Source organism: Benincasa hispida, chromosome 1 (assembly GCF_027475165.1).
Source record: "Benincasa hispida cultivar pf3 chromosome 1, pf3_genome.v1.1, whole genome shotgun sequence".
In the NCBI taxonomy this organism is placed as follows: domain Eukaryota; kingdom Viridiplantae; phylum Streptophyta; class Magnoliopsida; order Cucurbitales; family Cucurbitaceae; genus Benincasa; species Benincasa hispida.
The window spans coordinates 66,869,424-66,941,512 of NC_143478.1; the positions used below are offsets into that span (position 1 = coordinate 66,869,424).

A 72,089-nucleotide genomic window follows, 5' to 3' on the forward strand; every position below is an offset into this window, starting at 1 on the left:
CTTTATCAACATCTTCCATTGCTTGTTTATAAAACAATGGATCTTCAACACCATCATCAGTTATGATGTTTTGGGCTTCTGTTAAACCCATGTAGCATACAGGTGGGTTCACAACCCTCCCACTATGTCGAGGCAATCTCAACTCTGAGATGGATGACTAGATGAATTGACATCAACAACCCTTGTTGATCAATCAGCCTATTCAAACACTCTTGTTGAAGTCTCAGTAGCCTAATTAGAAATCTCACTTAAAACAAGTTTACTTCATGGTTTATGATCCCTAATGTGGTCTTCTTCCAAGAAGGTAGCATCTATCGATACAAACACTTTATTCTCACTTGGATCATAGAAGTATTCACCTCTCGTTTCCTTGGAGAAACCTACAAATAGGCACACTTTTGAACAAGGTTCCAACTTTTTAGGGTTTACAATTAGCACATGGGCTGGACATCCCCAAATCCTGAAGTGGCGTAAACTATTTTTATGATCTCACCATAACTCAAAAGATGTTACAAAAACACTCTTTGAGGGAACGTTGTTCAAAATATAAACTGCAGTCTCTACTGTATATCCCTAAAATGAGTTAGGAAGATGAGCATAACTCATCATAGACCAAACCATGTCCAACAGGGTTCTGTTTGTCCTTTCTGATACCCTATTATGCTGAGGTGTACCTGGGACTGAGAGTTGGGACGTGATTCCATGTTCTATCATATAGTTTTGGAATCCTAAGTCCATATACTCTCCACCACGATCGGATTGTAGTATTTTTATCTTTTTACCTAACAAGTTTTCAACTCCAGTCTTGTACTCCTTGAACTTTTCAAGAGCTTCAGACTTATGTTGCATTAGATATAGATACCCATATCTAGAATAATCATCTATGAAAGAGATAAAATATTCATACCCATGTCGTGCTCTTACATTCATCGGACCACAGAGGTCAAAATGTATAAGCTCCATGGTTTCTTTGGCTCTATAACCTTTTCTAGTAAAAGGTCGTTTGGTCATTTTACCTTCAAGGCATGACTCACATACTGGTGGAGAGTTTTCTTCTAAACCATTTAGAAGTCCACTTTTTACCAACCTCTCAATTATTGAGATTAATGTGACCTAACCTTAGATGCCAAAGATGGGCATTTTCTTTAGGAGAAATTCTTTGTCTTTTAACAGTTGTTGCTTTTTGAACATTTTAGTATTGTGCACAGCTTTTATGACTAACAGCCTTATTACAAATAAGTTTTTTTCCATTGAATCAAACCTAACTCTATTCCATTATTAAAAATAAACAGTTTATTCTCAAAGAAAGATATGGAATATTTTTGTTTAATCATACAGGGAACAAAAATTAGGTACCTTTTGATATGAAGAACTATATATATATTATCTAATAATATATATTGTTTCTTGTTCAAAAATAACTTAAGCTTGCCCTCAGCAACAACTGAAACGGCCTCACTAGTACCGACACTAAGAGTCATCTCTCTAGCTTCCAACTGTTTCCAGGAATTAAATCCTTGATGGGAAGAACACACATAGTTAGTAGCTTCTAAATCAACTATCCAGGTAGAATTATCATTCTCTACTAAGAATGTCTCCAAGACAAATAAATCATATTTATTTTCTTTGGAGTTCTTCCTTTTCTGGAGAGTAGTGGGATCAGTTCCAGAACCCAAATCATAAACTCCAAGTTTCATTTCGGAGGACAATCCTCATCGATGAACTTCATCAGAGTTGGCAACAATTGCTTTCTTTCTTAGTTTCTTGACATTCAATATGGACTGGAGATTATCTTGGGAACTAACACTACTAGTTTCATTGTCATCAATCCCATTTTGCTTGAACAGTGAGAACTTTCATTTAAATAATTCTCACATTGATTCCATGATCTTTTGTGCAATGATCTTGTTTTCAAACCTTTTGGCCAATACATCAGGTATGCTTGCCAAAATGTTAACTCGGGCCTTTGAATTAGCCTTCATTCACACCTCATATGCATTACGAACATTTCGTGGTGCATCAAGGGTTGGGACTTGAGGACAATTCTCATTCATGACATTTTCGAGGTCCTTTACCACGAAAATGTTTTAATAGGTTCTTTTCGTGTCGTATAATTGAAATCCATCAAACAAGAAAAGGAAACTAACGAAAAAACACTATTTGACATATTTGCTGAAAAATAAACAAATTGATCTACATTAGATTTTAGCATAACTCTTTTAAAAAAAAAATCCAATTAGTTTTAGCAAAATCTAAATGAACCCCATTTAACATCTAATTTTGCAATGACGCTTCAGTGATTTAGGACAAAAGTCACCAAAGGGTAGTCAGTTGTCCCTTCACTAAATTGAGACACTCTCAACCAATCATTACACCAAAAAACTCTTATTTTTATAATAATCAGTCATCATTCATTTGGTCAAGAAATCATTAACTTGCTTAATAATTTCCTATAAGTGTGACCCTCCATTTTAGTTCCTAGATTTTCGCCCCAATGAGCCAACCCAAGGAAAAAAACCGATTAGGGCAAAAACTAAAGTGATCCTATCCATTTCTAGAGTTTGCCTTGATATTGATCAATTGCACAAACCATCCGAAGAGGGACGCTCCTAGGACGCCTCGAGGCCATGCAAGAAAGTCTCATGGTGAAAACCAATGAAAGAGATCGTAGGACATGTTGACACACATCCCTCGCCCACTTACTATACATACTCTCTCCATTCACCTTGATATTGACCCATACAAACACTATCCAATGGGGGACGCTCCCAGGGCGCCTCAAGGCCAAGCATGAGTCTCACAGTGTTAATATTAAGGGAGAAACGTGAGTGAAAAAATGACGTATCATATACATCTTTTCCTCCCACTGAGTATTTTAACAATCTTGGGTTTAATTTACTTAGGAAAAATATGGCTAATTATTTTTTGTGATTGTTTAAGTTTGCCCAAAACTAACACTTACTTTGGAAAGTTAAACAATATTGATTAATTTTTGTTAAACAATTTAACAAATGTTAATCAACAATTGCATGCTTGTAGCAAATCTATCTAATTCACCTTTCCAGGTAGGTTCGCAGGTAGGGGTGTTTTGTTTCTGTCATCTTAAGTACCCCATCCTAGCCAGAACCCGTCTTAGACAAAAGATCCCTTATAAATATATTTGCTACAAATTTAATCTTTTATTGAAATCAATTTAATCATAGTAAACAGATTAAAAAATATTAATCTAATTTCTAATCTCATTAGAAATTTATATGAACTTAGGTCTATCTATATCATATTTTAAAACTATTTTAAAAAATGATTTCACCTAAGTTTGCATGCATCTCTTAGTTATTGATTTTGATTTCTAATTTCATTTATTTATAACTCTTATAAAGTAAATGAAACAAATTAAAACCTACATTGCATCGATTGATATACTTTATATAAAATTATAACGTTTATAAGATTATCTAAAATAATGTGATGCATCATGCAATGTTCATTTCATTACTACATATACATAACACTTATATATAACAAAGTAAAGAAATTAAATAACATACATCACATGCATACATTCAAACTATATATTATAATGATTATAATATAAATGATGCATGGTTATGTTATTTATGCATATAAGCATATAGTATAACACTTATATTATAGGATGCATGAACATGCTTTAAAATTAAATCATGCATATTCATATATTATAACACTTATAATATAAAATGATGTATGAATATAAATACATAACCTATGGTGGGTTTTAAAACTATATGACATACATTATGACATATAATATTAAACAAACATCGCATGTATATTTACACTAACAGTGGATGGGCCGAGATAGGACCCCTAAAAGGAAATTCAAAAAGGCTAACTATTACATAAAAATAAGTCAACCGGTTCAAAACAGATGAACCGGGTCTTGAACCACTCGAATCGAACCGCCCTTCAATGAACCACCTTGCAGCTGATCGTGTAGCAAGTACCTATGCGATCAAGGCAAGCCTCAACTTCCAAGCCAACACTTACAATCACTTGGTCGCATGCCTCCTTCAGACAGTGCATCTCCCAACCTTTGTCAACGCACAGCTCACCTTGAGGTTATCGCGTCCCTCCTTTGGTTGCAAGCCTAAGACCATCGCAAACCTCATCACACGCTACCTATCTTCATCGCGTAGCTTTAGCGTACATCATAGGAGAGTGCACGATTGTGTAGCAGACAACTCTGCGATCAAGTAGGAATGACAGCACGATCACATAACAAGCATCTATGCGATCTTGTATCAAATGCTACACGATCATGTTGCTCTTGTTATGCGATCTTGTAGCTAATGCTACATGATCGTGTAGCTCTTCCTATGCCATCTTGTAGCTTCGAATTCTCTATCAAAACTGTGCTCTGCAACCTTTCTTTGAAGCTTCCTGAGAACAGCACGAGCGACTCAAACTTACAAATTACAGACTCAATTGCAAGATTGATGCCCAAAAACACAGGGGCCTTTATAAATGAAATTTGTAAACAAAGAAAGCCTTAAAACTAAGTATCCTATCCCAAATCATCCATCAACAAATTACATCCACAACCATTCATCGCATGAAACAAGATGCAGATTCTAAAACCCGCAAATATTGTAAAACTATTCAATAAAAGAATGGAATTTGCAATCAGAAATCTACAACCTAGCTCTGATATCAATTGAAGGAAATTTTCGAAAAAGATCCTTTGAGCGGAGGCAAATATCGACCCAAATTCAAGTTTTCATTGAATATAACTTTCACAACAAATAAGAACAAGAGACTTTCATAGAAAATAAGAACAAGATATACATTTTCTTAAATTACAACATGCTTTAAATAAAAAACTTAGGGTTTCAGAAACCCTTACCTTTGAAAAACCATTTCTTCAAGAACTCCCTCGAATGGTCACGAGCTAATCTACTTCTCCACGCAGAACACCACCACTCAAGAACCCTCTGTATTGTCTTGGGATAAAGGATTCAAGCAAGAGTTGAGGCTTTGCTTGAATCCTTGGAAGAGAGCAAGGAGATGAACTTTTCTTCTCTATAAATTTTTCTTGGAGAAAAATCTTCTCTTAGAGCCATGCAGAAAGAAGATGAAAAATCCCCAACCACCTTAATCACAACCCACGTAAAAACATTGAGAGAATAAGGGGAGGGAGTTGTAGCTCCTTCCCTTTAATTAATTTCAATTAAATTAATATTAAGAATATATAGAAATATGATAACTACTTCATTATATATATACACTATATGTTATATCAAATATAACATATAGCCTATAGTTTATATTGCATCAATACAACATAAACTATAGATTTTATTATTTCTCAACAATACATGGCATTTAATATAAATCACATTTATATTAAATTCACTTATATGAATCTCATCCATATAATTGATATTTGGATCATATCCAAATATTTAATTCCTCTCGATATAAATCATATTTATATTTAATTACATGAATCTCATTCATATAATAAGAATTTAAATCATATTCAAATTCCTCTCATATTACCTTAAAATATAATGTATCAAACACATTATATTAATTATCACATATATAATCAATTTAATTAATTAGATCATATATAATTAATTCCCTCAATTAATTTGAACGCTTCAAATTAATCCAAAATTAATTCTCAATTAAATACTTGTTGAGCTATAGAGAGGACCTTATGGATCTATAAATTGAAGCTCCAATGATACTCAGATAATTAATTAAACTCTTTAATTAAATTATCCAACATTCGTCAACTGCCGGTCACTCCACAAAAATCGACGGCTACACTCTTCGCACTACAGATAAATTTCTATGTCCATTGGATATAACCATTCAACAGTGCAATGATCTTTCACAAATTGCTCGTAAGTACAGTTGGGCCAAAATATCATTTTGCACCGATAGTTACATCTAACTCCTTAAGTACCACTGATTCCTCTAATGACAATAAGTTATAGTCCCACTATGATCAAGTCTCTCTCGGGCCAAGAGAGGGTGTGGCTCTATATTCAAGACCCGAAATCAGTCCTTAAGGGAGCAATTTATCTATTTGCCCTTGCATCAGGGAAGGAGTGAATTTCGTCTTGTGTAGCTGTGTTTTCAACTCCCCAGTCAGATGAATCCCCAAAATGGTAGGCTTATTGAGTTGGCAATCTGGTCACTCTCACTCATACAAATCAAAGGACCGCCTTCATGAGTAGGAGTTCACAACTCACTCAGTATTCAGGTCATGTCACCTATGGTCATTGATGCGTTGTGAATATGATGAAATTATAGTGTATATTATGACGGTGGTGTATACGTTGTGCATGCAAGTTTTCCTAGCAAGATCCAAGTATAAATCTTACTAGGTTGCTTGGTAAGCCTAGTCAAACACAGGGACTATGGAAACAATATGCGATGGTGATTTCAGGTTTCTTTGCAGTGAAAAATAAAAAGTGAGTTGGTTGGTATATTTGTTTAAGTTATAGATTCTATGTGGTGGAGTTGAGAAAAAAGTTAATAACAACAAAAGTTACAATGAGTATGCGGGGGAACGAGTTGATAAGGGATTTAGCTAACACTTCCTAAGATTGTGTTCACGTTATGCAATTATGCTACACACATAGAATAGCAAGTCATATCTCAATGCAAATGCTATAGTTCCTAGTTTTAGGACGCATGCGATGTATACGATGATGTCTATAGGACTTATGTCTAAGCCTTTACTCTCATCTATGCAATGATGAATGACACACACATACACAAGGCGACCGCATACTACAATAACCTATTTCTAGGGTGCATGCAATGCATGTTAGCAAACAGAACTTATCTCTAAGTTTCTATCTCTTGCTTATGCGGTTCTATTCTGACTTTCTCAAGCCTAGATTCTAACCTAGCTCTCTCAAGTCTAGATTATTTCTTTAGACTATCTCTCGAGTAGCTCTAAAGGGGTGATGGACGCATACATAAGACAAGATGATCGCATAAAATGAAGATCTTAGGTCATACTAGCTAAGTGCTTCTCAACCCATTCAGAAGTTTAGTTACTCATGCGTAATGTAAAAAGAGTGAACAGATGTAGAGAAGCAATTTATGCGTAATGTAAAGAGAGTGAACAGATGTAGAGAAGCAATTTCCATTCTATAAATGAAATCAGAATACAGAATGATAAAGGGAAGTAAGGATAAGGATCCTGGTAGCAATGTTTTGCTTCCCAAGGCTTTTACATAGAGTTTCTCTACTCTGCCTAAAAGAATATTCTTTCTTTTGCAAGAGTCGGCCCACTCTCCGTTCTCAACGCTTCCTGGCACTCTCTCGAGCTGACCAGGACTCTAGTGTCTTCTCTCTTCACTCGCCTTCACCTTCTAAGTGTAAGAAAACTATGAAAAACAGCTAACTATCTTCTGTATGGTGAACTCTCGATGTGGCTATGCTCTTTTTTCGGTGGTGGCCTTCGGTATATATAAAGATCAAGGTGAAGAAGTTTTTCTCTCAAATGATTGCACTGATGGGATGTTATTAAATCTCTGTCTGATGCGTCGATTAATTGTCACCAAAAAGTTGAGTGTAGTACTTGCTACAGTGTGTCATTAATGGCTTGTCAACTACATTCGGATTCAACCGTCATCAGCTTTCTGTCCCATCATGATTTATTAAGCTTTCACCTTGATGTGCCTTCTCTATGTGACCACCCTCTTGAGTAGATCTTCGCGAATGCATACGATCGCATAGCCTTGCGTTCGCAATCTCTTAATGCGCTCGGACGCTGTTCCTTGGATCGCAATTCTGCCTTGCGCCAACGCATTTTCCTGCACAAAATACGTAAATTAGCTGCTTTAATGCGATGGACGCATGCGATCGCAATGTTCTCAACTTAATGCTTTTGGACACGATTTTACATATTTTTATTATCGCAATCCTACATTGTTTTATATCTTTGCATTGTAATAACGTGCATTCCTGCCCGTTATCAGTCATCCTAGTGAAATGTAAGTCTCTATTATTAACGGTGTTATATAAAAAGACTAATCATTTCGTTGTCCGGTCTTATACAAACTTTTTGTATAGGATACCCCCACTCACATGTCTCCACATGAATGATTAGGATCAAATCATTTGTAGCACTTTACAACACTTGTAACACCTACAAAGTGAGTTTTATCTGTAGTGTCACCAGGATAAGGTACCCAACCTTATCTATCTACTACAGACTGTTTAGGTTATTATTTAAACAAGATCCACTTGTATGTCTCTGCATACTTGTAAAATTACATGAAATAACCTCGGATCTTAGTGTATTGGATTGAGTATATGCTTATAAAATAACACTTATTTTATGAACAACTATATGTTTATACAAAGTTTACAAACTATGAGATTACAAAGAGATTTAGGACATCAATCCCAGCAAATTCGACCTGTCTGGTTCTCTTCAGAAGATGAGAAATTGTATAGCCTCACCAGACTATATTGACTCATCCAAGAAGGGACCAGAGAAATACGAGGATTTCTTTGTGCCTTGATAGGAGAAAGGTCACGTCGATAGGTATGTCTTCTTATGCCTTAGTATTTGGTAAAGCCTATCATTTACCTTTGGAATTGGAGCACAAGGCATTTTGGGCAATGAAAAGGCTAAACTTAAATATGGAAGTCGCGGGGGAAAATCAAAAGTTGCAGCTCAATGAATTAGATGAGCGACAGCTTAACGCATATGAAAAGGCAAAAATCTACAAAGAAAAGGCCAAGCGTTGTCATGACCAACGCATCGGTAAGAAAGAATCCTTCATTGGTCAAAAGGTCTTACTATTTAACTCGCATTTGCGACTATTTCTAGGAAAGCTTAAATCTAGGTGGTCAGGTCCATTTGTTATCAAACCAATATTTCCTCGCGGAGCATTGGAGCTCACTAGAGAGGATGGCACTAACGCCTTTAAAGTAAATGGGCAGAGGGTGAAGTCGTACTTTGAAGGAAATGTTAAATGTAACAAGATATCCATCGTGTTACATGAGCCCATCTGAAGCTTGAGTCGAAGTAGTTCTGGAGTAGACAAGCATATATTCTAGGGACGCTTCCTCTCTTATGCTTTTTTTTTTTTTTTTTTTTTTTTATGCTTTACCATGCGTTGCGTTTTTTATGTTTCTTGTTTGGCATTGAAATTTTAAGTTTGTTTCATGTTTACATCTATCTTGCATGCTTTTGAATGATTGTTTAAAAACCAACTTTGTGGGTTCCTAAAATTTAGGGTACTGAAATTGTGGGGTTAGAATTATGCCAATGCATACCCATGCGTTGGAAGAAGTAAAGATGTTATATGGGGAGCTAAACCACTCGAGTGGTTGGGTGGCCCAAGGCGCGTCTCTTCATATTAGAATTTAATGTGCAACCCAAATGTCACCCACAAACGACACCTATCAAGTCTTCCCCCTCTCCCCTCCCATTTTCTCTTTTTCTACATTTTCCTATAAAATGGGGTTCAAAACCCACTTCTTCTTTTGTCTTCTTCCATCTCTCGAGCCCTAGCCTTCTCAATTTTCAAATTTTTCACCGTCTGACCATCTTCACCGATCATCCTTCAAAGCTTTCGAGCTTCTTCACTAGAGTGCAATGTCGAACACTTCAGACAATCAAAATGCATCCCTAATCTTCGCTGGAGAGTCACCGATAAGCTACTTTTCTTCCCTTCTCAGTTTCCCCTTTGTCTCCGTCTTCACCCTCTCCACCAAAGAACTTTATAAGAAACTTGCCCTATCTAAGCCTTCAACCATTTCGTCTTCTTCCCAGAATACCACCACCCAACCTAAACCATCTATCCAACCAACTCTGGTGAAGTAATCCCAACGTATATCCACCTCTACCAGAACGCTTACAAAACCCAAACCTTCCGTCTCTTTCACAACCAAAATCCTTAAGTCCTCAACTCATTCAAAACCAACGCGGTAGCCTGCGTCCAAAGGCCCTACCAAATCAACTGTCACCAAGCCCTATAAAAAACCTGCCCCTCTACCAACCATCCCGAACATCTCCGAACAGCCCGATCGTCTACCATGCGTTTGATAATTCCCTTAACCATTGAACTCTTGGCTACTACCTTCCCTATCGAAACGGCCCAACCTTCTCCCATCTCTTTACCAGGTTTGCCGTATACACCCTCCAACACCTCACCTATTACACCTCTCTTACCATCTGGTGAGCCTCTAAGTTCCTCCAACAAGCTGACTCACAGAGATGAACAAGAGGTCTTCAGACTAATTCTAGCTGGCCTTAACCAAAGGCAAGTTAGTGAGACGGATCAGATGATTCATCGAAAAGATACCAATGCATCGGTTGAAGAAGGGTCTGACAATCAAAAGGTGACAATCAAAGGGTCCCAAGTGCGTCAAATCCAGTGGAAGAAGATATGGACGAGACTTATCGATATGCTATGATACTGGAAGAAGAAATGGAAGAAGAAGAAAATAAAGAGAGAATGCGAGTTAGCCCCAATGTATCACTACCACACATATTCGATGCGAATGAGAGCCATCAGATTAAACATCATGAAGGAAGCGTTTTATAGTTGAAGAGGATAAAAAAGAAAATAAAATCAAGTTGCAATCGAACTTGTGGTTGCAAGGCAGAAAAGCAGCTCTTCAGATTCGAGTGAGCTGGAACATAGACTGAAAGAATACAAACTTGTGTGTCGAGGAGAAAAGAAAATTACTCTTCAAAGAGAGCTTAAGGAAGAAGCAAGGGCATTGGCCCGTGAGGTAAGGAGATTTAAAGAAGGTAACCAGGGAAAGAAAGTGGCAGTTGTGTCACTAAGACCAACTAGAGGAAGAAAACAACAACTCAACGTCATAATCATAGAGAAGGGCTTCTTTCTTGAGTGCAGCCTTTTGCTAGAGTACATCACTGACACGATCTAGCAATGGACTAACGGCAACTCTGCGTTGGCCTAACAAAGATTTTGCCCTACTTCGTCTGCAAGTTTTATGAAAGTGATTTTGTTGAAGAAAAGGATGCAGTGTTGGTGGAGGACAAAGTCGTTCGGTTCTCCTCTAAGGTCATCAATGAAGTACTCGATGCATAAGATAACCCTGACACAGGGGGTAATCGCATCCTTGAACAACCAACTCTAGACCAAGTAGAGGATGCGGTTATAGTGGTGGTTAAGCCTGGGAGTTGTTGGCACATCTCCAGAACAGGCATCATGACGATGGCTTCCATGAATCAACTCCCCGATGCCAACCTATGGCTTTATCTTATCAAGAATCATATCATGCCTTCAATGCATGATGAAACTGCATCAAGGGAGCAAATTTTAGCCATCTACTGCATCATGCAACGCATTCCACTGGACATTGGAAAGATCATCGTTGAGCAAATCAAAGCAGTCAAGGGGAATCCACTCGAGCAACTATATTTCCCATGGCTCATATGTGCGTTGTGTGAATGCACGGTCATCCCCCTAGGAGATGACTTTAAAGAAGTTAAAGGTTTAATGGACATCAAGCTGATCAGGCATCTACTTTGAGGTTTGCCTAACCAACCAAATCTGCCTTACAAACCCAAGGCATCAAAACCTCAACCTTCAAAACACACGGCAAAAAGAAGATGAGTCGAGGCTTCCAAAAATATAGCCAAGCAATTAAGCTTCACAAGAAGAGCAAGAATCTGAAGTTGAGTTGCCATTAGAGTACGAGGACACTAATATCGTAGAACTCAACTTACCTCTCTCTTCCTTAACCTTACCACCTTCTGTTGATGACCCAATTGATCCAATGCCTCAAGATGAAATGCACATGGATCAAATTTGCGAGACATAAAGCCTCTAGTTTTCCCTTCTTACCTCGCCCATACTTCCAACCTTTGATCCTTCCACAATTATCTATGAGCCAACTGGGTTAAGAACAATACCCAAACCCAGTGGAGGAGATGCGTGAGACCCAGCCACCCCAACTCAACGCACCCACAGCTCCTACTTCCCAAGCTAAATTAGATGAATTCAAACAATTCATCCAAGCTCAAATAAGATCCTTTTCTGCATCCATGGAAGAGTTTCATTTGCAGATGGCGATCATGCAATGCCAGAATGTAGTTCTAAGGAATTATCTACATCAGCAAACACAGAGGAGTCAATACTAGTTCAATTTCACAATGCAGTACATCAACCAAGTCTTGATGGGAATGTTTGCCATGCCTCATCTATCAGATCACTTAAGAAATCCCCTTAGATTCATGGACGAAGACCTTACACCTAAAAGCAAGGACGATGGCCAACCTCATAGCGAAATTTGGAGGTGTTGGTCTACTTTTTTATTTCATTTGTATTTTCAAACATTTTTATGCGTTGCACATTTTGAATTCCATATACATTTCTTCATTAATGAATGAAAATATCATTTTGATCCTTGTGTTTGTATTTAAGCATTCCTCTTATACTTTGTTCTATTTTCTTTTCTGTCTTATCTATTTTCTTTTCTGTCTTACGTTGAGCTTTGATACCTTAATATTTAAAAAAATAGTTGCTAACTTACATGTTTAGTTAGGCGTTAGAAAACTAAGTCTAGAACCTCATTGAATGAAACATATTTTAGATTTCTCATGTGTACAAGCCTAACTTAAACCTCTTTTTAAATTTTTCTAAGGCATTTTCATAGTACTTTTCTAGCAATGAGAACCTTACTGATCTCCAAAATATGGGGGTGAGTTGATGCATTTTCTAGTTATAAAAATCTTTTTAATTTTATTCATTAAAAAATACAAAAAATACAAAAAAAAAAAAAGAAAGATAAAAGTAATAATTTTGGACGTAATAAGCAAATATCCACTATCAACGCAAAAGGCAATAACCCAACTTGATATGAGTTAAGATTGGAAATGGCACTTACCTGTAGTTGGATGTCCGCATGACACTCATAAGGGCAAGCCAAAATGAAGGTAAGTCACTTGAATCGATGCATTGGTAGTCCTAAAACAATAATAACATGCGCTTAAGATAATTTTTATAACAAGAAAACCCTCCAATGCATTATTGGATTTGAAAGACGAAAATGCTTTAGAAAGCAAAAAAAAAAAATTGAAAAGGGCTTACTGCATAAGATATCAAATATATATTTCTTTAGGAAAGAGAACAAACTTGCATTTTCAAACGCGAATCTCCAAAAATTGTGGTTAAAGAACATGATGAGAGGTAGAGACAGTGCGTTAACATCATGAAAGTATGTTAAGGAATTATTTGGGAATGGTCAAGGACGAGCATTGTTCAAAATTTGGGGGTATGATAACTTGTAGAAATGCAAGTTATTGTTCTCCCAAAGTTGGAATAATTAGGATCTTTAGTAATGTAAACACACTCATTGTAGAGAAAAACGCATGAAATTCTATATGTGTACTAAACTCATACAAAATTATTCTTCAAAGTAAAAAGCTTCTTCACTAACGCATTGTAATGCAGGAATAAGAAATTTACTGTGTTGCAGACAAGACCAACGAAGGGGTATGCATCCAAGACTGTTCAATGCATGAAGGATGCAATTGTCTCATGCGCTTTATATCAAATCACCACTTGCAAGTATGGGCTTCTGACTAATGGTGTCTGAACATATCAAAAGTGGCAGGCGGCTGTTCTAGAGTACGAAAATTAATGCAGTCAAATCAGCAAGTTGTTGAGTTTTTCCGATAAAGGAGCAGCCACCTGCAGAATCCGGAGTTGGCCAATTTTGCATATAAAACAGTTAGAATTTCCTATAGTTAGAAGCTCTTTGTCGTTGCAAGCAAAAAGTAGGAAGGAAAATCACCATTTCACCATTGATCAAGAGGTATTGGCCAAAGAGAAGTTTAAGAGAGATATCTTCCTCAACTCCTCCACCAAATTGGTCATAGCAAGCATTAAAACAAGCCAAAGAGGACAAGTGATTGAACTCTCTGTCTTGACTTCTTATTTTTCACCTTTCATTCTCACTCTCTATTTACTTTTATTAAGTTGAGATTGTTTGTATAAACACTTAATATCTTTGATTCAATCTTATCTTCAACAATTCATCACTTCTCTATCTATTTACTTTCAAAATTGTGTGTGTTTCTAAATTTTCTGACTTAATAAGAACATGAGATTTGTTACTTAAATCTTCCTAATCAGTTGACTAAAGTGGTAAAGTAGTTAAGTCACTCCAGAGAGTAGTTTAACTATTGAACACATTAAGTTAGGGCGTGAAGTGATTTTAGAGAAAGAATTGCTCATGTCTTTTATCTATTTTTTGTAACCAATGCATACATCCTAGAGATAGGATTACATATGGTAGTCGCATCAAGAGATGTTGAATCTAACATGAGCTAGAGAACATAATTTCCAACACATAGCACATACAATTAGATTGTAAACAAGCATTTACACCATCTTCATTTCATCTCCATTATGCTCATCTAGGCTTCCTATTCCTACTAAGAAATCAACGCGTACCACTTACACTTTAAACCATTCATCCATAAACCCCTTTCTCCATCTGAACTTCTATTTCTTCTTGCATGTGTGTTGTACATTAGTGTAAATAACCAACGCAACTCAATTAATTAGGAAACATTTGCATTAGATCCGAAAACAAACCCTATGTTAGTATATTCTAGAGTCCTTGCGTTCGACTCTGGACTTACAATGAAACTTGGGTTAGATTTATACTTGGGTCTGACTCAGGAGAACTTGTACTCATAACAAGGTGTGCATGCATCTATCCCCAATGCATCACCTTATTGTCATACCAAGAGAGAGAGCATTCCTTCATCCATTTTCATTAATCATACTCATTCATTTCCACTTACATTCATCACCATAGACACATTTAGAATCAAAATCACAGGGCAATAGGAGTTCACAACACACTCAGTATTGAGGTCAAATTACCTATGGTCATCTTAGTGAATAGTTAGTTTGTTTAAGCAACAATGTTATACTAAGAAACTATTCATTTCGTGGTTCAGTCTTACATAAACTCTTTATATAGGATGCTCCCATTCACATATCACCATATGAACAATATGGATCATATTGTCTGTAACAATTATAACTCATGTAATAATTACAAAGTGGGTTATATTCCTAGTGTCACCAGGATAAAGCACCTAACCTATAGACCTTTTAGGTCATTATTACTTGAACACGATCTACTAGTATGTCTACTACATACTGCTCAAGTTTCATTAAACAACCTTGGATCTTAGTTTATTGGACTGAGTTAATGCTATCTAAATTTCAAATAAAATATTTCTTATTTTATTAAATTAATAATTTGTATTAACAAATTACAAATTACACGATAAATAAGATTTAGGACAATACATTCAACAACTTTAACATCCTACATTGTTGTTTGATCCTTTATCCTATAAATTTCACATCTAATATGTCTATTAGAAGATAAATATAAGTTCGCTCAGTTTACGATTTATGAACTATTTATGAATTGGCCACAGTAGTTTGAGAATGCTTTCCAATTCAAAGAAAAACCTTAAAACTTACACTGACATTTAGTGTCAATGACATTTTCCAAGCAACATTTTTATCTATTTATTTGACTTATATCGGTAATCAAAAATTAAAACACGTGAGAGAAATAGACATAACTTTGAAATATATAAAATATGTTATTTGACAATATGCAATCATTTATCCATTCAAGTTCAGCATTGAAATTAGAAATGAACCCTATAGTTATAATATGAATCTCATTCATATTAATTTAAATTCTATTACTATGATACTTCAGTGATTTACAACTAGCGCCATCGAATGGTGGTCCGTTTTTCCTTCGTTGGATTGAGACATTTGCAACCAATCAATACATCAGAATAATTATTATTCCGATAATTATTAGTTACCATTTATTTGATCAAAAAATCGTTAACTTACTTAATGATTTTCTGTAAGTGTGATCCTTCATTTTAGATCCTATAGTTCCGTCCTAATAAGCCTGCCAAAGGGAAGGACAATAATGGTGCAAAAACTATAGCAACCCTATCCATTTATGGAGTTTACCATAATATTTACTCTATACAAATACCTTCCCTAGGGAGGTCATGCCTAGGGTGATCTGACGTCGTGCATGAAGTCTCACGTTGTCCACCAATGAAGAAGATCGTAGGATATGTTGACACATGTCCTTCTCCCACCTACTATCAATACTTTCTCCATTCACCTTGATATTAACTCATGCAAACATCTTCCGAGAGGAGGTCACTCCCAGGTAACACGAGGCCGAGCATGAATCTCACAATGTGAACATATTCAGAGAGCATAGGAGACAATGACATATCATACATATCTTTTTCTTCGACTAAATATTTTAATGTTTGAAGGCTCAAAACTAAGACAAATGAGGATAATATATTTATTTAAGTGAGTTTTGTTTTCTCAATATAACTTAAATGGGTAGTTATACTATAATATTTTAATTTATTTAACACTATAATAAATTAAGACATTATTGCATGCTTAATAAAATACTGATTAATTCAACCCCCAGGTCGTTTCCCAGGTAAGGGTGTTCCCTTACGATCAACTTAAATACCCTAATCCTAGACAGAACCTTCCTAGTCAAGATTTCCTTATTGGTAATGTTTTATTATTAATCCTTTATTTTATCATTTTAATCCTACTAAAACAAATAAAATATTTATTTTAACTCTAATCTTATTAGAAATAAAAATGAAGATTAATTAATTATCAAATTTTAAACAATTTAAACCAAATTAATTAATCTTATCCTAATCTCCTTAGGCTAGCATGCAATCCTAAGTCTTTCATTCATTAAACATACAATATAAGTATTATATTTTTTTTTTTAATGAATTAAAACTTATTATATCCATTTCATGAAATTATTAACAAAAAATAACCATTATATTTTAATTAATAAAAAACATATTTCATGCATATCTATTTCATTAACCATACATAATATGACTTTGATATTGAGATTAATGAAAAACTAAATAATGAGCATGTTTTCAATCATACATTAAAATCATATAATATAACTTTTATATTACAAACATGCAAACTATACAGTATAATCATGTATATACATACTTTAGAAATTAATCTAAATTATAAATATAATAATTATATTTAAATATGATGTATCATCATGTCTTTTCATTAATTAATATAACTCTTATATTAATATTAATGAGAAAAAAAATAAAACATGCTATCATATATAATAACCCTTATATTATAAAGAACAACTATATATTAATATAATGCATATATTTTTTTACTTGAATTCATATTATCTCTTATATTATAAAGAGTTAATGAAAACTATATATTATTTTCCATGCATATTAATTTTTCATTAAATACAGAATATAACTCTTATATTACAAATAATGAAAACTATATGGTATTTTCATGCATTCATATATTTTAAGGAAATTTCTAGACATTAAATATAATGATTATATTTAAATATGATGTATTACATAATTAACTTATGGTGGGATTTTAATCTATATGACATACTATATACAATATACAAATTAAAATAATTTAAAATATATATCAAATGCATTATTAAATAAAATAGCAATAATAGATTAGAATTTTGGAATTCCTAAAAAAATAGAAAATAAATAAAATTACATTAATTTTAATATTTTCTAAAGAATAGGTCTTTACGGTAAATTTTTAGCCATGATCTTCTCAAATTAAGCTCAAAAACCTAATTGTCAGCCAACTTACGCATCAATCACGCCCCAAAAAAAATATTGCACTGTCCAGGAGAATCCATGATGCACAATGAATAACAGTCAGACAGTCAGAAGCTGTTATGACGCATAGCAGCACTATGCTAAGAAACCTCTTGAATGTGCACTTCGAATTCCATTTTCCACCTCTGTTTTGTGTTTCTTTTCACACACAAAATTCTACGAACAATAAGGACTTGCAAGACTCGATTTACAAACAACTTGCCCAAAATAACAGGACTTTACAAAATTAATTTCAATAACATACATCATACACGTACAGAAAATTGAACTCGCCAATCCTATTATGATTTTCAATCTAAATCAAAATTCAAAACAACAATTGGCTCTGATACGAATTGAAGGGATCGGATTGTGCAGCAGAAGCGTATGAACAAATTTGTTTTGATTTTAAGAAGATGAAATTATAGAAAATTAAAAATTACAACACACATCAACATGCTATGATTGATTTAAGGTTAAGCATACAATTGAGTTGAAGAACATATTGCCTTTGAAGAACCATTTTGCAATCTTCTTCAAAAATCCTTCTTCTTTCCCAACGTTTATATCTCATGAACAGTGTTGTCTCCATAGGGTCTTCCCCACTATGTCTTTGGCAAGGAGCCAGTTTGTGACAACCCCTTTTGAAAGACATGGAATTATTGGGTTTTATGCCCTAAAACTCATAGATAGTAAATGTTATTAATTGACTCTTATCATTAAAGAGTTATATATGTTAATTCAATAAATGTTATTGTGTTATTTTCTATTTTCTCTTAACCATAAATCCAATAAACTAACATCCAAGGCTACCTTATGAGTCTTGAACTATATGTGGAGACATACAGGGATCAATGTTCAAGATATAGCCTAAAGGATCTATAGTATAGGGATAAGGTTGAATACCTTATCCTGGTGACACTATAGATATGACCCACTATGTATTTGATACAAATGCAATGATCCAATGCGTTCATGTAGGTGACACGCAAGTGGGGATATCCTATGCAATGAGTTTGCATAAAACCGGACCGCGAAATAGTAACCACTAGATGTAACAACGTTAACTAGTTAGGTTCCTATTTCAAAAAGATGACTTAGGCAACTTAGTCTTAATCCAGAATATACTATGAACTCCTATTCACGAGGGATTGTCCTTTGATTTGTATGGGTGAGGGGGGCCAGTTCACGACTCAATAAGCCTATTATTTTAGAGACATGACCGAATGGGGAGCTAGCAACATAATATTACAAGATGGAATTCACTCCTTCCCAACTTTAAGGTAGTGTTCCCTTAAGTGGTGTCTTTGAGACTTGAACAAAGAGCCTTATCCTCTCATTGGCCCTAGAGGAGTTTCTGTTTATTGATTGGATCATAAACAAGTTGTTCATTAAAGTAGCACTGGTACTTACAGAGTCAAAGGTAACCCAAGGGTAAAATGATAATTTAACCCAGTTGGAGTTATGAACACTTGTGAAGGACTAACTTGTTATTATTGGTCTATATCTGTGGACACAGATATATAATTGTATTGAAAAGAGTGCAGCTGTGGATCTTTAATGGAGTGTAACTAACGTTAACGAATATTGATTATCTTGGTTAATGAGTTTAGCCAATTAATCTCATATTGTTGGAGCTTCTGATCTACAAGTCCACCAGGTCCCCTTGTTAGCTCACTAAAGGATATTAAAGAGGGATGATTTGAATTGTTCAAATCAATTTGAGAAAATTGTATATTAATATGATTAATATGTAATTGATTATGGATGTGAACTATAATTCAAATTAAGTTGGAAAAAAACATTTGAATGAGATTCAAATAATTAATTCAAGTGAATTAGATTCACACATAATTAATTATTTAATAGAGAGGTGTTGCACATATACATGTGATATTTATGATAATTATATATATATATACACACACACATTAAATTAGATTTTATGTATAAATAGTTATTTAATTAATGTGTTAATTAATTAAATTAATTATGCACAAGGAAAAATTGGAAAAAGACTAGGAGAAAGGGTTAACTATTCTCTATATAAAGTCTTCTTTCTGGCCCTTTTGGGGATAGAACACACACAGAACACAACAGAATTGTAAACATTCATTGTGCAATTTTTCTAAGACAAAAGAAATTCTCTCTACTCTCCCAAAAAGGTTTCCTCTCCACACTCTTCTAATAGTTGGATACTACCTATCCTTCTATTGGAATCTTTGAGAATAACAAGGTTACTCTCGTGGTCGTATTCATGATCGTTGGAGGAGTCGTTCGTTGGAACATCGAGAGGATTGTTCTAGGAGCTTGGGAATCTACAAAGGTAAGGATGGTTCTATTCTTTCCCTATGACATGTTATTTATATGTTTGTTTTACGTATATTTCTATTATAGTTTACTGTTTTTGTTTATATAAAAATCGATTTGTGGGATGCAAGGCGTTCACAACGCTTCCGCTGTCGGATTCGATCCCATTGGGATTTTTTTTGGTTTTGGAGAAAATTTTCACAAAGAACACCTGTTCTGTGAAGATCTTGAGAAAGAGATGAATTGAGAGTTGGGTGGGAGAATCAAAACACATCTCTACAAGTAGGGGCGGATTTAGCATGAGTCTAGGGGGGCTTGAGCCTTCCTCTAAACTTTATGCTCTTTCTAGTATATATATATATATATATATATAAGAAACTAGAATAGTATCAAAACCACTAGCTTTCCCAATGGCAAATATGCCTTTTAGCTCCTCCTCCATCAACAAAATTTGTAGATATGTCACTATCTGCAATAATCAACCTTTAAAAAAACCTCTCACTCCCTTAATACATAAAGTGGAAGAATAATTTGCACTTTCTTTATTTAATTAAATTAGATTAATTATTAATTAAAATAAAATAAAATTCATTTAATTAAATTAAACAAATAATTAATCAAATTAGAAAATTTTCACAGATAGAAATAATGTCAAACTATTTACAGAAATAGCAAAAAAAAAAACATTGATATACATTAATATACTTCTATCAGCCTCTATCAAAGAAGATTAAAACTTTGTTATTTTGTGTAAATAATTTTCTTTGTTTTTCAATCTTTGAAAATCCCCCTTAATTAATTTATCTTTTTTTAAATTAAATATCCCATATTTAATCACATGTACATTTAAATCAAATTCAAATGTACATCTCTCTCATAACCTATAGTTTTAATATGAATCTAATTCATATTAATTTAATATTTGAATCATATTCAAATATGTTAAATCTTATTTTATTATATAGTTTAATTTTGAATCTTATTTAAATTAACTTTACATTATAATGACATATACATTACATTAATTGTATTATATATAATTCACGTTATTCCCTTAAATAATTTAAAGAATTCAAATTCTTTCAAAACTATTGGTCCTTGTTTATTCATTGTGATCTAGCAAAGGGACTTGATGAACCTACAGATTAGAAGCTCCAATGATTTGACATTAACTAATTAAACTTTTTAATTATGTTAATGAACATTCATTAACTATGGAACACTCCACTAAAGACCCACAGCTGCACTCTTCGCACTGTAGAATATTTTTGGGTCCATGGATTTAACCAATAAGTAAGTTGATCCTTCACAATCAATTCGTAATTATAGTTGGGTCAAATTACCATTTTACGTCTGTAATTACCTCTTACTTCTTAAGTACCATTGATCCCTCTAATGAACAATCTGTTTATGGTCCTATCATAAACCAATCCCTCTTGGGACAATGAGAAGACATGTAACCTTTCTTCAAGACCCAAAATTAGCCCTTAAGTAAACTACTCCTCTACTTACCCTAAAGGCATGTAAGGAGTGAATTTCATCTTGTGTAACTATATTCCTAGCTCCCTACTCGGAAAAATCCTTGAAATGTTAGGCTTATTGAGTCAGCGACTCGGGCCACTCTTACCCATACAAATCAAAAGACCGCCTCATAAATAGGAGTCCATAACTCACTCAGGATTGAGAACGAGTTACATAGTTATCATACGAAATACTAATCTCGTGGTCTAGTCTTATACAAACTCATTATATAGGATACCCTTACTCGCATGTCTTTACAAGAACGATTCTAATCAAATCATTTGCAACACTTACAATCTGTAATTACAAAGTAGGTTGTATCCATAGTGTTACCAAGATAAGGCACTCAACCTTAATCCATATACTGTAGACCTTTTAAGTTATTACTTGAAACATAATCCACTTGTATGTCCGCTACATATTGTTCAAGTTGTCGGGGTTGTTGCCTTAAATTTCGTAGGGTCCTATAGTTTTTAAACACCTGTATGAACAAACATTTTGGTGATTTATAATATGAGATATTTTATTCACTTTAGTCTATGAAATATGAGATATTTTAGTTGCATTAACCATAAACCAATAAACTAAGATCCCTAGTTATCGTTGTAACTTAAGCATGTATGTGGAGACATATAAATGGATCGTACTTTAAGTGATAACCTAAATGGTCTGTAGTATATGGATAAAGGAGGGAAACCTTATCTTAGTGATACTACTAGTATGGCCCGCTTTGTAGGTGTTACAAATGTTATAAAGTGCTACAAATGGTCTGATCCCGATCATTCGTGTATTAGACATGCAAGCAGGGATGCTCTACACAAAGAAATTTGTATAAGACCGGACTATGAAATGTTTAGTCTCGTTATATAGCGTCGTTCATGACAGAGACTTTCATTTCACTAGGATGACCATTGGTAACATGACCTTAATCCTGAGTGAGTTGTGAACTCCTGCCTTTGAGGGCGGTCTTTTGTTTTGCATGGGTGTGAGTAGCCAGATCGCCAACTCAAACCTACCACTTTGGGGATTTTTCTGATTGAGGAGTTAGGAACTTAGCTACACAAGACAGAATTCACTCCAGGGCTTGAACAATGTGGCACCACATCTTCTCTTGGCCCGAGAAAGGTTTACTCATAGTGGGACTATGATGTGTTATTCATTAGAGGAATCAGTGGTATTTAAGGAGTTAGATGTAACTACAGGGGCAAAATGGTAAATTTTTCCAACTGTACTTACGAGCAATTTGTGAATGGTCATCGTACTGTTGATTGATTATATCCGATGGACACATAAATATATCTGTAATGCAAAGAGTGCAACGTCAGATGGTGGATATCGTGATTAAAGAGTCTAATAAGTTATTCACGTACCGTTCGAGCTTCAAGCTACAGGTCCATAATGTCCCCTTGGTAACTCAATGGATTCATGTTGAGAATCAGTTTTTGGGTTAGTTTGAAGTGTTCAAATTAACAAGAGGGAATTTAATTATATATGATATAATTAAATTCATTCAATTATAGGTGATATAATTAATTTAATGTATTTGATACATTATTATTTGATTGGAGGAATTAATATAAATATGATTTATATGAATGCCATAAAGGAGAAAAAGAACTATGGTTTATATGTTGCATATGATGTGATATTAAAACTATAGGTTATAAATAAAATGTGATAAATTAGATATTATATTTATTTATAATAAATTAATTATGAGATAATTGATTTTAGGTTTTCTCCAAATAACCACCTTAGTGGGAGGTTCTAATCAGTTTATGGCCACTGTTGGATAAAGACGAAAATTATTTTCATTTTTCAGACCACGTGCAAAAGATCAAGTAATCAGATTACTTATTGAGAGAGTAAATGATAAAAGTGTCGAGTTTACTATACGATAGTTGCTCGTTACTAAACGATCAAGTACTCAAGTGTATACGATAGACTTCTTTATTCTGTTGCCTACTCGATCGTCTATTTGATCGTATAGTTCCTTCATCCCTCTATCCAAATCCATACAGAGCCCACAACTTCTAGATTCTCACATCGAGAATACCAAGGTAGTCTCGTGGTGGTGTCGAGTTTCTATTCGAGGGTCGAATTCGTTTGATCAGCGCATTCGAGTTTGATCGAGGGAATACGTGAAGAAAAGGGTTGTTCAAAGGTATTCTACTCGATCCCTTGTATTTTTCTTCGAAGCATGCTATAACTTAGTTCTTAATGCATAACTGTTCTGGATGTATTTGTAAATGTTCATGTTCTTCCACAATGGGATTTGGAACGATCTGCTTCTGCTCATTGGTTCTCTAGATTTAGAGTTCCTTCAATTGGTATCAGAGCCAGGTTGTTCTGATATTTCAAATTTCATTGATGTATTGAATTACATTTGCAGTCTTTGTGGGTTTTATGTTTTCTACAATGCGTTTCAGTGTTAGATGTATTTGTGGATGTAGATTCATGGATGTTTCGGGATGATTGCCTCTGTTTTAAAAGCTTTCTTTAAGTTTTTCAAAGTTAATTTGTAAGGGCCTCTGCATTTTTAGGAATAATTAACTTGTTATTGAGTCTATATTCTAGTTTGTTTTTCCTTTGAGTTGTTCATAATGAGGTTTCAGACGCATGGAGATGTTGTTCACTTTGAGGAAGAAGGCCAAAAGTTGGTCGCATCGTATAGCCCAGGCTAAACGATCGTTTAGATTTGGCTATGTGACCGAGTAGAACTTTTCTACACGATCAAGTTCTACTCGATCGTGTAGTATTTACTAAATGATCACATGGTTGATGCTACGCGATCGAGTAAAGAGTTTACTCAATTGTGTTGTGTTGGCTACTCGATCGCATAGACACTTCGGGTAAACAATCGCTGAGTATGAGATATTCAACGCATGGCAAGGCGCGCGCACTAAAAAATCGATTAGGCCAGCACGCTCATCACATAGTCACTAGCTACTCGATCAGTCGGTATGAGATACTCGACGCTTGCTCCTCGATCATTTAGACAGTCATGCTTCATCACATAGTCGTCGTCTACTCGATCGTTTAGGTATATGTTGCTCGATATGCGTTGCACGATCGCGTGGCCTTCATGTTTCATCGCATAGTTCGAAGGCACTCGATCCATGCTACATGATCATTTATACTCGATCAGCATTACTCAACAATCACAAGGAACTATACGATCAAGTGACGAGGCTTCGCCCAGTGGTTCAAGACCCAGTTCGCTTGTTTGAACCGGTTGACTCCATAGTTTTTGTAATAAATAGCTTTTACTTCCGGTTTTGAGGCTAATTGTCCCGATCCATCAATTTTTTTTTTGTTGAATGTACATGTGATGTATGTTTAATTATATGTCATAATGTATGTCATATAGTAAAACCACCATAGGTTATGCATTTTATTCATGCATCATCTTTATATTATAAGTATTATAATATAGTAGCTTGCATGATTAAATTACAATAAAGCATGTTCATGCATCATATAATATATGCATGCATTAAGCATATTCATACATCATCTTTATTAAGTGTTATAGTATAAGGGTGTGTGAGAGCATGTATGCTTAGTTCTTAAAGTTATATATGAGTTATATATAGTAATGAATGAATATTGCATGAAGCATGACACTTAGGTCAATTTATAAAAGTTATAAATACCTAGTCTAGCTTAGCAATATGGTTGTTTTTAGTTGTTTCATTTTTTATAATTGTTATAATTAATGAAATTAGAACTAAAATCAATAAGAAAGATATGCATGCAAACTTAGGCTTTCATTATTTTTTAAAAGAGTTTTAAAAATTTGATTGAGATAGACCTAAGATCACGGTTCTAATGAGATTAGAAACCTAAGTTTAATCTTTTAATTTGATTTAATAGGATTAAATTAACTAATAAAAGATTAAGTATGTACCAAATCTATCTATAAGGGACCTTTTTTCTAAGGCGGGTTCTGGCTAGGTTGGGTATTTAAGCTGATAGAAACAGAACACCTCTACCTGGAAACCTAACTGGAAAGGTGAATTAGATAGATTTGTTGCATGCATGCAGATTTGGTGAGAGTCTGTTAAAGTGTTTAATAAGACTTGAATCAAACTTGTCTAATTATCAAAAGTAAATGTTGTTTTTTAGCAAATTAAACACCCACTTAGTTAAAATCAGTAGTCGGATTTACTAAGTTAATGAATCCCTAGGTAGAACAATCAGTGGGAGGTACTTGGGGTATATGATACTTCACTTAAACCTCTACACATTTCTCCCTAAAAGTTCACACCGTGAGATTTATCCGCGCCCTCGAGGTACCCTAGAAGTGTCCCCCTATAAGATGGTGTTTGGGTAGGTCAATACCAAGGTGAATGGAGAGAATGTTCATAGTAAGTGGGAGTAGGACGTGTGACAACATATCCCACGATCTCTCTCATTAGGTTGGATAACATTTTCGTGCATCACCTCGAGGCACCCTAGGAGTGACCCCCTGACAAATGGCTATATTTGCACAACTTTGTATCTGATCTCCTGAAAAGGATAGGTTGCTTTAGTTTATTGTCCTAATCTGTTTTTTTCCTACGGTGCACATTAGGGCGGGACTCTAGGGCCTAAAATGAAGGGTTACACTTACGAAGAATTGTTAAGGTTGTTAACAAATTCTAGACCGAACAATGGTGATTGTTAGTTACATGTTTTGTCCTACCTCGCTGGGGCATCATTGCAAAATAGATGCCACTTATAGTATAATAGAACTATTGCTAACACCTAAATTTGTGTTAAAAGTGGTAATGTAAGTAGACTCATTAAGTTTGTTCTTTTTTTTTAGCAACTTTTATTATGACAACCGCTACTTTAGCTTTATTAGTCGCCGACAAACTGATTGGTGAAAACTATGTTAGTTGGAAAAACATGATAAATACGATACTCATTATCGATGACCTCAGGTTCGTCCTTATGGAGGAGTGTCCTCCTATTCCACCTCAAAAGGTCGCTCGAAATGTTCGAGAAGTGTATGAGAAATAGAATGAGAAGACCCGAGCGTACATCTTGGCCAACCTGAACGACGTCTTAAATAAGAAGCATGAGCCTCATGGTCACTGCACGCGAGATCATGGAGTCCCTAAGGGGAATGTTCGGACAACCGCCTGCGCAACTCAGGCATGACGCTCTGAAGTTAATCTTCAACTCCAAAATGAAGGAGGGTACATCAGTTCGTGAACATGTTCTGAACATGATGGTCCACTTCGACGAAGATGAACGGGTCTCGCATCGATGAGGCCAGCCAAGTTAGCATCATTCTGAAGATGTTGCCAGAAAGCTTCCCACATTTTGTAAGCAACGCTGTTCTGAATAGGGTTGATTACACTCTTACAACTCTCCTCAATGAGTTGCCAACATTCTAATCCTTGCTGAAAAGAAAGGAGAAGAAGGTTGGTAAGGCAAATATTACTTCATCATCTAAAAAGTTTCACTGAGGTTTGATCTCCGAAACAAAGTCTGCACCTTCTTCTTTCAGCAACAGCAAGTGGAAGAAGAAGAAAGGTAGTAAGGGGAACAAGAAAGCACCTGCTAACCCACAACCTGCCACTTCCATGGGGTAGGCAACCAGCACCGGTTGACAAAAGAAAGTGTTTCCACTGCAACCAAGATGGGCACTGGAAGTAGAACTACCCACGTTATTTGAAAGAAAAGAAGAAAGCAAACAAGGTAAATATGATTTGCTAGTTTTGGAGACTTGTTTAGTGGAGAATGATTTACTAGTTTTGAAGATTTGTTTTGGAGACTTGTAATAATTAGAAAGTAGGTAGTATCTATAGTGTTACCAAGATAAGGCACCCAACCTTAATACATATACTGTAAACCCTTTAGGTTATTACTTGAAACATAATCCATTTGTATGTCCACTACATAATGTTAAAGTCTCATTAAATAACCTTGGATTTTTTCCGTAATGAATAACTAATTATTGCATGTTTCAAAGAATCAATTATTATATCAAATTACTAATTAACTACGAGGGTTTAAGGCATAAAGCCCAGCATTCCACACAGTCTCCTTAACCTTCGGATGCACCTCAAGATTCCAGATCGAATTCTAGAAGGGCTTCTTCTTAAGGAAATCCGAGCTAGAAGCTTGAGAAACCATCTCCCAGCAAATAACCAAAGAGTAGGCACTTTTCACCGAGAAACATCCTTTGGAGTCACCCCAAAAGATTTCATCAACCTCTCTGCTTCCCTTCAATGGAATGCTTAAGATAGCCTTTACATTGCAGGGGAGAAAATTCATAGAAATATAGCCAGAGTTCCAACACCATCAGAATTTATAAGATCACAGGCTCTTTTGGATTCTAAGTTTTTGTTCATACAGATGGTCTTCATCAAGCCCTCACTAATCAGCCAAGAATCGTCATGAATGTAGATACTGGCCCTATTCCTCACCTGCCATCTATACCCTTTCAGAAATAAATCCTGCCCACAAATGATGCTCCTCCATGTTAAGGAAGAGTTATTTCCCAAAGAAGCGTTACAGACCATTGTTAAAATATCTACCTCTATGAACATGAGTAAGGAGACAATTAGGGTTTCTAATAATTTTCCACCTTTTCTTAGCTAACATGGTATGATTAAACAGTTGAAGGCCTCTAAAACCCAACCCTCCTACATCTTTACTCACACATAACTTCTTTTAACTCATCTAGTGGGCTTTTTTCTTATCTTCAAAAGTGCCCCACCAAAGTCTCGCACGGGCAGGTTGAAATCATTACATAAGTCTTTAGACAGCTTAAAGCAGCTCATAGTATAAATCGGGATCGCTTGGGCAACGAACTTTATAAGAATCTCTTTTCAACTAAGGGAGAAAAGATTCTCTTTCCAACCTTGAAGCACTTTCCACACCCTGTCATGGAATCGATTGAAAGGTCGGGTTTTGTTTCACTATTATGAGTCAACATCCCTAGATAAATACCAAAAGATTCAACTCTCCTCACCTCCATCACTCTGCCTATGTTTGTCGCCAGCTGAGGCCTAACATTTTTACTAACCATGCATTCTGACATGTCTAGATTTATTTTTTTGCCTAGAGGCAAATTTATAACATCTGATCACGAAGCGGATGCTCCTACTTTCCTCCCTTGAACCTCTGAAGAAGACAAGGAAATCATTTGCCAAAAAAAAAAAGGTGAGCAATAGAGGGGCAATGACGATTAATACGGAGACCATGAATAAGCGAAAGAGAATCTTCCCTATGGAGAAGAGCTGATAAACTTTATGCACAAATGAGGAACAAATAAAGGGAAAGAGGACCTCCTTATTGAAAGTCTCTTTAGGGCAAGAATTTCCAATGGGGTATCCCATTGATAAGCACCAGGAAAGAAAAAGATTCCACGCAATTCATAATGCATCTGACCCAGGAGTGGTTAAACCCTATAGAAAATAACATAGCTTTGAGAAAAGGCCACTCAACATGGTCGTACGCTTACTCATGTCAAGCTTTAAAGTAGCCCAACCATCTTTCCTAAATCTCTTGTTGTTGATAGCATGAATGCACTCAAAACTCATGATAGCATTGTCTATAATGAGTCTCTTGGGCACAAAAGCAAATTGGGTTTGGGAAATAATAACGTCAAGCACTTTTTTCAATCCGTTAGACAAAACCTTCCCTATAATTTTGTAGCTCACGTTGCACAATCTGATAGGCCAATACTCAGACATAAACCTGGGCTTGGCCACTTTAGGAATTAGGGTAATAAAAGTCTTATTAAGGGAACTCACATCATTGTCATCATTCATCATCCCAAGACACATCTTGACCATATCGTTTCCAGCAATGTCCCAATATTTTTTATAAAACAAAGCATGGACCCTATCAAGACCTGGGGCTTTATTGGGCTCATATTCTTGACATAAACACTGATATCTTCCCTCGTGAAAGGCTTAACCATCTCCCTTAAATAGTGGTCAGGGATCCTTTCTGAGGTAAGATTAGTAATATTCTCAATTGCATCCCCCGGATAAGAAGACTTGAAAAGATTATCGAAGAAATTGGTTGCCTCAATTTGAAGATTGGAATGGTTCTTAAGCCATGGAAATTAGTGTCGATGACCCACTTTTAGATCCCTAAATGGGATCTAATCCATCTTTCTCTCTCTCTTTTTAATCTTTTGCTTACGTTATTTTTGGGTAAAATTACTAAATCGAAAAAACATGTACATGTGATGGGTTCACTCCTCGATTCTCAATCTCGTTTCCCTCCAGTTTTTACCTTCTTTCTTTTTCTTCAATTTGTTCTTTTCGAATCTAATCAGCAATATGAGCTACAAATGGGCTCTATACATTGTTTTGGTTGCTCATTCCTCTTTTCTGATTTAGAATGGTCTTCTGTTTCCAAGAATGAAGTGGCACTTTTTTCTTCTGATTTTGATCAAGTGAATTTGTTTTCTTCTTTTTTCTTCCAATTCTGATTTAGTGAATTCTTTTGCAAATAGTTCAATCTATAATTTTTTTAGGAGTAAGGAGAGCAAGCGTGAATTGAGGAGCAGAAGCAAGAACAAGAGCCAGAGTGAGAGTCAAAGAGTGAGAAGATTTCTTATCATCGAAAAAAAAATTGAGAAGAGGATAGCGAGAGTGAGATGAAGAAGTGAGAATCAAGAAGCGAGAGCGTGATCTTCGCTCCTCAAGCATGCATTTTTTGTTGTTTTAGTAATTTCAACCTGTGATGACGAAGGAGAAGGCCAAAAAAATTAGGTTTTCAAAAGTTGAGTCAAATCTACATGGACCTCCAAAAGTATGTCATCCATACAAAATTTTCAAGCATGCATGGGTTAAGAAAACCAAAATAATAAATATCTAATTTATTAAATGTAATGCTTTAGACAATTTAAATACATAACATCAAACTAAGTAAAAGATTAAAAACAAAAAACAAGTACATACTTAGCTTCCAAGAAAATGAAATTCATGCTAATTAACGAGAGGTTAAAACATATTATCCATGTTCCAAACAAGTAAAAAGAAGAAAAATAACTATAACGCAATGGATGAAAGAAATCAAACGCTGAAAATACAACCTTTTATAGAGCTTAATAACAACTTTATTTTTTCTTAAATTTCTATTTCTAAGAATATAGACCATTAAGAAAGAGAAAGGTGACGTTTTCACAACGACTCGTCGTAATCAAGATATTGCTTGAGAATGGTGGGGCAAAAAGCAAGAGGACGTCGAATCAAGAAGCCCATAGCATTTGCATAGCGAAATTTATTGGTGAGGCCATTGTTGTTGGTGAGAATAACAGTAGCACTGTTTCGGCCTCGATCGGCCTGGTTGCAGCTAGGGTGAGGACTGCTCACAAGAATTACCTTACAACTTTCATCCTTATGGTCTTCACTAACATCAATAGTGTATTTTCCTTCGGAATTGGTTATAACTTCTTTGGTAAACTTCAACACCCACTTGGCTCTATCTCTGCATTCTAATCTCACTCTTGCACCTGTTTCATTTCATCGATTAAAATTGTCTATTATTATAATCGTTCATTCATTGTTTGTCGTAAAAGAAATATTACCGGAAATGGGAGTGGAGACGTTAGTCTCGAAACCACACCGACATGTGTCACAGTAGACACAACCATTGACGACGAAAAGCTGCGCCGAGGCGTGCAGGCCATGAAGCAGCACAAGAATACAAACACCAAAGAAAAATTTGAAAAGATTAGCAGTAGCCATGATTGGAAGGAGAATGAAGAAAGATTAAGGGGGCGGCCTCATATTTTCAATGCTTGGTTATATTTAAAAGGCGGGTTTTGAAGATTAAGAACTTGGATTTGTGTGAGCCATTAATGTTACAACGTGCTCTTTCCCTTCACTTCCGCATTCTCTCATCACCACTTCCATTATTCACATGCCCGTCTTTCCTTTTTTTTTTTTTTTTTTATAATTTATAAATTAGTCTCTTAACTTAATTTATGTTTCTTTCTACTTTGTTCGTGAAATTTTTAAGATGTTTAGATCCATTCGATTATCATTTAGTTTTTTTTTTAAAAAAAAGCCTTGTTTTTTAATTTTTTTTTGTTATGCTTTTCATTCTTCCTAAATAAAGATTTGAGTTTTTAGTCAAATTTTAAAAATAAAATGTTTTTAAGAATCATTTTTTAGTTTTCAAAATTTAGCTTGAATTTTGAAAATGTTCTTAAAATATAAACAACAAAAACAAAGAAACCAAGAGGTGAAATTAGTATTTTTTATAAACTTAATTTTTTTAAATCAAAGATAAAAAACCAAACGGTTGACCTTAATAAGTCGCTTTTAACATTTGAATTTTTTTTTTTTTTTTGTCCAATATGTGTCTAAACTCTCGATTGTATGTATATTTTATTTTTTTAGAACAAAAAATCATTTGATTTATTAGATATAAATTTATTTTTTTATTTGTTATATAATCTTTTTGGAGTGTTTTTAAAAATCATACCAAATCTTTTTAATTAAAAATAGTTTTTAAGAATTTTGTTGTGATTTTTGAAATTTTGCTAAGAATTCAATTGTTAAATTAAGAAATACAAATGGTAAGAATAGAACCTAATTTAAAAATTAAGAAATTTAAAAAAATACCAAATAATTATCAAACAGGGACTAAATGTGACCAAAATGAACATCAAATATAACCTTAATTATTTATAGACTTTCGAAAAAAAAACTAACATGAAATCAGGAAATTCATCAATAATATTTTTCTAATATCCACATTTCTCCATTTTTACCTAAGTTTTTTTTTCCGGTACAACTTTTTACCTGAGTTAATAGCGGACAGTACTACAATTTGTCCAATATATCTCATTAATATTTTTTTGTGGTATTATGAAAAGAGTAATATTTGTTACAGATGCACTTTTTTTTTTTTCCATTTCACTTTATTTGTATACAAAAAAAAATAAATAATTAAAGAAGTTAAAAAAGTTTGTCGTATGTCAGATTATGATCTGATAATGGTGTTGCACAAGAATAAGTATAGCGTAAGATGTATCCACGATATTTTTTTTTATAAATATGTCCATTAATGACATAACTTTTATTGAAGTTTTAGTTATCTAACTTGTGCAAATACCAATTTGTTAAGGAAAATTATTGCCTTGAGTGCAGACTTGATTGAAAATGTAGTTTTTTTTTCTTTTTTGTGACAATATATACAACGAGAGAATCAAACTTTTAATTTTAAAATTGATATTATGACTGAAATTACTTTTTACAATTTTTTTAATTGAGTTAATTATATTTTTAGTGCATAGTATTTCAACTATTTGCTTTAAAACCTACTAAAACTTGACATTTACCTGATATTTTGGCTAAATGCCACAAAATACTGAAAATAAATTTTTAATGATTTGAACAAAAGTAGAAAAATGTGATTAAGAAGTAACCCTTTTGTAAATTTAAAGTCCTTATTTCTCTTGATTAAATTTGATAATATATTATTTCTCTGGGGAAAATTTGGAAAGAAAAAAAGAAGAGAGATACTACTACATCAAATCCCCGAAATTTTTAGGTGCATTTGGTCTTTAAATAGAAAATGTATGAGTAATTAATTTTTTTAAAAAAAAAAATTATCTTTTCACTCTCCTCCCTCTTTCCTCTCTTCTTATTCTTTAATTGTTATCGTTAATTTAAAATATCATGTTAACCTCTAAACCAATAAATAAATTATCCAAAAACTAAAAAATTATGATATCATTTGGTAAGTATTTTATTTTTTATTTTTGTTTTTGAAACTTAAATCTATAGATACTATTTTCACTCCTAACTTTCTTCCTTTGATATTTATTTTTTATCAATGATTTAAGACAAATTTTGAGAACAAAAAAGTAGCTTTTAAATATTTATTTTTGTTTTTGAAATTTGGTTAAGAATTCAATTATTATACTTAAGAAATATGCAAATCATGAACTATGATAAGAAAGGTTGATGAAATAAAATTAATTTTAAAAAATAAATTAAATAATTAAATAATTATCAAATGGAAAATTCTAAATGCACCTACTATCGCTTAATAAAGATGTAAATAAGCAATTAAATAAAAGAGGTAAAAGAAAGTGGCAACTGGAATTAGCAGATCCAATGAGGAATAGTCGGTGGTTGACTTTTTGGACTATCTTTATAATCAAGGGAGACAAGTCCACGCGGCAGCTGCGGATCTTGTCGTCCGTTTTGTGATTTTTTTTTTCTTTTTTTTGCTATCCATCCAACGGTCGAGATGAGAGCTTCGCACTCTAATGGCTGAGATTGTTTCGAGAGAGGTATTTTGTGTATGTGCACACACGGGAGACTCCGTGCACACCTTACTCACACGGATGATCATTTTGATCAAGATTAATGAAACCATACACTACGGATGGGTAAAATCCCTTTCGTGTCCTCCATCAAACTGGAGTTTCAAATAATAAGAGTTATTGGAACTAGAAACTCCCACGCATTGCAGGCCTCCACGTGCTATCCATCAGCCTGCTCGTTTAGTTTAGTCTCGTCCTGCGAACTAACTTGCATTAGAATATTCCCACTCGTATGGTGTCGAACCAACCACTCTTTGATGCTAGGTTAATATATATAGTGTGTAAGTTAACTAAGCATGATTAGAATTCTCCATTGGAGTATGTTTACTCTCCCATTGGGACAATTGTCGTATGAGAGTTATTTATAATGTCTTTCTCTTAACATTTGTTTGTGGTTTCATGTAACGACGACAATATCAAGATAGTTGTGATCCTTAAGGTTGCAGAGCGCTAAAATTGAGCTTAGCTCGGTTATTTCTCGATTAATATAATTCATCTAACTTGTCTGGTTGGCTCTGAATTCGAGGATCTAACTTTTTCCTTTCGGATGTTCGATTTCTCATTCTGCCTTCCAGTTTCTTACGAGATTGTATCTGCCAATGGCCTTTGAGTCTTATATAGGACTGTAAGCATAATTATTACTTTTTATCTATATTGAATAGATAAATCGTAGAATCATTCATGCTAAATTGTCAAGAATATATACGTACCAGATTCCACTGATATGGCTCTAAAGTGACTATTGTCTTCCTTAACCAAAACTCCGAATGACCTAGTGGGATCTCTCTCTAGTTGGGATTCGAGAAAGACTGACTACTTATTGTTTTCGTATATAGGAGACCATAGCCCTAAGATCTCTTTATATACTTATTCAATTAGGGTTCCCATTAAATCCTATCTAACTAGGAATGAGCTTCTACTCATTAAGTTCATACTCAATTAGAAATCTAAAGCCTTAAATATTAATTAGATCACATAATAGGGTCCAATAAAATAATCCAATGTGATAAAATATTAATTCATATACATAGCTCATACTTTAATTATATACATTATTATTACATCTAATAATCTCCTACCTAAGCTATGTTTGTGTACCTAATGTAACTAAATCACATAAACTTTAAGCGCGCATAAACAAGTTATTTCAATAATAGAATTTCTCTTTAGTTCAATCTAGTCCATCTCCTATATTAGCACAGAACCAAGGAGGCTTTCATCGCTACCCTTGTAACTAAACTTTCCTTCATCACCAATTCCAATACATTTAGTGACATAGATCAAGTATGGATGGATAGCATGGAAACTACATGCAAAAGTGATCTAGATCATGTCTGTTTCCAACTGGTCCAAATTCCTTAGTGAGATCATTCCTAAAAAAAAACTTTATGCTAAATTGCATTTGCTAAACTGCACGCACGATAAACAAGTTCAGATAATAAAACATAACTCATCAACTTTATTCCATATAGAAAATAAATTAAGGTCAAAGAATATTTTCAATAATAAACTCGCACTAAACCATGAAATCAGAAAAGTGACTAACACTCATGTGAGAAACATGCTCGTGAAAAACTTTAAGTGGTAAACCTTTAGTCGATGGATCTACCACCATAGAGTTGATGTATTCTATCGGAATTTTATCATTCTGAACTCATTCTTTAACAACCAAAAACTTCACGTCTACATGCTTTGATTTTGTATTGCTTCTATTGTTGTTGGAATACATCATTGTCGACTTATTATCACAAAATAATTTTAGCGATCTTTCTATGTCAACCACTATTCACAGCCCAATGACAAAATTTCGTAACCATATTCCATGAATGGATGTCTCATAATTGTTGATGTTGATAATCAACAAGTGGAAGTAATTAGGACCTTAAGCATTCTAATTCCATTAATTTTAGAAATCAAGCATGCATGTTCATAACAAAGTAATAAGGTTTCAGAAATTCACCTTTGAAGAATTCTTCAATTTCTTCAAATCCAGCTTGAATCTTCTCTCCACGAGCTTATAGACCACCACTTGATCTTCCCTTCTATCTTCTAGGCCCTTCTCTAAAAAATTTTAGAAAATTTTGGTGATAGATAGGTTTTTTTTTTTTTTTTTTAAGAGAACCCTTCTCTAAAAAATACAAGATTGCATGATTCATAATTTCAGAATTCAAAACACATTTTTATCAAATCATCATACAAATGCAAAATTCTAAAAATTTGACACGATAACCACCAATTTGGGTGGAAAATTAGCTGTAATAATGTGGAAGAAGTGGGAATAACCCATTCACTTCCATTTTCATTTTTTATTTTAGATTTCATTTCATTTCAAATTCAATTATTAATTTGAAATCAATTTTCAAATATTAAAAATGAAAAAGTAATTTTATAAAATATTAATTCAATAATTAATATTTAAATAAAATAATTAATTTTAAACAAAATTAATTCTAATAATTAATTTCAAAAAAATTAATTCTAAATAATTAATTAATTAATTAATTTAATATCAGATATTAAATTAACATAACACTTATTTCAAACACGATTCCTTATTTATGTAATTAATATTTAAATCATTTTTTAATATTTTTCAACTCTCCAATTTCATTTAATTCAATAATTAAATGTACAATTATATCATATATAATTAATAATTCCCGTAATTCGAATTTGAACATTTTAGATTTGTTCATCACTTTATTCTAAGGTCTAGTCTATTTGTGAGCTAGTAGAGGGAACTAATGAACCTACAAATCATGAGCTCCAATGATCCAAGAGTAATTGGCTAAACTATTTTAACCGAATTAATAAACATAACAAAAAAAGGGGTCTTTCCGGAAATTATTTGTTAACTACCAGGTCACTTCACTAAAGCCTAGTCGTTGCACTCTCCTCACTGTAGGTATATTTCTGTCCACTTGATTTAACCATGATCAGTAAGTCAATCTTTCACAAGTTGTTTGTCTTAACAGTTGGGGCAATATTACCGTTTTTACCCCTAGAATACATCTTGCTCCCTAAGTCTCCACTGATCCACCATAAATCGAGTCCCTCCCAATCATAGAGATGGTGGGACCCCTTGTTCAAGACTAGGAAACAATACTTAAGTAAACAGCCTATCTGCTAACTCTGAAACGGGTAGGAGTGAATTTCATCTTGCAAGACTATATCCCCAGCTATCTACCCAGTCTTACCCCTAAAATGGGAGGCTTATTGAGTGGCGCTGTTGAGCCACTCTCACTCATACAGATTAAAGGATAATCCTAATAAACAGGAGTTCGTAATTAGCTCAAGATTGAGATCGAGTTACCTTAGGTCATCAGATTGAAATAGTCAGTTTTAATAGTAAACGGTTGTTATAAAGAAAAGTGACTATTTCATGGTCCGGTCTTATGCAGACATCTTTTGCATAGGATGTCTCCACTCGCATGTCTCCACATGAACAATTTCGGGATCACATCATTTGTATCAAATAGAAAGCGTGTTACATCCATAGTGTCCCCAAGATAAGGTACCCAACCATATCCTTATATTTATAGACCGTTTTGATTATATACTCAAATCTGGTCCTCTTTTATGTCTCCACATAAGATTCAAATATTCATACTATAGCCAGGGGTTTGTTAGTTTATTGGGCTTTACAAGTGCAATTTACATATTCAATAACAGCTTTATTGAATAAACCTTAATAACATCTTTATTGAAAATGGAATGTGTTTAATTTTACAAACTGCGAGTTTTAGGACATACAACACCCAACAATCTCCCACTTGGATTAAAATTTCAGTGGGTTTACATATATACAAATATATATAATGTTAAGTTTGAGAGAATAAATACAATAAACTAGAGCATCATATACCCATTAATTCTCCCACTTGCCTTAGAGTTATCTATCTCGTAGTCCTAGTCTGACTAGGTGACCCTCAAATACTTTAGTCATGAGGGCCTTTGTAAATGGATCAGCTAAATTGTCTTCTGAGGCTATCTGCGTGACTATCACGTCTCCTTGGTGTACTATCTCCCTAATGAGATGGTCTTTGTGCTCGATGTGTTTCCCGCGCTTATGGCTTTCTGGTTCTTTTGAATTTGCAACTGCTTCACTGTTATCACAATAGAGGATGACTGGCATATGCATTTTGGAACCAATTCCAAATCAATCAAGAACTTTCGAAGCCACACTGATTCTTTGGCTACTTCACATGCAGATACATACTCCACTTCCATGGTGGAGTTAGCAATACAACTTTGCTTTATACTCTTCCATACTATAGCTCCTCCATTTAAAGTGAATACTGATCAAATAGGGAACCAGTGTTACTTAGAACCAACGTATCCATTAAGGATCAAATAGGGAACCTTCTGCATCTCCTTAGTCTTGAGTACAGTCTTCGAACATTAACCAAAATGAAATTTATCACCTTTAGCGACATCGTCAACATCCTTCATCTCAAAATTTTTTTTTTTTGAGAAACCTCTTAATATCATGCAATAAACCTATATCATTACTTATTATGAGTATGTCATCGACATATAACACCAGAAAAGTTGACTTACTCCACCGAACTTGTGATATACAATCTTCCACTAGATGCACCTCAAAATCAAAGGAAGTTATTACTTCATGGAATTTGTGATATCATTTATGAGAGACTTGTTTGAGACCATAGATAGATTTCTTCAATTTGTACACTATAAAATTTAAATTACCAGACACAAAGTTTTCTAGTTGTACTATGTAAATCGTCTCATCAATGTTTCCATTAAGAAACGTAGTTTTTACATCCATCTGGTATAACTCAAAATAAGTGAGCTACAAGTTCCATGATTATCCTGAAAATATTCATTTACAATCTATAGGTTTCACTCTTAATGGAAATTCGACAAGCTCCCATAGCATTTATCCACTTTTGAGAGTTAGAACTTTGTAGAGCTTGTTGGAAGTTGATTGGATCATCTTCCATCATGCTCATATCATCTTGATGTTCTTGAAGAAACACAATATAATCATCTGGAATTACACTTCTTCTTTCTCTAGTGGATCTTCTCACTAGCATTTCTTGAACTTGTTGACTTTGAACTTCAGGTTTAACAACGGGGGCTTTAATATTGTCTTGTTCTATAATTGGTTCAATAGTGAAGTTAGGAATTGGAGCCTGAACATCATTTATAACCACATTAAGACAAGAAACTAATTCCTCTTCAAAAACAACATTCCTTATGTCATCTTCCCCCTTTCCCCTCCCCTCCAACTCAACATCCTCAAGGAATCTAGCATTTCCAATCTTAAACAATGTTCTAAAACTGATATCATAAAACTTGAAACCCCGAGAGCACCCAGAATACCCAAGAAAATAGGACCTAATAGTTCTTGATTCTTTTTTTTTTTTTTTTTTTTTTTTTGTTAGGCTTGTAAGGCCTAGCCTCAGCTACACAACCCCAGATGTGAAGATGTCTAATACTATGTTTCTTTCCTGTCCACAGCTCATAAGGGGTTTTAGCTACCACTTTACTAAGTACTCTATTAAGGATATATGTTGCAGTCTTTAAGACCTCACTGATAATGGGAAGAAATACACGTTATTACAGTACTAAGTTATTAAACAATGCAGGTTTGCATTGATAAAATATATAAGATTATGTCCAAAAAGCATTAAGTTCATAACATTGTGGTCGCATGCGTCCATCGCATGAAAACAATTAACTTTTATATTTTTGTGCATAATATGTGTTGACGCAAGGCGGAAAATGCGCTCATAAGAAATCAACAATCGAGCGCAGCGTTACCGCAAGGCTTTTCGTTGATTTGTGCTCGAAAATATCTGCTCAAGAAGGATTGCCGCATAGAGCCGGCGCAACTTGGTGGGCGCATCTGGGTGAAAAACATAATAAATCACGATGGGACAGAAAGATGATGATGGTCGATTCCGAATTAAGTTGACAAGTCGCTAACGACCTACTGTAGCATGTACACTCAACTTTTCGGTGACAAATATTTGGCACATCAGACAGAGAATTAATGTCATCCCATTAGTGCAATCATAAAAGAGAAGAATCCTTTCACCCCGAAGCTCTATAAATACCAAAGCCAACCTTTAGAGAAAGGGTTCATCTAGTTCGGATAGTTAGATAATTTTCCCTTAGAGAGAATAGCCTTGTTCATAATTTTCCTTTTTACTTAGAAGGCGGAGCGAAAGAAAGGAAGAGACGTTGGAAGATCGCTCTGGTAAGCTCGAGAGAGAGAACCCAGAGGCGTGGAAAACCAAATAGAGGGCCGACTCTCGCGAGAGCGAGACTATTTTTTGAACAGAGTAGAGAAGAACAGTGTAAAAGCCTTAGGAAGCAAAAAAATTGCTACTAGGCTCTTTATTCTCATTTCGCATTGTTATTTTGTATTTCAAGTCTATATCTATAAAATGGAACTTGCTTATCTACATCTATTCACTCTCTTAAAAGCACGCATGAGTAGCTAAATTTATCAAATGGGTTGAAAAGAACTAAGCTAACATGACCTAGGATCTTCATTGCATCTGATTATCTTATCTTATGCTATGCCCAACATCCCTTTAGAGCTACTCAAAAGAAAGTTTAAAGAAAGAACCTAAGACTTGAGAGAGCTAGGTTAGAATCTAGACTCGAGAGAGTGAGATTAGATCTACATAAGGGAAAGATAGGGACTTAGAGATAAGCTCTGTTTGCCAACATGCATCGCATGCACCCTAGAGATAGATTATGATATTATGTGGTCGCCTTATTTGTGTGTGTGTCAATTGTCATCGCATAAATAAGAATAAAGGCTTATGTGTAGGTTCTATAGATATATCACATGCATTCTAGAATTAGAAGTCGTAGCATTTTCGTTGAGAGATGACTTGCTATTGTATGTGTGTTGCATGATCGCATAGCATGAACGCATCCTAAGAAGTGTTAGCTAAACCCCTTCTCAACCCGTTCCCCTGCATATTCAACTCATCTTCCGTATTATCAACTCTTTTCTTAACTCTGCCGCATACATTTATTTTATACCGTAAACAACCCAAAAACAACACTTTGATTTATTGGTTACCGCAAGGTCTTCTTAAAAATTATCACCGTATACTGTTTTCCTTAGTCCCTGAGTTCGACCCTGAACTTGCCAGGAAACTCAGTAGGGTTTCTACTTGGATTCTGCTTAGAAAACTTGTTGTACAACGCATTCCCATCATCGCAATTTACTCCATTATTTCATCACAAAAAATAACGCATCACTCACCCCAGAGGAATTCTGGTAAAGAAGAGTGACTAATCATACTTTTTACTATATCTTTAAATGTTCTATTTCATCTTTCTGCCACACCATTCGTGTTTGGTTTGTCCAGCATAGTGTATTGTGGGACGATTCCACATTCCTTTAGGTATTTGGCAAAGGGTCCTAGATGTTGTTCACTTACTCCATGTCGAAAAGGAAGTAAGCCCCTTTTGAAGTTCTACATCGAGTATTTGATCAACATCTTGTCAATGTACACTGCTTGAGACAGTGCTAGCACTTTGTTCTTTCGATCTTGAAAGATCTGAATCCCAAGAACAAACTGAGCCTCTCCCAAATATTTAATTTTGAATTGGTGCACTAACCAATTCTTAACTGAAGTCAATAAACCTACATCATTTCCAATGAGTAGGATATCGTCTTCATATAACACTAGAAAAACTATTGAACTGTTGATGATTTTCTTGTAGACACAAGGCTCATCAATGTTCTAGTCAAAGCCATAAGATTTGATCGCAATATTAAACCTTATGTTCCAAGATCGAGATGTCTGTTTCAATCCATAAATGGACCAATTCAGTTTCCAAACCTTTTGCTCCTAACCTTGGGCTATGAATCCCTCGAGTTGCACCATGTAAATGGTCTCTTCAAGATTACCAGTTAGAAAGGCAGTCTTGACATCTATTTACCATATCTCATAGTCATAATATGAGGCAATGGATAGGAGTATACAAATAGACTTCAACATGGCAAGAGGTGAGAAAGTCTCCTCATAGTCAACTCCCTCGACCTGGGTATAACACTTTGCCACAAGTCTAGCCTTAAAGGTTTGCACCTTCCCATCAGCACCCCGCTTCCTCTTGTAGATCCATTTACAACCTATAGGATTAACCTCATCAGGTTGATCTACAAGATCCCAAACTGAGTTGAAGTACATAGACTCCATCTCGAGATCCATGGCTTTGACCCATTCATCCCTGTCAACATCCTTCATCGCCATCTTATAAGACATCCTTAACCTCGCCATCAGCTACCATAGCCAAGATTTCAGTGAAACCCATATAGCGAACAGGTGGGTTCATAACCCTCCTACTACATCGAGGTTCCCTCAACACTTAAGGTGGATTTGACCTACTAGATGAACTTCCATCAACAACTCTTGTTGATGTAGCAGGCTCTTCAACAACTCTTGTTGAAGTTTCAGTAGTTTCGTTGAAAAGTGCACGTAACACGAGTTTACTTCTTGGACTGTGCTCTTTTATATGATCTTTCTCAAGGAATGTAGCATTTTTTGATAAAAATACCTTTTTTTCCTTAGGATCATAAAAGTAACCCCCTTATGTCCCTTTAGGGTAGCCTAAAAATAGGCACAACCTCGAACGTGGTTCCAGTTTCTTAGGATTAGTCTCAAGCACATGTGTTGGGTAACCCTAGATGCGGAAGTGACGCATACTAGCTTTACGCCCGTTCCATAGCTCCAAAGGTGTTCTGGCAATACTCTTGGAGGGAACACGGTTGAGGATATAAGTTGCAGTCTCTACTGCAAAACCCCAAAACGAGTTCAATAAGGAAGCATAACTCATCATCGACCGAACCATGTCTAACAAGGTTTTGTTTCTCCTCTTTGATACACCATTCTACTTAGGTGTATCAGGTGTTGAGAGTTGGGAAACGATCCCATGTTCTATCAAATAGTTCTGGAACTCAAAATCCAAAAACTCTCCACCCCAATCAAATCGAAGTATTTTAATCCGTTTATCTAATGCGTTTTGAACTTCAACCTTGAACTCTTTGAACTTTTCAAAGGATTTTGCTTATGTTACATTAAATAAACATACCCATACCTCGAATAATCATCAGTAAAAGTGATGAAATATTCGTAGCCTCCCCTTGCTTGCACATTCATCAGACCACAAAGGTCTCAATGCACTAACTCTAGAGGCTCTTTGGCTCGATAACCTTGTCCAGTAAAAGGCCTTTTAGTCATCTTTCCTTCAAGTCATGACTCGCACACAGATAAAGAATTTTCTTCTAACTCGCTGAGAAGTCCATTCTTCACCAACCTCTCAATCCTATTGCGATTAATGTGCTCTAATCAAAGGTGCCAAAGTTGGGCATTTTCCTTAGGAGAAACTTTAAGTCGTTTATTTTGAGTTATAACAGTTTTAAACATCTCTATGAACGATCTCTTAAACAAGAAAACCAGTGAGCAGAAGCAAGATCATTCTAAACCCCATTGTTAAAGAATATACACATTTACAAAGAAGTAAGAACAGCTATGCATCATTGAATGAATTACAGCATGCTTTCAAGTTTAAAACAGAAGGAATCGAGTGACATACCTTTAAAGAACTATTCTTCGTGTATTCCCTCTATCAACACCAGTCACGTACCCTAGCAAACTCGATCAAATGCACGAATGCAATGAACGACCAGTGAATCACTCGAATTGTCTATTCCTCGAACACAATCGAGTAAACGATCAAAACTTGACACCACCAAGAGGTTACCTTGTTATTCTCGATGTGAGAATCTATGAGGTGCGGGCTCTGTGTGGATTTGGTAGAGGAAAGGAGGAAGTATAAGATTGAGTTAAACGGTCGAATAAGTGGGAAAATGTCTAAATCTATCGTATAGACTGGGTATTCGATCGTCTAGTAAATGAGAGGCTGTCATCTAATAAATTTGATGCCTCGTCATTCACTCTATCAAAGGTTATCGTATAACTTTTTCTTTCACTCGATCGAATGTGATGAATTTTCCAAAAATGAAAATAATTTTCATTTTTATTCTTCAATAAAAACGGATAGTAACTTCCTGCTCAAATGGTTTAAAGAGAAAAATTTAACCAACTACCAACAATTATCTTATAATTGTTTTATTATAAATAAATATAATAACTAATTTATCATATCATATTTATAACCTATAGTTATAATTGAAGGAACTCTTATACAAGAGTACCTCTGAGCGAAAGCGGATCTTTCCAAAAGCATTGTGACAGAATTATCACATTTACATTGAAACAAACAGATATCCATCAATGGGATGGGATGGGGTTGCGCACGCAATCATGCATTAGACAGACTTAAGCTATGCGTTTACACCCATGCGTTAGAGGTCATGCGTCGGAATGAAAATGCGTTAAACTAGTATGCAATGACCCCGCGTTCCTATCACAAGTTTTCTTATGCTCGCGCCAAGTATAACGCGAACGCAAGTTTCTCGGGTAATCCGAGGTCAAACACAGGGACTTGTCACTCAATAATGCTTGTGAAGCAATGTGTTTGAGGCGATAAATAAAAATAAAAAGAAGAAGTTTAATGGATTTACACACTACTCCTACTCCTAACTAAACAGATTGAGCAATAGAAGACTTGCGATGAGAATGGGTAGATACAAAACAACCGTTGATGCATAGTAATGTTTATTATCTTAAATCGCTCGAGTAATCCCAGCTCGTCATACTAACGCATCGCATACCTCTCAGTGGTCACCCGCATGACTATATCTCTACAGTACATGGTTGCGTCGAGCATAAGATTGTGCCTATCTCTAGGAACAATGCATACTTTGCTTTAGTGCATTCCATCTCTTACCTTCTCAGGCAGTTAGACGCGGCTATTTAACTTATAGACAAACAATGCAATAACCCATAGACAAGTGTTGATACAGCCTTTCACCAAGAAAAGAGGATTAACTCACTATACTCGCACAACGCACACCTCTCGGTGGGTTGCTACATGCGTCCTATCTCTAGGCTACACGATTAAGTATGCGATTTCCTTCAAATAATACACAATGAAGGTAAATGATGATAAAGATAAAGATGATGAAGAAGATGGTATTGAAGGAATCAAGAGATGCATTGATTACAAAATGTCTTAATATCTTAAGCTAAAATGTAATACAATACAGAGGTTAGAAGAGAAATGAAGGACTCTGCGTCAAGGCTATCAGTGGTGCCATGGATGAATGGTGAAGATGTCTCTCTCGAGCTCTATCTCCGATGAAAGCTCCGGTCGTCACTCGGTCTGGTTTGTGGAGGTGAAGAATTCTCACTGAAAATCTTGCTCAAGCTCTCTTCTGTGATCGCAAACCTCTGCCTTGAGGCAGAAGTGCGGATGTCTTGAAATGAAGGTCCAAAGGGCTATTTATAGAGTTTAAATGCCGATATCTATCATGATTGCATTAGGGCTGACTGTTGCTTTTGTCGCGGTATGGGCATTGTCACATCGTTCTTTTTTATACTCCTAAAGTATGCGTCCGAGCTTGATTCAGCTGAAGTATCAACGCGTTCTACCCATCTTACGATCGTTCTTCTATTATTTCTATTACTCTATGGCCTCAATCTCCAAATGATCACCGCATTCGCTTGATCACCGCAACTTCCATGCGATGGACACATTCGATCACCGCCACTTCCATGCGATGGACACATTCGATCACCGCCACTTCCATGCGATGGACACATTCGATCACCGCCACTTCCATGCGATGGACGCATACGATCACCGCCACTTCCATGCGATGGATGCATGTGATCCAACTTTCAGCACATGCGTTTGTCTTTGCGGTTGCCTGGCTTCAACGCATGCGTTTGTCTGTGATTGCTTATTTCCAACGCATGCGTTTGATTCTTGTGATAGCTACAAAAATAGACACTTTGGCATGGAGTAACGCATAATATTGGGGTCAATGAGGATTTAGGTGCTAATCGACACAATACTCATTTTTTCGCAAATTCTAAGTATTATCACCGCATTTTCTACTTATTAGCTCTCATAATTCTAAATAAAAGGCTTATAATAATTGGCATTTCTGCCAGTTATCACAAACGAATCCCCAAAGTGGTAAGTTTGAGTCGACGACCTAGCCACTCGCACCCATTTGACTCAAAGGACCGCCCTCAAAGGAAAAGTTCCCAACTCACTCAGGACTAAAGTCATGTTACCTATGGTCATCCTAGTGAAGTGAAGTATCAGTCATGAACGGCATTACATAACGAGACGTTAACACTTCGTGGTTAAGTCTTATACAAAATCTTTGTATCGGACACCCCCGCTCGCATGTCTCCACACGAACGATCAGGATCAGACCATCTGTAGCAAGTCATAACACTTGTAACTATTTCACAAAGCAAGTCTCATCCATAGTATTACCAAAATAAGGTTTCCTTCCTATATCCATATACTACAGACCATTTTGGTTATCACTTAAGACATAATCTACTTGTATGTCACCACATACATGCTTAAGTTACATAATGACAACCAGGGATTTTAGTTTATTACTTTGTGGTAAAGCAAATAAAACATCCAATGTTCAAAGATAAGAAATGAAGTAAATATCATATATAATACATCACAAGCGTTCATACAAAACTGTGTTTACAAACTACAGGATACGAGACTTTAGGGCATCATCCCCAACAATCTCCTACTTGTCCTAAAGCGAGTGGGGTGTATATAAGACTAGTACAAAACAATAAACTAGGGCACTAAGGCCTAGTACAATAAAATCTCCTACTTGCCCTAGTCTAGCCGCAGGCAGTCCCATAGACCCATGCTCTAAAGGTGATCCTCAAACACTGTAGCTGTGAAAGCCTTCGTAAATGGGTCGGCAATGTTGTGCTCCGAAGTGATCTTCATGACGATCACGTCACCTCAATGCACTATCTCACAGATCAAGTGATACTTCCGCTCTATGTGTTTGACACGCCTGTGACTCCTAGGCTCCTTGGAGTTTTTCACAGCACCACTATTGTCACAATAGAGGGTGATGGGCCAAGACATATCTGGAATAACTTCCAGCTCTGTCAGAAACTTCCTGAGCCAAATGCCCTCTTTAGCAGCTTCACAAGCCTCTACGTACTCGGCCTCCATCGTGGAGTCGGCGATGCACCCTTGCTTAGTGCTTCACCACACTACAGCTCCTCTGTTAAGAGTAAAAATTGACCTTGAAGTGGACTTGTGAGAGACCCTATCAGTCTGAAAGTCAAAATTCGTGTATTCAGTAAGGATCAAATACCTAGATCCATACACGAGCATGTAGTCCCTCGTTCTCCGAAGATACTTAAGGATGTTCTTAACTGCAATCCAGTGACCCTGGCCTGGGTTAGACTTATACCTACTGATTATTCTCATAGCATAGCAGATGTCTGGCCTAGTACAGAGCATCACATATATCAAACTGCCAACGGCAGATGCATATGGGACCCGTTTCATCTCCTCAACCTCTTGAGGCATCTTAGGACACATGTCCTTAGACAAAGTAACTCTATGCCTGAACGGAAGTAAGCCCCTTTTGGAGTCCTACATGGAGTACTTGAGCAACATCTTGTCAATGTACGATGCTTGAGACAGTGCTATCACTTTGTTCCTACGATCTCAAAAGATCCGTATACCTAGAACAACTTGAGCCTCTCCCAAATCTTTCATTTGGAATTGGGTCGCTAGCCAATTCTTAACTGTAGTTAGTAGATCTACATCATTCCCAATGAGTAGGATATTGTCTACATATAACACTATGAAAACTATTGAACCGTTGTCAATCTTCTTGTAGACACAAGGTTCATCAACGTTTTGGTTAAAGCCATACGATTTGATTGCAGTATCAAACCGAATGTTCCAAGATCGAGATGCCTGTTTCAACCCATAAATGGACCGATTCAGTTTGCAAAATTTTTGCTCTTGACCTTGGGCAATGAATCCCTCGAGTTACACCATGTAAATGGTCTCCTCAAGATTATCATTCAGAAAGGCTTTCTTGACGTCCATTTGCCAGATCTCATAATCATAATAAGTGGCAATGAACAGGAGGATGCGGATCGACTTTAACATGGCAACAGGCAAGAAAGTCTCCCCATAGTCGACTCCCTCCACCTAGGTATAACCCTTTGCCATAAGTCGAGCATGAAGGTTTACACCTTTCCATCGGCACCCCGTTTTCACTTGTAGATCTATTTACAACCTATAGGTCATAAAGGCAATTTGGGAATGTCTAGCCTATGTGCTTATGGCAAACCCCAAAAATTTGGAACCTCGTTCAAAAGTGTGCCTATTTATAGGTTACCCCAAGGAAACGAGAGGTGGATACTTCTATTATTCAAATGAGAATAAAGTGTTTGTATCGACAAATGCTACCTTCTTGAAAGAAGACCACATGAGGGATCATAAGGCATAAAGTAAAATCGTTTTAAGTGAAATTTCTAATGAGACTACTGAGACTTCAACAACAGTTGTTGAACAGGCTGATAGATCAACAAGGGTTGTTGATATCAATTCATCTAGTCATCCATCTCAAGAGTTGAGAATGCCTCAACATAGTAGGAGGGTTATGAATCCACCTGTATGCTACATAGGTTTGACAGAAGCCCAAAACATCATAACTAATAATGGTGTTGAGGATCCATTATCTTATAAGCAAGCAATGGACGATGTTGACAAGGATGAATGGATTAAAGCCATGAACCAAGAACTGGAGTCTGTACTTCAATTCTATCTGGGAGCTTGTAGATCAACCTGATGGGGTAAAACCTATAGGTTGTAAATGGATCTACAAGAGGAAAAGATGTGTAGATCGAAAGGTACAGACCTTTAAAGCTAGACTTGTGGCAAAGGGTTATACCCAGGTTGAGGGAGTGGACTATGAAGAAACTTTCTCACCTGTTGTCATGTTAAAGTCAAGCAGGATTCTCTTGTCCATAACCACATATTATGACTATGAGACATGGCAAATGGACGTCAAGACTGCCTTTTTGAATTGTAATCTTGAATAGACCATCTACATGAATCAACCAGAAGGATTCATTGAACAAGATCAAGAGAAAAAGAATTGCAAGCTTAATCGGTCCATTTATGGACTGAAACAAGCATATCGATCTTGGAATATAAGATTTGACACAGCGATAAAATCTTATCGATTTGATCAGAATGTTGATGAGCCTTGTGTTTACAAGAAAATCATCAACAACTCAGTAGCTTTCTTCGTGTTGTATGTGGATTATATACTACTCATGACGTAGGTTTTCTGACTGATGTAAAGAAATGGCTAGCCACCCAATTCCAAATGAAAGATTTGGGAGAGGAACGGTTTGTTCTAGGGATCAAGATTATAAGGGATCATAAGAACAAAAGGTTGGCCTTGTCTCAGACATCGTATATTGACAAGATGCTTGTCAAATATTCGATGCACAATTCCAAGAAGGGTTTATTACCTTTCAAGCATGGAATTGTATTGTCTAAGGAGCAGTGTCCTAAGACTCCTCAAAAGGTTGAGGAAATGAGATGAATTCCTTATGCATCGGCTATTGGTGGCCTTATGTATGCAATGTTATGTACTAGACTTGACATTTGCTATGTAGGAGGGATTGTCAGTCGATATTAGTCCAATCCAAGATTAAATCATTGGAGGCAGTCAAAACGATCCTCTAGTATCTTCGGAGAACGAGGGACAATATGCTCGTATATGGAGATAAGGATCTGATCCTTATAGGATACACAGACTTTGACTTTCAGACTGATCGGGATTCTCGAAAATCTACATCAAGGTCAGTGTTTACTCTAAATAGATGGGTTATAGTATGGCAAAGCATCAAGCAATGATGCATCGCAGACTTCACTATGGAAGCCGAATACATAGCTACCGAAGAGGTTGTTTGGCTTAAGAAGTTCCTTACTAATTTGGAAGTTGTTCCAAATATGCCTTTGCCTATCACACTTTATAGTGATAACAATGGTATTGTGGAAAATTCTAAGGAACCTATAAGTCACAGAAGAGGCAAGCACATAGAATGGAAATATCATTTGATTTGAGAGATTGTGCATTGAGGTAACGTGATTGTCACGAAGATTGCTTCAGAGCACAACGTTGTTGATTCATTTACAAAGGCTCTCACGATTAAATTATTCGAGGGTCATCTAGAAAGTCTAGGTCTATGGGATATGTGGCATGTTGTCTAGGACAAATGGGAGATATTACTGGGGTATATTGTATGCCCTAGTTTATTATGATTTTTTACTTTATTTATATTGTACATTAAGCTCCCTAAGCTTTAGGACAAGTGGGAGATTATTGGGATTGGTGTCCTAAATCTCTTTGTAATCTCACATTTTGTAAACATTGTATAAACATATTGTTGTTAATAAAATATGTTTTATTTTATAAGCATATACTCAATCCAATAAACTAAGATCTGAGGTTATTTTATGTAATTTAAACATGTAGAGACGTACAAGTGGACTTTGTTTAAATAATAACCTAAATGGTCTATAGTAGATGGATAAGGTTGGGTACCTTATCCTAGTGACATTATGGATACGACCCCCTTTGTATGTATTACAAGTGTTGTAAAGTGCTACAAATGATCTGATTCTGATCATTCATGTGGAGACATATGAGCAGGGGTATCTTATATAAAGAATTTGTATAAGACCAAACCATGAAATAATTAGTCTCTTTATATAACGTCGTTAATAATAGAAACTTACATTTCACTAGGATGACCATAGGTGACATGACTTGAATTCTAAGTGAGTTGTGAATTCCTTCTCATGAAGGCGGTCTTTTGATTTGTATGGGTGAGAGTGGCCATGTTGCCAACTCAACAAGCCTACCATTTTAGGGATTCGTCTGACTGGAGAGCTGGGAACACAGCTACACAAGATAGAATTCACTCCTTCCCCGATGCAGGGGCAAGTAGATAAATTGCTCCCTTAAGGGTTGATTCCGGGTCTTGAATATAATGTCCATACCCTTTCCTGACCCGATAGTGACTTGGAAAGGACAAGAAATGGTCAAAAAGGTGTTCAGTGGCTATGATTGATAGAAGCTACTACCGATGCCATGTTACTAGTGATAGAAGCTAATACTAATAGCATGTTATCGATGATAGAAGCTACTCGATAGCATGTTATCCGTGATAGAAGCTACTCGATAGCGCGTTATCGGTGATAGAAGCTATCACTAATAGCATGATATCAGTGAGACCATTGATAGCATCTTATCAATAATGTTATCAGTGAAAGAAGCTATCACTGATAACCACAATATGAGTGATGTTAGTGATATCGGTGATAGAACTTAGGTGATACCTATATATCAAGATTCTTTCAAAGATGATAACCAATTATAGAAGTCTATCATTGATAGTCTTAAGTGTTAATATTTCAAGGTTGATTCTAATTGATGAAAGTCTATCGGTGATAGCAACTGATATCTACTATCAGTAATAGCCATGATAAAAGAATATTAGTGATAACTATTGTGGTAATCAAAGTTGTTGGTCTTCTTTCAAAATTGATCACTATTTATAAATCTGTCATTGATAGCCACCGATAGACACTGATAACCTTAAGTATTGATATTTCAAGGTTGATTCCAATTGATGAAAGTGAATCAATGATAGCTATTGATAATTAATAGCAAATTAAAAGCTAATATTTTAAGATTGTATTAATTTTTCTCAAATTGAAAGTTATCGCTGATACAAGCTATCAGCAATAGCAGCTATGGCTATCACTGATAGTTGCTAGCCATTGATAGCTGCTATCAATTATAGCTTTTAATTTGAGAAAACTGGGAAGAAGCGAGCAAAATGGCGGCTAGGCATGGGTTTTTTAGTCTTTTACCATTTTTTGATCCATATATGCAATTATTTTATTCTTGTACTACATATTCTATTATTTTGGGCTTGAATTTTATTTATGCAACTAGCCCTAAAATATAAATTTTTGGAAGGTGCTCAAAAAATTGATTTGAATCAAGTTATTACGGACATATTTGATATTCATTTGAGTCCTATTTTATAACTATTTACGTTTGTAAAAATTAAATTTAAAACTAATCTTTTTTTTGTTATCTAACTTTTAAGACTGCTTACAAAAATTTCAAAACCTAAAAAGCTCGTTGCCCCGTCTCTAACCTAATCCCGATCCCGCTCGGTATAAATTTTCTTTTTTTTTTTTTAGAATTGTGCTAAAATTCTGTTAAGCTTCCAATACAATGCATTTTTGTATCTTCGTTTGCAGTTTCAAAGGCCATTTATTAATTTATAATTAATTTAACATAATTTGAAGTTATATAACATACTTATTTATATCTATTTAAATTTCTTTTTAAATTAATACCATTTATGTTATTTGTATATATTAGTTTTTCAACAAAATAATATATAATAATTTAAGATTATTTATAAAATAAATATTAATTTAAATATCTTGCTAAAAAAATCATAATGATTATGATATAACAAAAAAAGAGTGATATATATGTTTGACAATGTTTAGTTTTATTATATAATGCAAATAAAGAAGAATGACATATATAATAGAAAAAAGAAGTTCAAAAAAGTAAAATGGGGATGCCTTCAATATGCTAGAAAATCTATGTTTCAAAAGGACATATAAAACATGTACTCCGTAAGGGCATCCTAGGCTACTAGGGAATTTCTAGATACTTAGACATCTTACAATACTACAAGACAAATGCATGTCAACTCCATGAAAATCTAAACTGCCTGCGAAATAAACCGGTTCTAAGATTAAAATTGAAACATTTTGAAACTTATGTACTAAATTGAAACTAGACTTAAAACTCAAGAACTAAATATATAACATTTTAAAATCTAACGTAGGAATCATTTTTTTTTCCAACTTTATACCATCACCTTAAATATTGCAGAAAACATCATTTAGATAATGCCATCTACAGTGTTTACGAACACACATTTTAGTGTTACTATAGCATACTATAAAGTATAGCTTTATTTAACTTGCAAATCTTAAACTATATGCTCTCATAATGTATCACTATCGACCTCATCATTGGGTCACAGGCCCAAAGGCTTGTCTTTATCCAAATTATTCAAGCCTAACCCAATGTTAAAGTTTGACCAATCCAATTCAATCCAACATGTGAATAAAAATATATAAGTATGTATATGTTCTTTGTATATTATAATTTATATATTTAAAGAGTAAAGTCTTGAAATTCTTTTCCTAAAAGATGTATTTGTCCATCAAATTTGGAAGAAAAAACAGAAAGTGTTTGCCAAAGTTAAGAGTAGATGCAACTATATTTTAACATATACTTTTTTTTTGGAGTAATATGAAGGAACTTGGACAAAGCTAGCAATGGGATGGAAGTGAGTTTCAAGGCTTCTTGGGTTGCTTTGATGAGGCTGAGGTTAATATCATGAGAGGAAGGCACCTTCCTTTGATCCCACCATTATTCTCATTCTCTTCATCTCCATCTCTTTTTTCTTCCATTTCTCCTCTTTTGCTCCTAATTATAAAATGCCATAATATCAATGTTACATTTGACAAATAATCAACTTATATAATATGACTTATAATAATTTTTTTTTTATATCTAGAAAACTCGTAGAAAATTAATTTCTAAGTTGATAATCACCACTAAAAGATAAATATCGAAAAAAGAAACTTATAAGTAAAAGTAGTTTTTATAAGCCTAATTTCCAAAAATCAATGTCTAGTTTGATAACTATTTGGTTTTTAAAAATTAAACTCACAAGCACTATTTTCATCTATTGCTATCTATGTCATGTTATCTACCTTCCAATAGTGTTTTTAAATTCAAGTCAAGTTCTGAAAACTAAAAAGAATTCGTTTTTAAATTTTTTTTTTTTAGAATTTAACAATGGATTTAATTTTTTTTCCCCATAAATATGATGCAAACCATTATAAGGTAAGAAAATAAGTTTCATTTTAAAAAATTAAAATCTAAAATTCTTACTCGATGGAGCCTTAATTATTAAAAAAATAATAATAAATTTTTTTTCCTTTATTAGGACTTTTATTATATTTAAAAAATGAAATATTGTACTTACTTTTCTTCATTATAGGAGTTAGACTTCTTGAGCACAGGCTGGACGACATGTCGATCTTCTCTAATGGACTCCACAATGGAGCCACTGAAATACTCCTTCTCCTCCGTCTGCAACTTCCCGAACCTCGGATTCTCCGACATATACTTTATCATCTCCTCTTCTCCGATCATTTTTCCGGCCATTTTACACACAACCTCTTTCGCAAGCCCCTTCTCCGTTCTTCTCGCCGGTTCTCCCAAACCCGGCCCGGTTTTCGCCTTCGAACCCACTGAGCCGCCACACGCTATGAACTGCAGCAGGACCGAATTCCGACTCGGCGCCGACTCGGTTCCTAGTTCGTCTTCGTTGTCCAAGGCGAACCGTTTCGAAGTGGAGAGGCGAGCCGAGTCGAAGCGAGTTGACTCGGCGGGAGTGTGAGTTGTGGAGCGAGTTGGCCCGGGGGGTTCTTCGGTGGAGACGCCGCGAGAGCAGCGGGATTGAGGGGTGGTGGTTGAATAAATGTGCTTCTCTCCGTCGTCGTATTCATAGTCTTCGACTTCGTCGTATTCTAAGTCGGAATCTGGGTGGTTGGCGAGTTCTTTGAGTGGACTCGGAGCGAGTTGCTGTTTCCGAGCTTTAGTTGGGAGATTCGGTTCTTGAACCGGTTGCCTGGTGGTGTTGCTGATGTGTATTTGCTGCAATTTTTCTGAAAATTTAAATATAAACTATTTTGTAAGTATTCTCGAGACAATGTTTTTATTGATAGGTTAAAATATTATTCTAAATTTCTAATTACATTCTTTTAAAAAAAAATACTTTTAAATGTTTAAATTTATGTATTTTGAAGTTAATTTTTAATCTAGTTTTACAAAATAATAACGATTATTTGAATTCAATGTGAATATGATTTTTAAATTCTTAGCCAAAAAAAATTGTGATAAGAGAATAATTATTATTCCTTTATAAAACCCCTAAGTTAATGATAAAGATTAATTTAAACATTTAAAGAAAATTTAAGTACATCAACAAAAATAGAACAAGTTTCAAAAACCTTTAAGATAAGAATAATAAATAAATTGATATTTTAACCTTGTCTATACTTGTAAGAAATATTATATTAGAAATTTAGTATATAAATTTTTAAGTTTGTGGCTATTTAATTTTTGAATTTTTTAAAGTGTCAAATAGAGCTATATACTTTCAACTTTTTGTCTAATAAATCATTGATATATTATAAAATTTTAAAAATTAATTGATATGTTATATTTGAGTTTAAATTATATGTCAAATAAAATCCTCAACTTTCTAAAAAAATTAAAAATTCAAAGGCCTTAAACATTGTTTAAAGTTCAAGAACCTATTGACTATAAAATTTGAAAATTCAAAAACTCAATAGACAATTTCAAAAGTTGAAATAAAAATAAAAAAAATAAAAATAAAAAATAAAAAATAAAAAATTGTTCCAGAAGTAAAATCTATATTTGAATCTTAAAAATTAGTCAAATTACCCATTTAGATCCTATGATTTGGAACTCAAACAGAAAGAAAACAACAATTGAAAATAGAATGCTTCTATGATTTGAACATAGGTTCGTTTTAGTCTTATTTATTGTCAAGTTAGTCTCTTTCTTTTAAGTACTTGAGAGTGTCTAGTCTAGATGAGGATATGATTAGTTCGAAATGGAATAATAATTATATTAAGTATTAAATTAAGTTCAGGTTGGCATAGAGTTTTAGACTAACTAAGAAAAAGACATTTTGAGTGCCAAAAAATGGTTGTAGTACTTGAACATCTATGGTAAATTTTTTACATGTCGATTTTACCATAGATTTGATATTGACATAAAGATTCGATTGATATTTTCATTATATATATATAGTAAAAAAATTCATGAAACGTGAACATTGAGCGATAAAATATTGTTAATGTAAATATAAGATTTAAATACTATTTTGATTTATATACTTTCAAAATGTTTATTTTTGGTTCCTAAACATTAAACATTATTTCATTTTTGTCTCTATGTTCTCGAAATGTTTATTTAGGTTTTTGTACTTTCACAATTGACCATTTTAGTCTCTTCATTTCCCTTTTTATTCCATTTCTAAAGGATCTAAATGGTCACTTTTGATCAGTTAAGGACAAAAATAAACATTTCAAAATTTATTTTAGTTCTTATACTTTTAAAATGTTTATTTTGCTCATCACACTTTAAATTTTGGTTTATATATGTCCCTACACTTCAAAATGTTTATTTTGGTCATTGTACTTTCAACTTTGATTTATTTAGGTCTTTGTACTTTCACAAATGACCATTTTAGTCTTTTCATTTTCCTTTTTATTTCATTCTTAAGGGATCCAAATGGTCACTTTTGAACAGTTAAAGACAAATATAACCCAAAGTTGAAAGTGCAATGACCAAAATGAACATTTTGAAGTGCAAGGACATATATAAACCAAAATTTAAAGTGTAGTGTCCTAAATAAACATTTTAAAAGTATAAGAATCAAAATAAATTTGAGCTAAAAGTACTGGACTAAAGTAATATTTATTAAATAAATTTAAATTATAACAATCAAAATCGTAATTTAATCGGATAAAATAAAATTTGTCTTAAAAAACTAAATATATCTAAAATTCTGATGTTTGTACGTGACCATCTAAATATAATATAAATAATAGACATGTTAAGTTAGTTAAAAATAATAAGATAATTAGTTACTAATCTAACTTTTATATTTTGAATTTTTTGTCTCCATAATTTTTCTAAATGACATTTTATTGGTATCTCCATAGACATTTTGAACTTTGATGGCAGTCCTATATGGTTTTGTGCTTCATCTCATTTTAATATTAATATTGAAATATTTCATTTAAACTCTAAAATCATTAAAAAAAAATATTCTATAAAGATATAAAGAAAGAAGAAAATCACCAGAGCAGGCATGAACATCGACAAGTTGAGAGGCCTTCAGAACGTATTCAGAACCTTCAGCAGGATATACCACGTCATTTTCCGACAAGTCGTTCCATACATATCCACTTTTATAGTTCCTATAATCAAATTTTTTAAAAGAATATAAAAAAAAAAAAACAAAAACAAAAACAAAAACCCCGAGACTCACTGGACGACATGTCGTTGCATAATAGAGAAGGGTCTTTGTTTTTTTACCTTTTACAGGACCAAGAATAGAGGAAGGGCATGGCGTTGCCTCTGAGAACAGCGAGCCGATCCAAAACATCTGTCGTCACAGTGTATAAGATGAGACCCAAAACGACATGTCGTCTGAAATAGTAGTAAAATCATACCTTTGAGACGAAGAGGGTGGCTGGGGAAGAGAGGGATTTCGAGGAAATGGGGTTGTTCCAGACGGCCATTTCTGGAGATATAGTAAAAAACTTGGACCTTATTCATTGGAGCCGGGGAGTCACGGCGGCGGTGGCGGTGGTGGTCTCTGTAATTCTCCTCCATGGTGATGGCGTGTAAGAGAGCTTGGCTAAGAAAATTTCAGTGTGGAAGTATAACAGAGTGTTTGTTTTATGAGGAAGAGAGGGATTTGGGGGAATTGGAAGGACTTGAGGGCAATGATGGAAATTGAACTTTTTGAAGAAGGGAAGAAACTCGGATCCCTATGAATGAAGGAACGAGAAGTTACTTTTTACTCTACGATACTGGATTAACGTGACGGGTGATTTTACATTGTTGCATCCTAGGCAATGTTTACCCCAACTTTTTATACCTAATAAATCAATTATAATCTGAAAATATTTGCTCCTTCTGATTAAGTTTTACGTACCGAAACCCACTTTTAAATTAATAATCAAAAAGCAATTATCCTTGTATTGTTATAAGATGAGAATCGCAAAAATCTATCAAATTCATTAATATTGTTATCATTTGACCCATAATTCTAAGTAAAATGATCAAATGTAATCTAATTACAGTTGCGACTGTGACTCATTGGATTAAAAGTTATCTATTCATTTTTGTTTGTTCTGAATTATAAGTTTTATTTGACTCAAACAATTCTTACTAAATAACGTGCCATTAAATTTAAAATTTTGTGTCTAATATATTGTTTATCTGTTATAATTTTTTAGTTTAAAATTCAACAAATTATTAAACACTTTTTAGAGTTTAAGAATTTTGACATAAATTTTGGAATTTATGGATTAAACTTGTAATATGACCCATTTAAATCCATATTTAAGATTAATTACTAGTGAGTATGTAAGTTTTAAAGTTGCATTATCTAACCATTAAAAAGTATTGCCTAGAGTACACTTCAAACGCGACTCACATTATACATTATTTTATGGTTAATATTGGGCCATAAGGAAGTGGATGATTGTAAGACCAACCTATAGATGATAATTAATATTTTTTTTCACTGAATTATGATGAGACTAACACTGTTGACTTATTTGTAGACTTTTATTGAAAGATATTAACATACTTGTCGAGGATTACTCTAGATAAGGTTCAAAGTCCATGGGCAAGCTCAATCCCAATAAAAATTGAGATAATGGAAAAACAAGTGTCCTAAAAGAAAAAAGTCTGAATCTCGGATTCTTGGCCAAACAACCAATTCGGTACATATATATCAATCGACAAATAATCATGGCATGCTTGGTCTAATGTCCTACATTCTCAAGTATCACAAACTATCCTATCATTATCAGGGTTATACGTAACCATTAGTAAATGTTAAAGGGATTTCATTATAAATAGTTATATTTGACAACGCTAAAGGAAACAGTAAATAATCTTCCAAGAGGAGCTCTAACCTTACTTTTGTGTGCTTAACTAAACTATAAATTTTTTGTACTAACTTGGACATTAAAATATGGTAGACTCGACACCATGTAAATGCGAGAAACGTTTTCACGGCCAATTCAGATTGCAAGATTACCAGGAGAAGCAGGTCGATGTCAAAAATTATAAGAAGACAACTAAAGTATTTGAGTTTTTCAAATTGATAATAATAATAATTTTGACGGAAATAATTGCAAGGACAGTTCTACTTTAGTACTAGAGATATCTTTTAATAATAATAAAAGGGAAAAAAAAAAAAAAAAAAAAGTAAATTTCAACGGTGGCACCGACTAGTTAGTTTGTTTAGGGGGTGGGGAGCTAATTAATTAAGGAGGATAGGTGGGTTTTGGGGTAAAGTGCGACAGGTTTTGGTTACTTTTTAGAAAATTTACTGCTTTTCTGATACACGGTAAAAAAATGATATGTCAGCTTTTTAAACTCCATCGCGTTTCTCTCTCTTCCATTTAGGTTTAATTTCTTTTCAAAGTCAAAACACTTCCTCTTTCTCTCTCCTCCCCCTGCATTTCTCTATTCAACATTAGTACGGAAACATTAAAATAATGTTTTTCTTTTTTTAAAATTTGAACTCTAATTTTATATTCTCAATTATCTAATTTTATTCTTTATATTTTTAATAAATTTTAAATTAAATTTTTGTACTTCAATACAAATTAATGTTCAGTGATTAAATTTGAGACTTGTTTAAAATATATGAACTAAAATTGAACCATTAAAGTTATATTACTAAAATGAAACAAAATTTAAAATAATGATCAAAATGATATTTTAACTTAAGAAAATTTAGTCGATTAAAAAAAAATTACAATTTAGTCCATAAACTTCTAAATGTAACAATTTAGACTCCGGTTGATAATCAATTTGTTTTTTGTTTTTGTTTTTTTAAAATTAAGCATCTAGACACTACTTCCACTTTAATATTTCTTCGTTTGTTAATCTACTTTTTATCAATTTTTTTAAAAAAATTAAGCCAAATTTTGAGAACTAAAAAAAGTAACTTTCAAAATTCTTTTTTTAAAAAAAATTGACTAAAAATTCAATCATTGTACTTAAAAATTATGCAAATAATTGTTAGAAATGATGATAAAATTGGCTTAATTTTCAAAAACAAAAGAAAAAAAAATCAAATTACCAAATGGGGCTTTGATTATTACACTTTCAAATTTATAGCAATTTAGTTTCTACAACAAAAAATCTTATCAAATTTTAGTGTTATTTTTTATTAGATAAAATTTGGGATTGTAGTTTATGAACACATTTGATTTTAATCTAGTTTATCGATACACATATATAAGAAAAATTTCAAGAATTCTCAATAAATATGTGATAAGAAAGAGTAAATCGTTAAATGTTTTTAAAGTATAAAGACTAAATTATTTCATATTGAAGTTATGCGAAATATTACTCAAAATCTAATATTTCATGAAAATACAAATACATTGAGATAGAATGTCATAATATTTGTGAGGTTATTCTAATTCTAGATGACGCCACAATTACAATTATTAGAAAATATTCCGATATTTGTTTGATTTATTTTTTTCTTTATTCCTAGATTGCAATTTTAATCCACCCAATAATAAACTTTCTTGATCTGGAATAAATTGTTAGTTTTGTGAAAGTTGAAGTAGAAAAGGTACTCGTTCGTTTGTTTTTTAATTCAGTTATTATAATAATACTCTTCTTTCGTTTGTTTGTAAAGATTTGAAAAAGAAAAATACATATTCAATTTATAAGTTTTAAAATTTGACCAATTAATCAAGAACTTTAAAATGAAGGACAATTAATTGAGTTTGATGTGACGTTCACGTATGTCTATGTGACATTAAGTTTTTAATTGGTTTTGTATCTTTAAAATAGTGACATGACACGAATTTGGAAGCGCGGATATACGTACGTCATGACATGACGTGAATTTACAAATATATATATATATATATGTAAAAAAGAAAAAAAAATTATCACGTATTAAATTGTGATTAGACAACTTGTATGTAATATTTTTTAGGGTAAATTATAAAAAATTTGATTTTGAATTTTATATTTTATGTCAAAAATATACATCACTTTAAAAAATTTTAAAAATATTTTTAAACTTTCAAAAAAAAAACTCATGAAATTTCAATAAAAAACATTCCTAAATTTTCAAAAAGCTCGAAAATATCTTTACTATTAGTATATAATTAGAAAAAAAAAACAAATTTATCAACGTTAGTACAGTGGTCAATTTATTTGATGTTTTTTTAAGTTAAAAAAAACTAATTTTAAAACAAATTTATCAACGTTAGGAGGTATGGCTTTCTATACTTTTTCCCATGAGTTTGAATAATAAATACTATTCAAACTCATGGGTTACCTCTATGTTTTTTTTTTTTGTGCCAACTTTCGAACACCACCTTCGGTGATCGTCTTCAACTAACTTCGATCACCACCGGTGGCACCTTCGGCCACCACTTTCGGCAACTCAGCGAGCGAACTTCTAGCCACCAATTTCGACGACCGTTGCCAACCAATCTTTGGTCTCCATTGACTAACCTTAAAAAACATTAATAAAAAAAACACTTTTAATATATAGTAAACTAAACAAATCTGTATATAAAAATACTATTAAAAAAGAGTGGCCAAACACATTTATATTTTTATTTTAAGGATTTTTTTTTAAAGCGTTTAGAAAAATGAATTTTTGAAAAACTTTTTTTTCTCTAACTCATTCCTAACACACCCTTAGTTTAATTACAATAATATTTTTTAAAATACACTTTCTCTTTCTTCTAATTTTGTTTCTTTTAGAGTTTTTTTAATTATTATTATTATTATATTATATTTTATGATTCTCTCTCTTCCCCTTCTTTGTTTAAAATTAATATTTCCTTCATTTTGTGAGTTTTTGTTTATTTTCTTCTATTTTTCTAACTGAAAATTGATCATCTATCTATTGCGATCTCAAGTCAAATATAATGATAATATAGTAAAAAATGTAAATATATATCACATATATCATGGTTTGTTTTTTTTTTTTTTTTGTGTATTTACAAATATATTGGAAACTGTACATACACATCAATTATATTGTTCTAAAACAATATATTGTAAAAATTGTATTATTCATGCACTTATCAAATATGCAATTATTTAATTCTAGAAAATTCAAATATATAGTGTTCTACATATCAAATAAACTTTCCTACATGTTTTTTTTTTGTGGTATTATTATTGTTATTGTTATTATTATTAAGAAAATTTTCATAGATAGAAAAAAATGTCAAACTATTTAGAGAAATAGCAAAAGAAAACACTGATAGACACTAATAGACTTCTATCAGCGTCTACTACATATAGAGATGTCTAAGTTCCTCGGGCCCTATCCCGAATGGGAATCAGTGAATGGAGAGGGAGTGGGGAAAAAATTCCCGTGAGCTAAACGGGAATGGGGAACGCCTTCACCTTCGCCCCCGCCCCGATTAACCTCCATTTATTTATTTAGTATAATTATACAAAAGTTAAATTTAAATTTCAAGTTTGATTGTTTATTGGTCAAGATAATGAATGTGTTTAAATTAAATATTTAAATTTAGATTATATATGTGAATAATTTGATTTATATGTATTTCTTTTCACTAAAAAAGTTGATTAGTTTTTTTAAGGAAAAATTTGAGTAATATATAATCTTTAAATTCAAATTGTCATGTGTAAAACTAACCATAATAAACAATTTAGTGATAAAGTTAATTATTTAATTAAATTTCACCCACATTAGTGATTTTAATTAATTTTTAAAAAAAATCTAAGGGTAAATTTTTTTTTGCTGGGAACACAACCCTTACGAATTCCCCGTGTGGAATCCTGTCCCTATCCCCGATCCCCTTGGGGAATTTCACGAAAATAGAGAATGAAATGGGAGAGAGGGAATGGTATCCCCAGCCCTACCCTGCCCCACCCTATGGACATCTTTAATCACATAGTATCAACGATAGACTTCTCTCAGTTTCTATCGCCAATATATTGAATAGTAAGGAAAGTTGAAAAGTAAATTGGACCAGATTTTAATCACATAGTATCAATGATAAACTTCTATTAGTTTCTATCGCTGATATATTGAATAGTAAGGAAAGTTGAAAAGTAAATTGGACCAGATTTTAATCACATAGTATCAATGATAAACTTCTGTTAGTTTCTATCGCTGATATATTGAATAGTAAGGAAAGTTGAAAAGTAAATTGGACTAGATTTTCGTGTTAGATAATAAGAAGAGCTGAAAAATAGATTGGACCAAATTTTTGTGTTAGATAATAAGGTGAGCTGAAAAATAAATTAGACTAGATTTTTGGGTAAAATAATAGCTCATTAGATTGCAATGTGTAATCAGGTATATTTATTTAGGTTATATGTATAGAAAGTCAAAATTTAATTTGATACATTTTCATTTTTTTTTTCCATTGGTCAATTTAACTAGCTCAAAAACTTATAATCATTTTTTAAACTTAAAGAATTAAAATATTGAAAACAACTTAGCGGCCAAATAAAAATTAAAATTCAAACTTTATGATTTTGTTATTCTTCAAATATAATTTGATTAAAAAATATAATTTTTCAATAATTGAATTTTGAATTAAAATTCTAGTTTATTTCAGTTTGAAATTAGCATATTATGGTAAAAAGAACAAATTTGATCATTTTCAAATTAATTAAAAATGACAAAAGTCTATGAAATTTTATTCCAAAATATAGTAAAATCAATTAAATAAAATTTTAATTTTAGTGAAATCTCTATTTCAAAATTAATATATATATATATAATATAAAAGTAAATAAAATCACATATTTAAACTAATATAAAATCTAACCAAGTTCACAAAACTCTAGATTTAAAAATCTACACCTAAGCATGCACTCCAAATACAGATTTCTTAAATTCAGACATCCAAAACCTACACTTTAAACAAGTTTTCTTAAACTTAAGCTATTTAAATCTCTCATCCTAACTTCAGAGCTTAACATTTTCAAGTTTAAGATTCCCAACCTACACATGGTTCGCGGGAGTAAGAGGTGAGAATGAGAAATGATATGCAATCACCATGTTTAGTACAGGTTTTGTTTTTAACCTTGGAATGAGAATATCTTATTCCAAAACATTTCATATTCCCATCCATGGAGACTTTTCATAACCATCCAAATTAGGGGTGTTCAAAAAATCCAATGACATAAAAAAACCGATCAACCCAACCCAACCTGTGCAGTTTAGATTGGGTTATCAACTCATTTGGGTTGGGTTGGATTCAAATAAATGAAAATTTTATGGGTTGGATTGATTCATGGGTTTACCTAATATAACTCAAACCAACCCGAATTTATTATTAACTATAAAATATTGTTTTATTACTTATAACACAATTATTTATACATATATTGATTTTAATTTTATTTAATTTCAGTACTTTTTGAATAATTTATTTTTCAACAACTCTTAAAATAGTTTATTTGCACTCTAGAAAGAAAATTTTCACTATATTAATTGAAATTGAGTTGTTAATCTTAATTTAATATATGAAGATAGTTAAATTATATTTTTACATATTTACGTTTTGCTTCTTTTTAAAATAAAATTTTAAATAAATGACCCGATTAATCCGAACAAACCCAACCCAAATATTTCATGATTGAGTTGAGTTAGGTTCATTTTTTAATAAGGGTTATTTAGATTGAAGAAATTTACAACCCGGGTTAGCTTTTAAAAAGTCTTTCAACCCAACTCAACCCAACCTATGAACACCCTTAATCCAAATAGATGAATTTCCTCCATTTTCATCAATTTTCTTTCTTAGTTACATTTTATCTTTCCATTTTATTTATTTTTCTTCTTTGTTGATAGCGGTTAATATATTTAATTTTTATAAATATATGTTTAAATTAAATTTATAGTTGACATATATAATCAATTTATTAATAATAATGCTATTATAATAATTTATTATGTTATTATGAATTAACATAAAAAACCATAATCTTTATTTAAAAAATTTAAATAACTATAATTATATTTGCTTAAATCCCTTTTTATTGGTAATATATATTAACAACATCATAAATTATTTATTAAAATTATTAATTAGTCTTTAAGAAATATTAAATAATTAACTAATAATAAAATAAGTTAATTTTTTTTTTTCAATTAAACAATCTTGTTCACTTATATTTCTAGTTTTAATCTATAATCATAGTTCTTTTTTTAGAACTAAAAACAAAGTTTGTATCAACTTCTTTTGTATATATATATATGACTTATAATTGACATTAAACAATTACTTAATTAACTCTTCCATTAACAAAATTATATAAAAAAAAGATTTTAAAATTAATTATCAATATTTTTTTTAATGAAAATTGATAATATAAATGTGCAATATAAAAATTAATTGATAATAAATATATTAAACTGAAGGATGAGTGAGTAAATCTAGATAAATTTTAATGGCCTAAATTGATTCATTGTAATAAAAATAAATTAACAAACAAAAATTAATTATTATTAATTTTATACTTTATAATTGCATAAAGTATTTTTAAACTGCATAATATATTTCAGACATCCTATTTATATGCATCTATAAAACTTTAATTCAAAAGACTCCTAAGAATATTTTTAAACTCTTTTCGAAAATTTAAAAATATTTTTTAAGCTTTTTGAAAGTTTAAATATATTTTTCTTTTTTTTTAAAAAAAACCTTAGGATATTTTGTATAATTTAGTATATTTTCAATATTGTATTATAATGACACAACTTAGTTGTCTCTTTAAAAGATACTTTTTAATCTTTTTTCTTTCTTTAATTACTAAGGACTAGTGGAGAAATTATAGAATTTATCTTTTCCTTTTTATACTCTCAACCATCTACGGACATAAAAGAGGCCACTATAATCTCGTGGATTCTTAAAAAGGAAATTATCTCAAATAGTAAAACTGCTGAAAATATTTACAAGATATAGTAAAATTTTAGAACTATCAATGATAGATGCTGATAGACACTGATAGACTTCAATCAGTATCTATCAATATCACTAATAGACAACGATAAACACCGATAGAAGTCTATCAGTATCTATCAATATCACTGATAGACACTGATCGTCTATCATTGATAGTTTTAAAATTTTTCTATATTTTGTAAATATTTTATTTTATTTTTCTATATTTAAAAATGACCATTCTTAAAAAAATAGGCATGTATTTTGGAGCAAACGAGTCCCCGTTTATAGTTGAGGTTTTAATCTTCAAATTTTGAAGAATATGTGTATTTGATCTATGTGTTTTAAAAATGTACCTTTTTAGTTTCAAAGTTTATAAAAATAAGTCTATTTGGTCTATAAGTTTTTAAAATATACATTTTTAGTCCCCAAATTTATAAAAATAGGCTTAAAAGGTCTTTGAAGTATTTTTATTTTATTTTTTAAAAATAATTATGACATTTAAAATAAAAAAAAAATCTAGAGAGGATGTGATTTTTTAAAAAATATTCTTCTAATTTAAGATGTAATATAATTATTTAAAATAATAGTATAAAATTATTTGAGAGACCTTTTAAACCTATTTTTATAAACTTGAGGACTAAAAACGTATATTTTGAAAATTTAGATATCAAAAGGGTCTATTCTTATAAATATGAGACTAAAAAATATATTTTTAAAATTTAAGGGACTAAATATATATATTCTCCAAAATTTGGGGATGAAAAAGTAGTTTTCCTTAAATATATATAATTGAGTTGATAAGAAATCCATTATCGTCTTAAATTTTGGTTTACTCAACTTTATTCAGGCAATGATTGAATTCAAGAAAAACAAATACACGAAAGGATGATCAAATATATGACCTTTCGGTCTACTGTTAGCCCCATTTATCTATAAAAAAAAAATGGAAGTAGAATCTATAAGAAAGAAAATGTTATTCCTTTTTGTTTACTTAGAGTTGTGCAAAATTTGTTAAATGTTACCATTCACTAAGCACCCACTAATTATTTAAAAACAAAACAAAGAAAATATATGTAAACTTTTTTTTTTTTTAATTATTATTTCAAACAACATAAAATTTTCCACAAAGTAATTGTTGGCATTCAATCTTGTTCACGCTAGGTTTCGCTGTAGGCGCCTTGTGATTTTGACCTCTGATTTGCTTTCGTTTGATCTAGTCTTGATCTTGTCCAAGTTGACATAAGCAAGAAATCCTTGCACCGATGTGCTATTGAGTCTACTACACTCCGATGATTAAGTTGATATTAGGAGTGGTTAATTCAACTAAGCGCGCACACACACACCAAAAAAAAAAGGTCAGATTTTTTTAAATAGATTATTTATCCTTCCCTTTCAGGTGGTTGAACGAGGCTATTATAAGTCAATCATTTGACACATGCCTACAGTTGCATGTGACAAAAGAGGTGTTAGGAAGGCACTCAAGGTTATAGGGTAACAATTCGACCTTGACTCATTTATTTCTCAATTGGTATATATTATTTATCATCTCATCTTGTTGATCCAAATCTCGAGGCACTAATATGTCCCCTTTGGGATGCACAATCCCTTATGCCCTTTTCGAGTATCCTTTGGGTTTGGGCCAGCTCGTGGATTTTAGATTTTGCCTTGGACAACCCTTCAATTGTAGTTATGTTTCATTAATGTATAACTTAAGTATGGAATAACGTTACAAAACTTACAGATTTTATCAAAAGTTCATCTATGTTGTTTTTCTTTAGAATCTTATCACATGTGTACCATACATATGGTTTATAGTTCATTGAAAGCATATGATAATATGTTTTTCAAGTTTAAGATTAAGATTGCAACACTTATCTAAGTTTGTAGTGATGAAGTTGAAATTTTATGATAAGAAAGATGATACCAACGTGACAATAGGCTCCCTTTAGCAACAATTTTATTATTGAAATTTATACTTGTTTTCTCCTAAATTTCGAATTATAATTCTAACCTTTCTTGAAAAAACACTTGATTTATTAGTCAAATTCAAAAAACAAAAACAAAATTTTTAAATCTACCTAAAAAAAAATATAGAAATAGCGTTTATGACATTGTTTTTAATTTTCCATCGTTGCTCATGTTGTCAAACTGAGTCTTAGTGATAAAATGGATTTTTTTCTTATCCTTCTTTTTTGAATCGTTGCTCATGTTGTATTATCGCCCATGTAGAAAAGAAAATTGAAAATCCAAACAGTAAAAACCCAATAATTTTCTGAAATACAGTCTTCGAAGAACATAAATGGAAAATGTTTCTTGACCTTTTAGATGGCTTTTTTCAGTGTACTTTTGACAATCAGAGGGTACAAAACAATTTGATTCACATTGATTTTTCAACATGGTTCAAACGTAGAGTTTTGGACATTAAACTTTTCTTTTAATTTACGATCCTTTTTTAAATATTTAAAAAGTCAATTTGACCCATCATATAAGGAGGTGATTCAATTGTTCATTTCAAAAGAAGTTGTTTTATTTGACTAAGTATAATGACCGACCCATAAGCTCAATCATAAAAGCTAAAGAGATCAATTCTTGTCATAAGATCAACAAGCACTGTGAAGGTAGGATCAACCATAGAAGTTTATGAAGACCATAAAGGCTGACTCTGTAGACCTCATAACGTCGACTCTAGTTATGGTCAGCCATGAGAGAAAAATAATACCTAACTCAATATAATTATGGACGACAACTCTAGAACTTGAGAAGACCGCTCTTATGAAGGTGGAGATTATGTCTAAAGTGTTGAATTTTTACATATATTTGGGTCCACTAGTGAAATAATTCCCACTGTTCATAGCGGTTAGTAGCAGTGTATATTTTGAATCCAGCGGTTAAAATTTGTTACTAATTCTCCATCTTTAAGCTAAATCTAAGAGAAAGTGTAGTTTCCTATCTTCAATATTATCGTAGATGTAGGCATTTTACAGCCGAAGCATGTATCTTTGTGTCTCTTCTTCATCTTCATCTCCTTGCATGTTGAACGTGGGGAAGGAAAATCATATATCCACACATCCGTCATCAACAATTTTACTTGTATTAGAATTTTGGTTTTAATCTTTTTGTTCTTTAAAGCCCAACAAACAATTTGATTAATCACCCGAAAAGTTAATTAGCGAATGAACATTACAAAACATATTTCTATACAACCAAGAGGACTTGAGACATTTGAAGTACGCTAAAAATACGACAAGCTTTTCATTTCGTTAAGCTCTCTAAATTATTACGAACTTGATCGTCAGAGTGTTGATCGCCGAGCACCACACCAGTACAAGATTTTCTCTATTGTGCAAGACAATTATCCGATTCCTTCCAAACATTACAAAAGGAGCCAAATTTCGGTATCAACAAGGATCATTGAAATTAGCATCTAAGGAGAGGTTTATATTAAAAGCTGAATTTTTTGGTGGTTAGATTTTTGTGGTTTTAAGGAAAAAGACCCTTGGTTTTGGGTGTATTAAAATTAATGCCCCGTGACATATAGGGTAAAGTAAACATGTATGAGTTGAAGCCTTAAATAAAGGGGACTGTGCCCACTGCAGACGAACATCCTTTTTTAAGCCCGCAGAATGAGACAGCAGTGCACCCAAGGAAAGGGAACTGTGTAATACTAAAAACGCAGACGTCCTCCCTGCCGAACCAACTTCACATTTTAACTCAACGTGTTTGAAATATATTTTAAAGTCTGTAATTTAAAATATAAGTCATTTTGAAAAATCTCGAAGTATTTGATAACTACTCAAAATAGTCTTTGAAGTGTATTTTCAATTATATGTACCGAGAATATATGATAAAATTTGTAATAAATAATGTAATACACATCTCAAAAAATTGAAATAATAAATATAAATGTAATATATATTTTGAATTATAATTGTTGGCAAAATATGATCAATATAATTCTTTTGACCTTCACATGTCACCAATGGAGAATTTATATTTTAGAGAAGAGGTCATATGCAAAAAAATTAGAATAGTACATGGTGTGGTGCTTGCTACAGACACTTCAATGCTTAAGTAAACTTTTAACACAAGGGTCAAAACAAACTTTTAGGATAGAAGATGAGCGTATCTGATATGGAGTTATCATGTTCTATATATCGTGAGGTAAATCTAAGGGTTTTCTTGATCCCTTGGGATAGGATTCCAATGCGTTGGATCGAGCTTGCACTAAGGGAACTGATTAGGGTATGTTAGCCTGAGGCGAGCCTTTTGGGTTGAATGGCCAAGTTAGGCAACTTGTTGGCCTCGACCTTGGCCTTTGCTAGGGCAATCCTTTTGGGCAAGATGACACATTTCCTCAGCCACTCTCCAACCATGTCCCTCTAAGTATGTGTTCATACTCTTCTTGCATTTGTTTTGGATGAGGCAACTTTCATAACCTTATTCTTAAACTTTGACTTCTTTCATTTATCTTTCTCATATGTCTAAAATTAGCTATAAGTTATTAAACTCACTGCAAGAAAAAAGTAATCTTTTGACGCCAAAATTCATCTAGAATAAGAAAAAACACGTTAGAAGATCCAATCCCAACGCGTTTGGTCTTGTCGGGAGAATAATCGGGAGTATTTGGAGTTCATCTAAACTCCAGACGCGTAGTATACGCCACTAGGAGTTATTATCTCCCAACGGCTTCGAGACATCGTCGGGAATGAAGCTATCTCCCGACGGTCTATAGTCCGTCGGGAAATAGCTTAACTCCCGACGAGATTCGGTCCCTGTTTTAGGTTTTTCTATAATTTCATTTTATTTTTTTTTTACATGTTTATTTTTTAAATAATAATCAAGCAAACTCTAACGATTTCACATAAATTCCAAACACAATTCCTGTAAAAGAATAGACTACAAGTGAGCGTGATAGAATCATCTCTTACATGCAAACTTGTTGAAGTAGTTCAACACATTGTTGTACATAGAATCGATTGTGGAACCATTCGAGGGATTTCCAAAACAAACAAAGTCGTTGATGATATTTTGTTACATAAAATATAGAAAAGTATCCTAGAGAATCATGTTTAAATATAGAAAAGTATCCTAGAGAATCATGTTTACATATATTATATGGTTGTCCACAAATTCATATGCCTTGAGGAACATATAGAAGACAGTGTGATGACATGTGTTGTTAGCTTGTGATTCCAAAATGCACATTCAAAACAGTAGTTTATGCATCATACAATTACATTAAGTTGAGACATTAAAGCACATAATTATTATATCAAGAATATTAAATATATGAAAAACTCTCAACCCGACATATATTTGAAAACTAATCTCAACCTACCACACACAACATTCAAACTTTATAAACATAACAATACAAAAAAAAAAAAAAAAAAAAAAGAATGAATCCTACAACATAACATTCAAACTTTATAAACATAACATTCAAAACTTTACAAGTCATAAACATAAACATTCCTAATAATTTAACACAACAATAATGCTAAACATCATAAACATTCATAATAATTTACCTAAAACAAATCTACTTTACAATGAATCCTACAAAACAATGCTAAACAAAGTTGGCCACATCTATATAACTTCATCCCACCCCTCCTCTAACTAGGTATAAAAATCACAAACTTGTCCAACGCTATATGATTTCAATCCTAAACCTCCATAAACATATAAAAACCATAAACTTAGACTTGTGAACAAACTATACGGTCATTTGGTAAAAACCACAAACTTGGACTTAGAGGAACAATGCATACCACTTTAGTGAACCCTACAAAAAAACGATGCTTTAGTTAATCAAACTTGAACAAAGTTGTAAAAACCACAAACTTTGCTGAGGCTATGTGATTTTAATCCTACACCTCCATAAACACACAAAAACCACAAACTTGAACTTAGGGGAACAAATACACATTACAAAACAATACTAAACCCTAAAATTGGCTACCATAACTACAGGATAGCCAACAATTCATTATCCTAAAACTAATAGTAAAACATAACTATTTTGCCACCATAACTGCAGGATAGCAACATATTGATCATGTTTAATATATGTTGAATTTAGTGTCCTAAATCTCGTGGATCTCTTAGTTTGTAATTTGTAAATACAAATTATTTATTTAATAAAATAAGAGGTATTTTATTCGACATTTAGATTGCATTAACCAATCCAATATTAAGATCCAAGGTTATTTAATGTAGCTTGAACAGTATGTGGTAGACATACAAGTGGATCGTGTTCAAGTAATAACCTAAAAGGTCTGCAGTATATGGATAAGGTTAGATGCCTTATCTTGGTGACATTGCATATACGACCCACTT

General features: G+C 33.3%; 2 protein-coding genes across 2 annotated transcripts; both read right to left on the reverse strand.

Moving 5' to 3' along the window:
• Nucleotides 1–30,593: 30,593 nt before the first annotated feature.
• Nucleotides 30,594–31,314, reverse strand: LOC120086651 (major pollen allergen Lol p 11-like). Its single transcript, XM_039043428.2, has 2 exons — nucleotides 31,116–31,314; nucleotides 30,594–31,040 (listed from the first exon to the last, which is right to left on the reverse strand). Exons 1-2 carry the CDS (start codon nucleotides 31,273–31,275, stop codon nucleotides 30,709–30,711), a joined length of 492 nt encoding a protein of 163 aa, XP_038899356.1. The 5' UTR covers nucleotides 31,276–31,314; the 3' UTR covers nucleotides 30,594–30,708.
• Nucleotides 31,315–53,103: 21,789 nt separating this feature from the next.
• LOC120092843 (UPSTREAM OF FLC protein (DUF966)) lies at nucleotides 53,104–57,634 on the reverse strand. The gene is made up of 5 exons (XM_039051074.2): nucleotides 57,258–57,634; nucleotides 57,121–57,190; nucleotides 56,884–57,002; nucleotides 53,969–54,653; nucleotides 53,104–53,403 (listed from the first exon to the last, which is right to left on the reverse strand). The coding sequence occupies exons 1-5, from the start codon at nucleotides 57,418–57,420 to the stop codon at nucleotides 53,271–53,273; spliced, it is 1,170 nt and encodes a 389-aa protein (XP_038907002.1). The 5' UTR covers nucleotides 57,421–57,634; the 3' UTR covers nucleotides 53,104–53,270.
• Between the last annotated feature and the right edge of the window lie 14,455 nt (nucleotides 57,635–72,089).

Coding starts and splice junctions, on each gene's coding strand:
- LOC120086651 (XM_039043428.2), bottom strand. CDS start 31,275: ATGGCTACTGCTAATCTTTTCAAATTTTTCTTTGGTGTTTGTATTCTT. Junction 31,041..31,115: donor CGTCTCCACTCCCATTTCCG/GTAATATTTCTT, acceptor GAAATGAAACAG/GTGCAAGAGTGAGATTAGAA.
- LOC120092843 (XM_039051074.2), bottom strand. CDS start 57,420: ATGGAGGAGAATTACAGAGACCACCACCGCCACCGCCGCCGTGACTCC. Junction 57,191..57,257: donor CCACCCTCTTCGTCTCAAAG/GTATGATTTTAC, acceptor CTGTGACGACAG/ATGTTTTGGATCGGCTCGCT. Junction 53,404..53,968: donor AACTCCTATAATGAAGAAAA/GTAAGTACAATA, acceptor TTTTATAATTAG/GAGCAAAAGAGGAGAAATGG.